The sequence below is a fragment of the Anolis sagrei genome, chromosome 5 (genome assembly GCF_037176765.1).
Source record: "Anolis sagrei isolate rAnoSag1 chromosome 5, rAnoSag1.mat, whole genome shotgun sequence".
Lineage (NCBI taxonomy): Eukaryota > Metazoa > Chordata > Lepidosauria > Squamata > Dactyloidae > Anolis > Anolis sagrei.
In genome coordinates, this window is record NC_090025.1 from 20,219,439 (window position 1) to 20,273,857 (window position 54,419).

The following is a 54,419-nucleotide window of genomic DNA, read 5'->3' on the forward strand; positions in this document are numbered from 1 at the left end:
AACTGGAATATATGGCAGTGTGGACTCAGATAACCCAGTTCATAGCAGAAATTGTGGAATTTTCAGCTTTGATATTCAGGGTTATATGGCTGTGTGGAAGGGCCCTTAGAGACAGAAAGGTAACAAGAGTGTTTAGCTTTTTATTCCTGGACTTTCTTATCCTAAGTGCTGTCAGGGTGCATTTACACTGTTAGTGGCTATGATTTAATGCTATGGAATAAAGGAAGTTGTAGTTTTATAAGGTCTTTAGCCTTTTCTGACAAAGACTGTTGGTGCTTCACCAAACTACAAAGCCCAGGTTTCCATAGGATGGAATGATGGTGGTTAAAAGTGGAATAATAGTATCATAATTGTGTTGTGCAAACAAGATTCAGGTCTGATAAAGTTCTTGCAAGTATGCATATTTTTTGTGACACTTTTATTCATGATAACGACATGGCCCAACTATGGCTAAATTTGCATTGTGTTCCCCATCACGCCTTCCCTAATTTAGAGAAACCAGGAGAGAGTGGTGTTATATCAGCTAAATACTGTTATGTAAAAGCTAAATACTGGTTAGTTGTTCACTTTGTTGAAACATAAGTTGTGCATAAAGTTTTTTTTTAAGGAAAGAAATACTGCATTGCACCTAAAACACATGAACATTGGGGACATAAGAACATTGTAAACTTAAAAGAAGATTGTCCCAACATGGTGTGGCATTAAATCAAATACAGTAGACTCTCAGTTAACCGAAACTCAAGCAGAACATTGTAAACTTAAAAGAAGATTGCCCCATCATGGTATAGCATTAAATCAAATACAGTAGACTCCCAGTTAACTGGAATTCAAGAAATTGAAAAAATATATAATATAACACAGGCCCCATCATATAATGCAGTTTGGAACTGCACCATATGGTTAGTATAGACTTATATAATGTAGTTTAACAGCACTGAACTGTATTATATCATCATCATCATCATCATCTTTAATTACTTATTAATCGCCCTCCATCCAATATGCTCTAGGCGATTTACATAGCAGAAATTATACAGGATAAAACACATACATACAAATATTAATAAATTAACATGAGTCAAATGCTCTAGTAAAAAGCCAGGTCTTAAGTGCTAGAATAAAAGGCCCTAAGTCATGCATGGCTCTCAAATAGGGAGGCAAGGAATTCCATAAGGCAGGGGCAGAAATAGATAAAGCCCTGCGTCTGGTGCTTTCCAAGTGCATTTCTCTAGGACCCAGTATATAGAGCAAATCACGTTGAGATTGAGATTATATGAGTTTATACTGACCACATAATGCCGTTCCAAAATGCATTATATGATGGGGCCTATATTACATTAAATGCATCTTTATTTGCTTTTACTTACTATATTCTAATATTAATATCAAGCCAATACAAAGTTGATGGTATATTATAGTATGGGGTATAGTATTAGGCCTATTTTTAATAGGAACTCTCACACAACCAGAAACTACATTTATCCAGCATCTACCAATCCCCACGGATATTGATTAACTGAGAGTACTGCTGTACCTTGCCTGTCATTGGTGACCTTGACCATTTGACTTAAAGTGTCCTTGTTTTCCATTTGTTTTTCTGCAAAGTCAGCGTTTAGAGGCAATGGTTTCTTGGAAGTCGTAGGTTGAATCTCAAGAGAGTCTCGTTCTCAGAATGTTTTGCCGCAAGCCAGTGGTATATACTCGGCACCAAATTTGGAGACAGGCAGGAGGTAGGGCATGCAGGAGACACTCTGATTGGGAAGGACAGCCTCACCCTCCTACTACCTCTTAAGTGGCAGCCAGCATGATATTGACAGTAAGAGCATTATATTTAGTCTCTGTGCTTCTGCCAATGTCCTGTTGCTTTTCTATGAGTCAGACTCCCTTCCATGTGCTGCAATGGGAGCAAGGAGGAATGAATGTTTTCAGAGGCAGACTGTTTGACAGTGGTTTTGAAGGGACTACAGAGCCATCTGTTCTAGCTTTCTGGCATATGGCCCAGGAGAGATAAGCTTTCACTATCTAACTACAGGGGACCATCAGCAGGGAGAGAAAGGAGGATATCTCAGGTTGGTTCTATGTTGCCAAATAATGCAGTTTGAACTACATTCTACGGCCAGTGTAGAACCATATAATGCAATTCGAACTGCGTTATCTGGCAGTGTAGAACCAGACTCAGTCAAAGGCTGCTTTCAAAATGAATGGTACTAACCAACAGTACGAAACAAAATAAGCCAAGCGGTCAGTAAATATTCTGGAGCTCTTGACATTACCCAGTTATAGGACTAATCTTCCACTTTGACTATCATAGCAAGAGTCTACAGAATCCTGGGATTTGTAGTTTGGTGAGGAACTAAATCTCTTTGGCAGAGGTGGTGAAATTTTCAAAACTACAACTCCCGTGATTCCAGAGCATTGCACCATGGCAGTTATAGTGCCATGCATTATTTCTAGATGGTAAACTTTGTATCATGCCTATTAGATGGCATTTCGAAGTTACTGACCATCCTGGCTGGGACATTTTGTGCATTGTAATGTCTCAAAAATATTTTTTGCAATCGCCTGTATTACACTGCAAGTTTCCAGGAGGGGGACATGTGCATTTTTCCTGTTATTTATTATTATCATTATTATTATTTACTTTTATCCCGTTTTTCTCCCATGAATGGGACTAAAAGTGGTGAAGTAAGTGGTAGAAAATATTTGGTACTTCATTTACCAAAAAGTCTTACATTTGAGATGATAGGTTTTGCTCACTGTGTGTAACTCAAATACTGTTATGGTTAATTCCATGTTGCTCTTGCAAAACTTTGTCTGAACACTATATTTATAGAAAACAGAAATCACTGTAAGGTACTGTTTATATGGAAACATACAAGTGTTCACCAAAATACTTTTATCATAGGTCAATGCGAAAAGAGAAGCATTGTTAAAAACGCCACCATATAATTCATACCTGGAACAGTCATATGAGGAAACTAATGATCAAAATCAATACAGGTTTGGAATATTGCAGGTAACAATACTCTAGTTATCCTTTGGTGAACAGAAAATACTTGTGTGAAATTTCTCCAAATACATAACCCACATTAGCAATCAGACTAGTGCAGGAAAATAATATCCAGTAAAGAAAAAACTTTTTACTCCTTGAACTTGCTGAGATCTTATGAAAGACTAGACGTCCCTTGCCAAGTGTTGTTGTGGCCCAGTCTGTGTATGTATTTTGTGTGTGTATATATGTGTGTATCTATTTGTGTATGTGTGTATATATGTGTTTTTGTGCAGGCATTGTAATGTTTTGTTATGTTTTTGTGCTTCTTAAGTCTCTTCTGCTGTTTTTCAATTTTTATGAGTGATGGTCGCTCGTTGGCCTGACAGGTGCATTGTGTCCAAATTTGGTGTCAATTCATCCAGTGTTTTTTGAGTTACGTTAATCCCACAAATGAACATTATATTTGTATTTAGATTTTAAAATATTTTATGACACTGAGCTATTTGGATTTCCAGAAATGTCACGTCCATGTTTAAATAACTAACAAACAAACCCTTTTACCCAGTCGAAGTCAATGAAAAAGTTTTTAAATTACTGCTTTATCTTTTTCACAGATGCTGACATCCCAGTGCATGTGGTGATATGGGACAGAAAAGGGCAGGTGCTTCTAGAGTGTGTCACAGTCTGTGTCTCTTGACATTATGGAAGGGATATGGTTTCATTCATGGGTCACTGTAGCCGTCACTAGAGCGAACTCCACTTGGCTTGTGTCCCAACCTCATACCTTTCAGTTGAACTTTGCAGCCTATGAAATCGTAGCGCATGAACACTGCGGGTGCCAAAAGCAATGAGATATGGCTCATTTGCCTTGCTTGGCTGAAAAGTATGGGCCAAGGGGGCATGCTTTTTAGAGATAACTACGTCAATTACAGAGTAATTTGGCTGACATCGTTGACCACTGCAGATCAGTAGGAAAAGCCCAGTCAAGTGTTTCCAAATGGACATCCTACTGAATGGCCTCAAGTCTAAGTCTGCTTCAACATAACAGAAGAGCAATCAGAATGTTCTTGGCAAATCAGAACACTTGAAGGATATGCATTTGATGTTTTAAGCATTGTAATCATAAAATCTACCTGCTTTAAGGAGGAACGAGTGAATTTCAATAATTTTGCCTGCAAGCAGATAATAAGAGAGAAACACATGCAATGACTGACTGATTCAAAAGATATTTCACAAATTATTCAAGGAAGACCATCCTTACAATGCAGTTTATCAAATTTACAAAACCATGACTATATCATTAGTGGTGAATTTTGACCTGCAGATTCTCACCTGGACAGTTTCTACTGCCAGGATTTGGTGGGGAACCAAATATGACAGCATATCCAGGTAGCTAATTGTTAAGTCAGAATGAGAAGACAGGTTTGAGTGCCTGATGCAACCATGAGGTAATGCCACAGCACCAGGGATGATGCAACACCATATGTGTTTGTCTGGGTCTTGGAAAAAAGTAGAACAGCCAACATGTTTTGTGGTTGGTTTGTGTCACTGAATCAGAGTTGGAAGAGGCCTCGTGGGCCATCCAGTCCAACCTCCTGCCAAGAAGCAGGAAAATCGCATTCAAAGCATTGATGGAGAGATTTCTACGTAGGAGAATTTGCTGAGAATAAGAGAGAACATGATTATTGTACAGAGCTGTTTGCATTTTTATGCTACTTAACTTCAAGATAAAAAGCCTTTCTGATCTTGGAACAAAACCTCCGCTATCTGCCTGTGTGTGCTGTTCAGTCAAGTACCTCCAGATTACTTGGAGACCTACAACCAGAGGTGGCCCTAGGTAATTTTCAACGGTAAGCAAACAGTATTTTGGCACCGCCCCCCCCCCCCAAACCAATCACTGATATATATTTTTTGTTCGTTGTGCCATATTTGGTTCAATTCCATCATTGTTGGAGTTCAGAATGCTCTTTGATTGTAGGTGAACTATACATCTCAGTAACTACAACTCGCATATGTCAATGTCTACTGTATTTTCCCCCAAGACTGCCTCAAGAGCGCCCCTGGGCAAAATCAACTATACTGCAAATGCTTACTTTGCATAATGGGTTGAGCCACCCCTGCCTACAGCTAGCTTTCCTTGCTCATAGAAAAAGTAGAAAATATCCCAACATCTGTAACATAACCAGAGAAAGTCCAAGGCTGTATTGATCTAACACAAGGTAGGTAATTCTATCTCCACCCAGATCTTTGGTAAAACTGATAGATTTTGTCAATTCGAGGTCAAGCTGTCTTGAAATACTTTAAATTGTTGTAACTCACTGATTCTGGGGAAGTATAATTATCAGGTTGGTTTACTGATAAGTGGGAAACCTGGCTTGGAAAAGTAACAGTGAGAATTTCCCCCTAATTATTCCATGGAGAAAAACAAATGTATTTTATCTTTCCATTCTTACTGGGCACATTTTTGGAATACTGAAGATCCTAGTTCATTTGGGGAGTCAAGTGCATACATCAGGAAGTTACTACATTCTTTATTTGGAATTTTCAACATAAAGATCATGTACCGATAACACTTTGCAAATGCTGTCATTAGCCTCCACTCAGCATGTATTTGTATTTGATGCACTGCTGCCAAGGACACAAGGTCTCTTACAGACATGTATACTCAGTAATGTGCATGTATATGTTCTGAGAGTATGCCCAGGAACATGCCACATGCCCTAGGGGAATCCACATCTGTATTGGAGCCCCTGGTCACCCTTGTGCCAGTAGGATTGCTGACCGACAGGTCAGTGGTTCGAATCTGGGGGGAGTGCAGATGAGCTCCCTCTGTCAGCTCCAGCTCTCCATGCGGGGACATGAGAGAAGGACAAGGATGGTAAACATCAAACATCCCCTGGGCAACATCCTTGCAGACGCCCAATTCTCTCACATCAGAAGCAACTTGCAGTTTCCCAAGTCACTCCTGACACTGGAAAAAAAAACATATGTATCCACTGGAGCACCTATTCATGAAAGCATATTGTGACTGGACAGGGAAAACACAAGAGCACTTTGGAACAAGCCTTTTATTAAAATATTCTGTTTTCAACCTGCTTCCATTATACATATCTACACAAATACATATTTTAAAGCAACCATTTTGAATATAGTAAACACAGGGAATCCACACACTCATTCAATATATGTACACATGCACAATGACAACTCAGACGTCATTAATGGCTAGTCCTTTTAAATGTAGAAAGGCAATCCAGCCATGCCTTGGCTTCTGAAAGTAGGGTTTTTATCACCAAACAAGAGGAAAGCCATTAGGATGGGGATTTATGATGTTTTTTCATAGGTATACAATGCAGAAACTTTTATTCTTATTCACGGTTAGCTTAAACAGATATTCAGCAGATAGTACCAGCGCTTGCAGTCTCCAATAAACTGGGTCTCCCATAAGATAGTGAACACTGCATTTTTTACATTATTCCTAAGGCAAATCTGCAATACAACGTATAAACAAGTGCACTTCAGTACTTTTACAAGTCAGTTATAATGTGTGAAGCTGTCAAAGAACTTCACATATCCAAGCAGGGAAATTGACATTCAATAATCATTTCCCTTTGAGGAAGCATTGATGCTTCTGAACCCTGTGGACACCAAAGGGAAGTTACTTTCTGTCATACATTCAAGAGGATAACATTGTGCCAAAACCAGGTGGGACAAAAAAATATATAAACATCACCCCTGCACTTTTCCAAACGCCAGCATACATTCAAGGCTTAATAATTCAAAATTTTGTTTTTATAAGTAGTTTTTTAAAATTTTGATTCTTTTCCTGTCCTCTATTTGAAGAACCAGAGTCCACATCATCTTCAGTTGTTTCGTCTGGATTCTCGAACCATCTAGTTTAAAACAAGTCTTTCACTTCAAGAGATGTCATTCACTTCTTTACAAATATGGATACATTGTGCAAAAATGGAGGAAGTTCTTCTGGCACATGATGGAACAAAATTGAATTTCATTTAACAGAAGTAAAATTCTGAATTTAGCTTCTAGGAACATAGCTTCTCTATGTTTTTTTTTTTTGGGGGGGGGGGGAGCATAAAGAATTAAATATAAACAAGTTATTTACGAAATGCTGCTGTTAGTTTAAGTGGTGACTATCAGTTAACTGGTAAAACTTTCTGTCATGGCAGTGAAAAATTTTAGTTAGGGCAAGAACTTGGGAGGTTACAACTACCAGAATTTCCCAGTCAAAATTGCCAGTATTTTTTCAAGTTCTACTTAGAAAAATACTTTTTTCCAAACTCTAGTTAAGCCTACACCAAATTTTCAACTATTTCAGATACTGAGCCACAAGTACAATGCGGCTATCTGTGAAACCCTTTCCAATTATTGTCCCATACCATTAGTATCCTCCATTCTCAATCATTCCACAAAGTAATTTCAAACTATTGTGGATTATACAATGACCTTGATGTGTGATGTTACATAACCGATAGATCTGAGTATTCAACAAGATCACCAGAGTAAATGAAGGTAGCTGAAAGGGGGTGAGGCCAATGCTTCTGGGCTGGTCAAAGTTATCCTCATTATGTGCCGAAGGAGTGCACTACTTGACACAGTAGATATGTATATACACTTTAAACAAATTATTTATTTATAAACAAGAAAAGAGAAGATATTATACAAACATGTAAAATACACACTAAGTACAACAGAGCAATACCAGGGCACTGTCTGTTTGCAAAGCACTTCATGCCTTTTTTTAGAAGAAGGTACACATCCAAAGGATGTTCCATGAGCAAAGCTGGAATGATTTACATGAAGGTCTGGCCCAAGAAGCCCAAGCATGAAACAGCAGCAGTCCACAGTTCACATTGAGGTCAGGATTCACTTGAAAGGCTCAGCACTGTTACACCTGGGAGCAACATAACTTGATATATTAATTAATTTTATTTCGCTTTTATACTCCAGGGAAATGTGTGAAATATTTGCATGAGAATGGAAAAGCAAATGCTTCCCATATGGTGGCTCAGAAGTCATCATAATCTGCCTATGGCATCTAGAGAAATGCAATGGTCCCCACAGCCTAACACATTATGTTCCTAACCTGTGGAAATGTCCCTAACATTTAACCTATTGATGTCTTATCAAGAAATTCCAGTTACAGATTGTTCCCTTCATACCTAGGTTCCAATACTGAGAATCCCCAGAAAAAATGGTACTAGATTTGTTGGCACTTTTTGCTTCCCTCCAAAATTTAACTTCAGGTGAAAATTAGAAGCAACTTTGAATAAACTCCCTTGTTCCCTTCCAACACCAGTTGATAAGAAATGCAATTGGGTAACCTCACTGTATTTGCCAATTCAAAAGCAAAATGAAAGTTACTATTGTTTGAAAACTTAAGAGTTTAACTATTCCACTCCTGTCCCTTTCCTTCTGCCCCATCAATAACTATCCCAGTTAACATTGTGCATCTAGGACAGTTTTCTTCTATACCTTTGACATCAGAGTGAAAATATATAACCAAACTGAACAAAATTGATTTTAACACTTTACAGTATGTTTTGAAAGTGAACTATTTTGAAGTATTAGCATGTTTCAAGAAGGCTAAATCAACACAAATAATTTACATCGTATTCAATCTACTAAAGGCACACTATCTGGTCCCACGTATTAGTGTTGTGCACACAGAGGTCTCAGATGCCATAATTAGTCCAAAGATGAAGATACTTCTCTTCAATGTATTCTACCTCAAAAGCAGTGCTGGGTTAGCCGAAGACTTGGGGGATGTGACCAGAAATGGGTTGTCACTGATGCAAACTTTTAATCTTCCAGTTGTTAGATTCCCTCTACTTTTAAAATCATAGAAGAAAACACTTGTGATAGTGAGAGAGAGAGAAATGGCACCTGTCTTCTCTTTCAGCATGTACTTTGCAATACTGTGAAAACTGAGGGCCTTTTCCCCTCTGCAATATGTCTCAGCTCCCAATAAAGTACCAAGTGTTGTGTAAAACTTTTGGTACAAAATCCCTACAAAGATGCTAGCCAGCGTTAGCTCTGCAAAAACATGAGGGAATGGAAATCACTGGCTTGAAGTAAGTAGTAGCAAACATGTTTGTTAAGAGGCAACAATTAACAGCAGTTTGCGCCCCAGACAGAAATCACTAGCTGCAGCAAAAGAGATGGACAAGATAGTTACATCGATCTACGTATCTCCTTTTTGTTTGGCAAGGACCTAGAGCACATCACAATCAGTACTTTCCTACAGAAAGCCTCATCATGCCCATCGTCCACTTGAGGCAAAGCTCCGGCTGAATGAGAAGCTGATCTCAGAATTTTTGTATTTGCCCCACGCTCCAAATGGCACAACGATAGCGGTACTGTTATCCTCTGTTCCATACTGAATGGCCTGGGGAAAAGATTACAAAAGAAAGAGAAGTTTAGCCATTAAGCATCATGATTTCAACCAAGGCCGAGGAACTATTGAACATTCAAGGGTTCATTTTCGACCTCTCAGACTCTCTGGGAGCAAGTATCACTTAATCTTCTGGTACCAAATACAGTAGAGTCTCACTCATCCAACCTTCACTCATCCAACGTTCTATATTATCCACTGCAGTCTTCCTCTCACCCAGATCCACAGCTGTTTCAATACATTGTGATGTTTTGGTGCTAAATTCGTAAATACAGTAATTCCTACACAATGTTACTGTGTATTGAACTGCTTTTTCTATCGATTTGTTGTAAAACATGATGTTTTGGGGCTTAATTTGTAAAATAACATAATTTGATGTTATTATAAATTTTTATTATTAATTTGAGGTTATTATTGATGTTTAATGGGCTTTTCCTTAATCCCTCCTTATTATCCAACATTTTTTGCTTATCCAATGTTCTGCCGGCCCGTTTATGTTGGATAAGTGAGAGTCTACTATATGATAGGAAGTACTGGCTGCATTAATATCTATTTTCCGATTGGGAACCACTGCTTTAGAAATACTATCACCACAAGCATTGAGGAAACTTGTTTAGTCAGATGTCACTAGTTGCATCCATTTAAAGTAGGATGTTCAAGCAGGGTCAACAAAGGATGCAAGCGGAGTTGGCTGGCTTTGCCCAATATTGGCCTATGGCAAATTGTTTGAGTCAAGCCTACCTGTTCAGTTACCACATGAGCTGCTTCAGAGGGATCATGACACTGGTTAACAAAGTCACAGATCTCTTGGCTGTTCACCATGAAGTTGATGCCGTCTGTTGTAAGGACCAAGAAGCTGTCACTCGCATGGTGCAACTGAAATGAAACAAAAATATACATGAAATCCAGATTGATGTGGTGGAGCAGAAATTCACGTTTTCAGAAAAAAAAAAGTATTTATATTTTCTGTGTTTCAAATATTATTTAATTTGTTTTATTTTAACATTCAAATCGTCTTCTCCAATCTTAGTTAACAAGACAAATCTTGGAACAGGGATTCTAATAGGAAATACTATTAGAATGCAGGCTAGTACTAATGCAATCTAGTACTAATGCAATCTAAATGCAGGCTAGTACTAATGCAATCTATGCAGTCTTTGCTTCAATGTCAACTTCACTCAAGTGTGAGAAGGAACATAGTAGAATGGAAGTACAAAAGGGATACGCATAACCACTCACCTGAATCCGTTTAGTCTCTGGCTCTGCTATCACACCATAGTTCTTAAGGTCCAAGTCTCCTATGCTGCGGGTCATTGCCAGCCTGCCATTCACATGAGGCTGGCCCAAGCTGTTCCAGGCTACAAAACCACCACATTTTTTGATTCTTCACCCAACAAAAATAAGAAGGAAAAGTGTTAGTGTTTTATTGAGGGCCTTGGCCTTTGTAAGCCGCACCGAGTCCTTTGGGAGATGTTAGCGGGGTACAAATAAAGTTAATAATAAATAATAATAATTAGTGACTACACCCATATATGTTTTCCTTTTGCAGTCAATTCAACAAACAGATAATGATAAATCAGCCTTCCATTGTCATGACTATTTCCAATCAATTAATTGCCAAACAACCAGCTTGATCATGTGAGATGACTACTGCCAACAGCCTGTATTTATATTGGCTGTTTGCAAAGCAGGTTCTCATCAGAAGAACTACAAAGCGGCTGAACATCTGTAAATTGCTATTTCAAAAGATTAAGTGTCCTCAGAGTCATCTGATTATTTTCAACACAGGCCTGTAAACATAATGTTCTTGACCCATACTGTCAGATCACCATCAGAGGCTCTGGAACATTACATGTATACATCTGTGCCAAGAAGGATTCTATCAATATTATGGTCCTCCTTCATGTTTCAGATACATATCAGCAGATCTAAAGGGACACTGAGTTAAGGCTGCAATGCCAAACTACCTCCCTAATACTGTCTATCAACATCTGAAAATGTTTATCTCCAGGCAGTGATGGAGCACCAGGTTAGATTTAGATTTGAAAAACAGATAACTTAAAATGTCCCAGTGTAACAGATTCCACTTTGCTGGACACCGGACCATACATACACTGTAAATGGATAGGAGAACCCATAATTATTTCTTCTTGCACTGGAATGTAAAGGTCTATCCACTATCCTGTAGCCTGAAAGCTAATAATCCTAATCATGATTGACCTAGGATTTGAATTCTGGCCTCGCAGTAGTAATAATAATCATAATAACAGTAATATAAAACTTTATTTATATTCCACCCTATCACCCCTGGGGGACTCGGGGGGGGGGGGGATTCCAGCAAAAAAAAGGACAAACATTCAATGCTTCAATGGCAATAAGTACAAATACAATAATCCAGAATAACCCCACATAAAAGACATTTGAACATAACTGTAGCTTAAATAAAACGTAATCTATCAAAAATTATACTAACATAAAACGTTAACATAAAACATCCCAATTAATTTACAAAAGCACTATTCCTCATGTTCATTATTAAAAGAAGGCCCCCAATTACATATTTTGATGGTGTACCTTTCTTTCTCATCCTTCCTTTCAGGTGTATGATCAATGGTCAACTTCGTGGCTTTTCCCTTGCGACATAAAAGTGCACGGCTATCGCCAACACTAGCCACAACTAGCTCGATCCCATCGCGCAGCAGAGCCACAGTTGCTGTGGTCCCAGCAGTCAGTAAGGTAGCTACAAATATCACATAAGATGAACTGTCAAAGTCTGGCTGTCATTCTGCTTGCAATATTTAAACGATGCCTATTACATTATGATAGGTAATAAGGTATAAACTAAAGATATAAAGGCAGAAAACAGACAGACAGACATGCACAGAAAGGAGGAGAGGATTTATTTTTTTTTTACAACATGGCTCCATGTAAGGGCATCTGACTACAACTCTGGAGATTAAGGGCCAAATCTCTGCTCGGCTACGGAAACTATTGGACAAGTAACACTTTCTCAGCCTCAAAAGGAGGCAAAGACAAACCCTTCCTGGAACAAATCGTAGCAAGAAAACCCCATGATGGGTTTACCTTAGGGTTGCCACAAGTCAGAAGCAACCTGAAGGCACACAACAACAACAACAACAACAACAACAACAACAACAACAACAACAACAACATACACTAAGTGCCAGATCACTTAGTGGGAAGATTACATCAATATTTGAATAAGTCCACTGTCCTTTTAGTACTTACTTCAAAATATTTTCCCTCAAAGATATAAACCCAAAGTATGAACTTCCCTTTTCCAGACCTAGAGTAAGCATCTTTGCACTATAATCAATAAAAGGTGACTCTGGCTAAACATTTGGTTAGTTTATATATTTTTCCCCAAAATTCTATTCGAATTGTTGTTTCTTAATTTTTCAGGTAAAAATCTTATGAATGTTTACTATGGAAAAATCCTACTAGGACTCAGAAGTAATGTGAATAAGAATATAATCTTCCTGTGTTTATTTATTTATTTATTTTTTGCATTTATTAATGTGAATAAGAATATAATCTTCCTGTGTTTCTCAGAATATCCAGTGAATCTGAAGAGATTTAGTTCTAGGGAAGCAACTGCGGGCCTAGACTTTTTAAAAAGTCCACTAATTGACAGAAAAAAGGCCTACCAATGAAGGGAAGACTTAGTAGGGAACCGACTTGCACTTCTATTTTCAATCCCAGGATGACAATACTCAATAGCTCATTGTCCTAATAAAATGCAAATGTACTATATGTGGGTTAAATGCATGAAGCCTTGTTGTGGAGTGAAAACGTATAATAGACAGGAAAGAAGGAACAAGCTATAATAAGCCACATTATCATGGTTTAAAACAGGTATTCATACTGCACAGAACATATTAATGGCTCTTTAAAGTATTTATTTTTAAAGGTTGACTATAAATATCAGAACAATGAACTTTCTCCCCTTATTGCTATTTTTGCATATTCAGAAAATTATTGCTAGACTATTGTTACTATTTTATAATATACACATCCTAACACTATTTACACTTACTTGGAAGTGTATTTTACTACATCGAGAAGGATATTGAGCATTCATAGAATCACAGCCCCAGTTTAATTATCATGATATACAGAAGATCAGAGTACTATATACATGACAATTTCTTTTAAGTGGAGGAGAGGCAAAAAATAACCATAAATTTGAGGTTGTACAACTTGAGCCGGTATTATTACCACAAGTATAATACCTGTTTTAACCAGCTAGCAAAAAACACACACCCATTTGTTGAGAAAGTTTTTGCCTTCTCCCGTATCCCTTCTAAAAATTACAGCCAAATCTTGAAACAACCTCTACTCCCTCCCAAGTTCATCCTTGTTTTTGGAACTGCAACATCTTCCAGAACAGAGTATAGTGGTTGGCGAAGTTATTGAATCAATGGATTTCTTTGTCAAGCTTTGTCAACTTTGTCAAGCACAAGAAGTGGTCTTTCAGACATTATTAGGGAGAGGGGATTTCTATGTGCTCCTAACGTGTGAAGACTTTTTAATCAATGGCTGATCTTTGGGTGCTGGAATGGGATCTCCTATCTTTTTCCACAAAGTAGTTATTCTGGGGGTGCAGCAGGTTAAACTTCTAAGCTGCTGAACCTAGACTGAAAGATTGGCAGTTCGAATCCAGGGAGCGGGATGAGCTCCCGCTGTTAAGCCCAGCTTTGACCAACCTAGCAGTTTGAAAACATGCAAATATGAGTATCACTTCTGCAGGAAGGTAATGGCGCTCTATGCAGTCATCTTGGCCACATGACCTAGGAGGTGTCTACAAACAACGCCAGCTCTTCGGCTTAGAAATGGAGATGAGCACCACCTCCCAGAGTTGGACTTAATGTCAGGAAAACCTTTACCTTAGTTATTCTCTAACTTTTGTGGCATGTTGTTCTCTATCCACCAGATATGGATGTATCTGACTGAGGTACTTAGGCCATCTCCATAGCCTCCATATCTTATCTCCCTCTCATCAGTTGTCTGGAAGGTGGTGGAAGGGATTTTGCAGTGGCAACACTGAGTATATAGAGTTTGTTCCCTGGTCAAGCCACCGCTGTCATTTCAAGTGAAGACAATTTAATTTCAGAGAACATTCAGGGTTTGTTGTCACTTTGGGTTCCATGAGAGATCATGATGGGAAAAAAACAAATATTTTAGGGGGATATCGATACTATAAGTTTTATTCAGAGGTCTTCTGAGAGCTGAACATTATTTTAAGGATTACTCCAAAAATAAAAATACTGAGAAAGTTTTTTTCTTTCTGAACAGCAAAACAGTTTTTAATAATTATTACCTCAAACACAGACCCAAGTTTACAATAGCTTCTGTCCAGCTTACAGAAACTGGACAGAAGCACCTTTTGTATATAAAATATAAATAAGTAATGGGAGCCGCTTCTATGCCCTTGGATATTAAATTAACTAAAGTCATGCAACCAACCCCATTAAGTCAGTAATTACATTCACATTTAGTTACAGTTTGAGCATCCCCTATCTGGAATGTTTGGGACCAGAAGTACCTTAAATTTGGAATTTTCCACATTTTGGAATATCTATATTTGCAGATATGTATAGAATGGTGTATCTTAACAATGAGAACCTTGTCTAAACAATAGAATTCATTTTTTGTCATATGCACCACTGTATATGTAGCCACAGGGTAAATTTACCCAATATCTGTTCTACTTAGTGCATGAAATAAAGTTTGTGCATATTGAACCACCAAAACGCAAAGGTGTTAGTATCTCAGCCACCCTGTGGACAATTTTAGATTTTGGAACTCCTGATTAGGGATGCTTGACCTTTAATGGAAAAATCTTCCATACAGCTGCTTTAAGCAGAATGGGCTATAGAATCAGATTCATATAGCAGTCCATTGCAAGCCCTACTAGAGTGATGAGAAGAAGCAAAGCAAAGGTAGTTAATGGATTAAATTGCAGTTCCAAAATCAAGGAAAACACTATTCAGAATGTCACAAGCACTTTGTTCCAATTTTCTAGCAGCATAAAAAAGAATAATCTGGGAACCAAAGTTGTTTCACATTTTTTTAAAAAAATGGATTTGTTGTTTCCTAGATAGCATCACTATAGAAATGTATCATCTAAAAGTCTTTCAAATAGGTATCTTAACACTCACTGGACATTTTTAAGAGCATGTCATCTCAACTAATTGACAAAGTGGATGTGGGAACCTTCCAGTAGTCCAGGCTAGGAACCGGTCAGACTCCTTCACCTGGGACCACATTAAGCAGATCTCTCTTTCCACTGAAGCCCCAGCATATAGACTCCCGGGCCTCCAGTTCTAGAGTTGTTGGTCGGGTACAGTGTCTGCCATAAATAACATGTACACAGAGGCAAATAGGAAAAATTCACCCAGGAATTTTGCTCAATATAAAGAGAGAGAACTTGTAACACTTGGGAAGGTAAGAGCTGCAAAAGAGAGGGAAGCACACAATTGGAATTTGAGGTGACGGAATTTGTGGTGACGAGGGACTCAATCTATAGAGATTGTGGTGATGAGGGACTCAATCTTTTCTGATGAAAAGTGAGGAACATAATTTGGAAATGCAACAGTCCTAATAAACCAGAATCATTATTTTGGGAATATTAAAATATCATACATAGCAAAAAATGATGCTTTATTATTTGTACATTTGACTTCTTCTCACAGACATGAGTAGTTACATTTCTAGTTTTTGCTTGAGCAAAAGTCATTCAAACCATTTCATAGGAGAGCTCCAGCATTTACACTTAGAAGGCACTGTAGCCATCGTGAGCAAAATCAGCATGATTACATTTGCAATTCACTGGGAACTGTACTTGCATATGCTTCCTAAAGTGACATCTATGGGCTAGGACAAGTCTTGTTTGCTTCAGTACAAGCTTATGCAGGAAGTATTCCTCTGGACTATGCCCAACAGCCCAGGAAAAGATGGAGAAAGTATCAAATTTTGTTGGCACAATTTCTGCAGCTCTCCCACTTCTTCAGTTTTACAGGTTAACAGATTTAAGCTTTAAAATCATTGTTTTGACTGGAAATTTCAACAAGGTAATAAAACTTTTCCATATCTTAATACTGACACTACAGCTCTTTCACTATTTAAACTAATAAACAAGATGCTAAAATGCACACATGAAACACCAAACTGCAATTTTTGGGAATAGGTAATTATTGAGATTGTGGAAGTTTTTTGAAATATGAGTTTGTGTTTCGCTTACAATAATGTAGACTGATGATATGCCTCCTTTTCTATTACAGTGTTTATTCGATTAACCACATCCCTTTTCATGTGTAGATGCAAAGTTTGTCAAGGAAGTGGTTTTATTTTTCTGATAATCGTATTACATGCAGAGTTTGCCATTTCAACCTTTAATCTGCTAATTGATAAAGCCCAAATAAATAATACTAAGATTATTTGGAAAGGGGTCAAGGTGTGTCTGGATGTTTTGGATTTTAGTCCTACAATCTTTTCTCATTGGCCAGAAATCCAAAGTATCTGGAGAGCCATAGGTTCTTCGTTCCTGATATACAAAATTGCAACAATGGAATCCATTCTAAGCACGTTGACCTATAACTAGACATTAGATTCAATGTGACATGGTTTTTAAATATGAGTCCCCCTAGGGTTGAGAAAAGTGGTATATAAATACTGTAAATAAATAAATAAAATATGAATAATTGGAAAGTGTGCAGTTACTGGTCGTGTGCATTCAGACCAAAAGGCATACTGTGTTCGGGTCCATTTTCGTTTGATCCCTCATTTTGTTTATCTCTTTCTCTTCCCCTTTCTGTCTTCGAAAATTACACGAAAATGGCCCTCCAAAACGACAAATCTTTTCATTAACAGTGATTCGGGCTCAACTCTAGCAGTTACTCTGCTTTGCCTCAAGTCTTTCATTTGTGATATGCACTTTTCTATCTGAGACAGTGTATTTTTTAGTTGTTATAATAATTTCTCCATCTAAAAGCTACTCTAACTTTCAGATGCTGAGTAGATTAGGCATTGGGCTTGCATGCATGTTATATTTTATGAGAAAGAAGACGCAAAGGACCACGAGATGAGCATATCAAGCATATCTATACTATCTAACATTTTCTGCACTGGTCTGCGGTGAGTCTCTAGCTTTTCAGAGAAGTGTTTTTCCCAAGTAAAGCTTGTGGTGCCACTATAATACTAAGATGTAAACTGAGTTATGGTTAGGTTGCCTCCTTCAATATAAATCAAATGCCTAATACAAATATTTCACACAACTTGATTTACACTGGTTGGTGCTTATGGGCATGATAGCCAAAACAACTGGACAATACCAGGTCACTTACTTCTAAATTTATATGCTTGAACCTTAAAGCAAGTGCTACTAAATTTGAGGAGCTTTAATTCTATATTATGCATAGCTTGACACTTTAATGTACACATGTTAGCCAACTGCTTTTAAAGACTTATCAGCAATCATTGTACAAATAATATATTTTTAAGAATCCAATTATTCCAAATGCAGAATAATCTTCTAGGTTTAGGATAAAATGTTTGCATGTATTTGATAATTTAGAATATTTATATTAATAATTTTCTAGAAAACATAACTCCATAATTATGTACAATTTTTTCTAATATTTCAAATTAGTTTTGTTGACATTGTTTTCCATTACTCTGGCCAAACTCCTGTTGATTATTATAAAACAGTTTTTAGCAAGTCCTCATATATTACCAGGCTCCCCAATCCCTCCCCATAAGAAGCAACATTAATGAAATACAACTGGATGCCACACGGGGAGGGAATTTCCTCCTGACATTGCAGAACTGAAACAGTTTATACTTACCATTGGCAGACAATTCAGCATGTTTCTGATATGCTTTGTCTATTTCTAAAAAAGCTCTCATCAATACTAATTCCATATTCTTCTCCTCAGCGAGAAATTCTCTGGAGAAAAATAGAAAAAAGGCAGTGATAATGCAGGCATTATCTCAAAGAAAAACAACACCAAATTTTAATTCTCAGAATCACATGATCTAGAGGAAGAACCTCACTAGCCATTGAGAAACACTGCTGGTTGAACTGTGTGTGGACTCTGCTTGAAAGAAGACTTGCCAAAAACTCTGGCTATCAACTTTGATTATTGATTTAAATGTTATAGATCCTCACTCAAATTACTATAAGTCTAGATAATGTGGATTTCAAAAAAATAAAGAACTAGTTATTAATATATTTATTATATCTTTTAACATTGGTTATACATATACTGTAGACATTTTTACATTTTTATCCTACTGTTTTTATTGGGTTTTTTTTAGTTAGGTCTTATACCTCCACTTTGTTGGAAATAGCAACCTTCTTCAAGCCTCCACTAGTAATTTGCTTTGTATATGATTCTGTTTGCTCACTGTATTGCATATGTATGTTTGGTATGCAGCTCTCCCTTTACTCTATGTTTCTTGAGGTTGTGGGAGGGGCTGCAAACCACATGATCAGCTCAGCATGGGACTGCTGAGAGCTCAAAGTCCATTTTAGAACACTGAAATACTATGAGACTTTTGGACTGTTAAGAGCAAACTCGTGTTTTTGTTGATTATAAGAAAGATGCCCTGTGTTATCTGCACAGAGAAACTACTTCAAACCTATCAGTAACTGGATTGACAAGTTGTGTACCAGTATGCTGAATACATGAAGGTTATGAGTAAACCAGATATATTGTTTTTAACAAAGTCTACTTTATTTTTGTCTCTTGAAAGCATGAGAAAACAAGATGATTTATGAGAGAGTAGATTTGGGGAGGGGACTGAAAAGAACATTTCTGAAGAATGACTATATTTTACACATTGCCATAATCTCTGCTCCTAACAGATCAAAGACAACCAGGTCATCAGTCTAACAGCTGAAAGCCAAATTGCCTTGCATAAGTACATGTGGATATATAGCACCGAAGAGAAGATTTTACTCAAACGAGTTTTTGGCTCTTCTCTGGAAGATCATACTTTTACAAAGGTTATGATTTTCAAATGGTTGTGAATCTCATTTTTCTCCAAAAGGTAATGGAGATTCTGGTTTTCCAAAAGGTTAGGATCTCTAAAATGTCATGCCTTTCCCAAACCCTTTTTGTTGTTCTTTATCTTAAATATACCCATCTCTTAAAAGCTTACTTTTTAAGTTCATTCATCCTGGACCATGTTATCACCCCTTTTCTTTCTCCCATAAAAGAGTCAAACAGAAAGCAAGCAAATAAATATAATTACCGGATATATTTTTGCATGTACTTATTGCAGAAGTCCGCTACCGCCACCCCACCATGTCCGTCATAAACTGCAAAGTACAGGACATCATCAGTCAGCTGAGCATAATCAAAGCGGTCTTCATTTTCTTTCCGCTTCCCAATATGGCTGGCACAGCCCACATTTGACAAACTGATCTTTGGGATTGGCTTTCCATATTTTATGCTTGGCGGTAGAAGGATGGGCTCGTCTATGCGGTTGTCCCAGATACCAAATGAGTCCCAAGTGGCAGGACGGCCACTACCATCCAAGTCAAAACGGGAGGTTCTGCGTTCACTGGTTGAACTCTGGCACACAACGGCCACACATTTGTCGTCTTGCAAAATACGGGACGTTAACAGCGCTCTTCTTGCTTGGTGGCCTCCGGTTCTAACCAGATTTATTAAAGCAGCAGTGGACATAACTTGGTTCCACGGATGATGATGGAGAACGGAACAGTGGAAAGCAGGTCTTGAAATGTCCGGAATACTAAGAGATGGCAAGGGGAAAGAAAACATGAAGTTAACAGCTAACTCTGGAAGATGCAATTTCAGAGAATGCTTTGTCTCATGCTCAACTGAACTTGTCCAGCTGCATTTAAGATGAACATGAGACATCAGAATGATAACTGGAAATGACCATTTTAGACTGCTTTAGAACTATAGTTCCCAAGACATATAATAGCTCAATTTATTTCACTATAGTTAGACCTCTTCTGAAATATGTTCATACACACACACAGGTTTTTCCCCCTGTTGGTAGTACTGAATTTAATGTGTATCTTACAATCGAAGAATATTAATGCTGTCTAGCTGTAGGTTGGCAGAGAAAGGACGGAGAACCCTTCTGCTTTTGCAGTGGCCCACCTCATATTTGTTTTTAGTGTAAAGGAGGTGAGCTTCTTCCATAAACAGACTTCTATGCTTAGGACACACTGCACTGTTACTAGGACAATGCTTAAATACAAGTCTGACCTTGCCCAGGAGTGTTAGGACTTATATTTAGCAACTGTGGTCACGGTGGCTTCATACCTACAACTAGAATGCAGAAATGTTACTACTGCTGATCAGACACAATATATGTAAGATAAGGTTACCTCTTTTGTCTAATTTCAAAAGAAAATGGATCCTGTCTTTATGGTGCTTACACGCACACAGAGTGGAATTTTCCTGTGGCTGAAAACAATGCTTAATTGTAAATGTGTGTAGCCACCGGTGAGTGATGTGGAATATTTTTTTGAGGCTACATAAGCAGAGATGAAAAAAGTAGAGCAATAACCTTGGCTTAAGTGTTTGCCCAAAGCTATCAACCATTACAAATGGAAATTCTTCTGAACATGGAAGTCTGCTATGCATTCCACAAGTAGATAATTAGAACCACCCCTCCAAGGCTCAAAAACATTAAGCATTAAACTACTTAGAAAACTGTGTAAGCTGCATAAGAGCTCAATTTCTCACAGAGAGGGCGAAGGCAACAAAACTACTATTTTTTTGGTTCTCTGCTCTCACTAGCTAAAAATACTGTAGATTTCAATATAAACTGGAGAATTTCCAGATAAATACATAGGATAAATGTAGGTTTCTTCTTCCACAACATTCAATTATTCACTCTTATCCAATACTTAGAAAAACAAAAAAGGTGGCCTTCAGCATATCTCAGTAACCTGAAAGTCAGGAAGCTATTTATAGTTGCAAGCTTCTGTTCTTCAAGAACACATTTACATTCACAATACTGATCCGCACAGGCTCATGACTCACAAAAATCCAAATCCGCACAAATCTAGGCACAGGATTTATGTGCATAGTCAGAAAAATCAGTTCCCTGCAGCTGCAATGTTTGCATTTAAACGTTGTGAAAGGAAAGACAAGGAAAGTGTAATGCATCCTTTGGTACACTGATCCAGCAATGCACTGCAAAATTCTGTTGCTGTTATTTTAAATCAAAACAGCTTTCACTTATGGAAGCCCTGTAAATAAACATTTTTAAGATATCCAGCTAGTAACAAGCCCTCTTCAGTTCTGGAAAACAAAAAGCCATCTGTAACATGAACTGCCATATTAAAATGATAATTGAAAGGGGAATATAGTCACATAAGAAAATAAGAATCATTATGGATAAGACAACAGGCCTACTTAGTACAAAATACCAGTGTGGTTAGGCAGAACATGAGTGCAGTAACATTAATATTACACAGCAATTGATATTTAGAGGGATACTGCCTCTGACACTGGCAGGAAATTGAGCTATCATGCCTTGTAAGCACTGACAGGCTTATCTGCCATTATCTGTTATTTTTCCTTTTGAAGTTGCTCAAGCCACCTCATTTCATGTCCTGTGTGGAGCAGGACTTCCTTGTGTGTGCCACAAATCTACTACCATTCAACCTCACTGGATGATTCCAGTAAAAAAATATTATCAGAAAAGGGGAAAACAATCCAAACTACTTTTCCTGCACTATTGCACAAGATTATATCCCTTCACTGTGTCTGCCTTGCTAGCATTTTCCATACTATATCTCAATTCAAAGAGACTCCGCATTATCATGCATGGTAAGAAGAGATGGGATTGTGAATTCGCTCCCAAACTACATTCTGTAAAGTCTTGCAAGCAAGGCAGAGGAGACAGGTATCAGATATGGTGCTTACAAAGTATCACCAGGGTCACCTAAAGCAAATATGCAGCAGGCTATCTTTTTTTCTAAAAGGACTTAACATTGATAAGCTTCTTTCAGGAACAATCAAGACCTGAAATTTTGCTGTTCTTTATCAGTGGCTTCGACTTCATCCTTGAATGTTTCCTCTTTCCAAAGCAAATATGCGGTCTTGCAGTGAAAGCAGCACTAAAGTTTCTACTTTTGGGGCTTATAGCATCTAGGAAACATATCTGAACCATAACTACCTTTATGTGATTAGCATAGCCCCCTCTTCGACTCTTTTTTATTCATTCACTCTTTGTGACCTTATGGACCAGTCCACCCCAGAGCTCCATCAGCCATTGTCACCTGCAGTTCCTTCAAGGTCAAGCCAGTCCCTTCAAGGATATCATCCAACCATATTGTCCTTGGTCGGCCCGTCTTTCATTTTCCTTCCATTTTCCCCAGCATCATTGTCTTCTCCAAGCTTTCCTGTCTTATTATGTGGCCAAAGTACTTCATCTTTGCCTCTAATATCCTTCCCTCCTGTGAGTTGTCAGGCATTATTTCCTGAAGTATGGACTGGTTTGATCTTCTCACAGCCCAAGGAACTCTCAGAATTTTCCTCCAAAACAGCATCTATTATCCTTCGCTCAGCCTTCCTTATAGTCCAACTCTCACATCCACAGGTTACTACAGGGAATATCATTGCTTTAACTATGCATATCTTTGTTCCCATTGTGATGTCTCTACTCTTCACTATTTTATCGAGATTGGTCATTGCTCTCCTCCCAAGAAGTAAACGTCTTCTGATTTCTTGGCTGCAGTCTGTGTCTTCAGTAATTTTCATGCCTAGAAATGCGCTTATTTCTTCAAATAAATGAATGCCATTGGTACAAGACCACAATTTGTTTACATCATTGTTTGTGAATGAGACAACTGGACTGAAGTCCCTCACTCAACTATGAAGTTTGCTGCTTGAAATACTCTACTACACAACAATAACACCCGCTCGACCTTTAACTGCAAAATAATTTGGCCTAAAGATAATAAAATAAGAAAAGAGTAGAGACATCACACTGGCAATGAAGATCCGCATAGTTAAAGCAATGGTATTCCCCGTAGTAGTCTACAGATGTGAGAGCTGGACCATAAGGAAGACTGAGTGAAGGAAGATAGATGCTTTTGAACTGTGGTATTAGAGGAAAATTCTCAGAGTGCCTTGGACCACGAGAAGATCAAACCAGTCCATACTCCTGGAAATAATGCCTGACTGCTCACTGGAGGGAAGGATATTAGAGGCAAAGATGAAGTACTTTGGCCACATCATGGGAAGAAGACAGGAAAGCTTAGAGAAGACAATGATGTTTGGGAAAATGGAAGGAAAAAGGAAGAGGGGCCGACCAAGGGCAAGATGGATGGATGGTATCCTTGAAGTGACTGGCTTGACCACGAAGGAGCTGGGGGTGGTGATGGCCAACAGGGAGCTCTGGCGTGGGCTGGTCCTTGAGGTCACAAAGACTCAGAAGTGACTGAACAAATAAACAACATAAGAAAAGAATGCAGTACATTCTTAAGTAACAGCTACAACCCTAGTCATACTTAAAAAACACAATGACAAATTCCCCTTATGTATAAGAGATGTCCCCTATTTGACAGTGGGAGCACTTTACTAATAATAACCTTTATATATATCTCGCTCTCTATATATCCCATCTGTGGAACTTCCTCCCTAAGGACATCAGGCTGGCCACCTCCCTCCTGTCCTTCAGGAGACAACTGAAGACCTGGCTGTGGGACCAGGCGTTCGACTAGAGCAATGGTTCTCAACCTGGGGTCCCCAGATGTTTTTGGCCTTCAACTCCCAGAAATCCTAACAGCTGGTCAACTGGCTGGGATTTCTGGGAGTTGTAGGCCAAAAACATCTGGGGACCCCAGGTTGAGAACCACTGGACTAGAGGCATTGACCAGAGGACAATGGCAGCTTGGAAAGGAAACTTGAACATTATGACATTGGATTTGTTTGGCTAGATCTTGGTTTTAGCGGCGTGTTAATTGAATGTTAATGAATTTTTGATGATTTTTATAATGTTTTAATAATCAAGTTTCACTGTTTTTAACTGAATGTATATGTTGACAGCATCACTGATGCTTATGTAAAGCAGCTTACAGCGTGGATAAATGCAATAAATAAAATATACAATATATGTATATTTCTCTTATAAAACTGACAAGTGTTCCTTATAAAATTGCCCTCCACATTTGACAGGTGTCCCTTATTATGAGGGGCATTTCCTTTTCTGGGAAGTTGAAAAAGTTTGTCCCTTATAGGCAGGCAAGTGCTGCAGGATACCGTCCTGGGCCCGGTTCTGTTCAACATATTAATAACTTAGATGAAGGGTTAGAAGGCATGATCGTCAAGTTTGCAGACAACACCAAGTTGGGAAGGATAGCCAATACTGCAATAGACAGGAGCAGAAGGATCTTAACAGGTTAGAGAGATGGGCCAAAACTAACAAAATGAAGTTCAACAGAAACAAACGCAAGATACTCCACTTAGGCAGACAAAATGAAATACAAAGACACAGAATGGGGGACACCTGACTTGACAACAGTACGTGTGAAAAAGATCTTGAAGTCATTCAATTAAAAAAATTAAAAAGAGGGAAAAGATCTTGCAGTCCTCGTGGACAAGTTAAACATGAGCCAACAATGTCATGCGACAGCTGAAGAAGTCAATGGGATTTTGGCTTAAATGAATAGGAGTGTCTAGATCCAGGGAAGTCATGCTATCCCTCTATTCTGCATTGATCAGCCCACACCTAGAATACTGTATTCAATTCTGGGTACCGCATTTGAAGGGAGATGTTGACAAGCTGGAATGTCTCCAGAGGAGGGTGACTCAAATGATCAAAGGTCTGGAGAACAAACCCTATGAGGAGCGGCTTAAAGAGCTGGGCATGTTTAGCCTACAGAAGAGAAAGCTGAGAGGAGACATGATGAGGGACATGTATAAATATGTCAGGGGAAGTCATAGGGAGGCGGGAGCAGGCTTGTTTTCTGCTGCCCTGGAGACCTATCTGAGGGTAGGAAAACTTGCTTCTTATAGCACAGGCATGGGAAAACTTTGTAATGTATGCTTTGTAATGTATGGGGTTTTTTGGGGGGTTTTTAAATCTCTGCCGCCGTGTTTTTCAGTGTTTTTATGAGTGATGGTCACTCGTTGGCCTGATAGGTGTATTGTGTCCAAATTTAGTATCAATTTGTCCAGTGATTTTTGAGTTATGTCAATCCCATAAACATTACACACACACACACATATATACACACACATACAAACACTAGACGTCCCCTGCCACACGTTGCTGTGGCCCAGTATGTGTATATGTGATATGCGTGTGTGTGTATATATTTGTGCATATGTGTATGTTTGTGTGTATATATGTGGTTTTGTGCATGCATTGTAATGTATGGTTTAATTTCTTTTGGCTTTTTAAGTCTCTTCTGCTGTGTTTTTCAGTGTTTTTATGAGTGATGGTCACTTGTTGGCCTGATAGGTGTCTCGTGTCCAAATTTGGTGGCAATTCATCCAGTGGTTTTTGAGTTATATTAATCCCACAAACAAACATTACATTTTTATTTATATAGATACTAGCCATCCCCTGCCATGTGTTGCTGTGGCCCAGTCTGTGTATATGTGTTTTGTGTGTGTATATATATTTGTGTATATGTTTGTTTGCGTCTATATATGTGGTTTTGCGCATGCGTTGTAATATAATTTTTGATTTTTGGCTTTTTAAGTCCCTTCCACTGTGTTCTTCAGTGTGTTTATGAGTGATGGTCACTTGTCGGCCTGATAAGTGTATTGTGTCCAAATTTGGTGTCAATTCGCGAAGTGGTTTTGAGTTATGTTACTCCCACAAACAAACATTACATTTATATACATCTCCCTATGCTGTAGAATTGAACAATGAAGTTTGACACCACTTTTAACTGCCAGTGCTTTGAAATCCTGGGAGTTACGGTTTGGAGAAGCTCCGGCTGTTAGGAATTGTGAGAGTTGAAGTCCAAAACACCTGGAGGGCCGAAGATTGCCCATGCCTGTACAGGACTAGCAACAAGAGCACCTCATAGAAAAGATTTCCTGTATGTGAGGACTAGAAAACTTGTCCCTTTGATGCTGTCAACAAATACGAACAAGCCTATGGCAGTAACAAGTTTTAAAAAACCGTTGTCAGGATTGGATTATTATCTCAATATCCCGGCTAGAAAGCCGGCCCTGGTGGAAATGAGTCCGTGCTGCTTTAATCCGGCCTTTGCTGGTTGTTCCTATCCTTTTTCCACAGGGGATTAAACAAGGAGTCTCACTTCTCGATCAGGCATCAGGCGCAAAGGCCAGGCCCGGCCCTCAAGGGAAGGCCTCGGGAAGAAGGCCAAAGGGGGCGAGGAAAGCCAGAGGCGTCTTCTGCGGCCTTCTCATATGAAGGGACAGGCCTCCCTGACAGGCTTCTTCTTCCTCTCGAAGCCGGCTCCAAAACCCCGCCTCGTTCAGCCCAGCCTTCCTTCAGCTCTGAGGCAAAGCCGGCGCCATTTGCACAAAGCAGGAGAAGCGGGCCTGTCATCAGATCGAGAAGCTTCCCGCCTGACAGCCTTTTCTCCCACTGCAGCACTCTCTCCTTGATCTCACTTTGCCATGTTTTTGAGCTTTCAAAAACACCAAGAAACGAAGACTGCAGGCATACTTAAAAATGAAAAAGAGAAACAATGTTATTAAAGCTTGCAGCTTTCCTTGTGTGCATCTACACTGCAGAGCGGATGCAGTTTGGCACCACTTTTAACTGCTATGCAATCCTGGGAGCCATAGCTTTACAAGCCAGAGTGAAGAGAGCTTCTCCAAACTATATGAGTGACCATCACTCATAAAAACACTGAAAAACACAGCAGAAGAGACTTAAAAAGCAAAAATAATAATACAACGCATGTGCAAAACCACACACATATATATACACACACACAAACACATATATACACAAAACACATATACACAGACTGGGACACAGCAATGTGTGGCAGGGGACGGCTAGTTGTGTGTATGGGGGAGGGTTAAGCCTGGTCTCATAATAGACAACAGCATGGTGTCTGGTTTTAGGCTTTGCCCATTTTTCTAAATGTACATTAGTCTTGCCGCATCAGAGATCTCCCATCTCGTGGCCCCTTTCTGACCTGCCAGAAGGATATTATTACAGTTTCCCCTAGAAAATCCTCCCACATCCCCAAGAGAAAAGGAGAGCAGCCATCTCTAAAGCTACTATAATCCCAAGTAACCAATCATCAACACAGACTGGACTTTACTTTTAAATGAATGGAAGGGCTGCGGAAAGGAAAAGGCACATGTTTGCTAAGAAGTAACTTAATAGTACCCGAGTACCACTATTGAATGACAAGATGACTTGGAGGTCTCATTCATACAGTTGCCATAAATCCCACCACCAGCACTGAAGCAATGCTGTTACGCCATCAACTCCGATGGACTGGCCATGTTGTCCGAATGTCCGATCACCGTCTTCCAAAGCAGTTATTATACGACCAACTCAAGAATGGAAAACAATGTTGGTGGACAGGAAAAGAGATTTAAAGATGGGCTTAAAGCCAACCTTAAAAACTGTGGCATGACACTGAGAACTGGGAAGCCCTGGCCCTTGAGTGCTCTAACTGGACGTCAGCTGTAACCAGCAGTGCTGCAGAATTCGAAGAGGCATAAATGGAGGGAAAGAGGGAGAAATACGCCAAGAGGAAGACACGTCAAGCCAACCCTGACTAGAACCACCTTCCTTCTGGAAATCCATGTCCTCACTGTGGAAGAACATGCAGATCAAGAACAGGACTTCACAGCCACCTATGGACCCACCGCCAAGACACTACACTTGGGAGGACCATCATCCTCAAGCTACGAGGGATCGCCTAAGGTGCCAATGCCTATAAATCCCAGTCAACTTGACGACAGTTAATAACTTGCTAGGTTACAAAAACCCACTAACTGACTGAACAAGTCATTTTATGTACATGCGGCCCGTTCTCTGTCATTATGTTTTGGTTTTTATGTTTTGTGTATATTGTTTATATGCTTTCTTGTTTTATACTTTATTGTTATGTTGTTTATTTTACTGCAATTTGTATTGTAATTTGTTCTTCGGGCTTGGCCCCATGTAAGCCACTCCGAGTCCCTGTTGGGGGAGATGGTGGCCGGATATAAATAAAGATTATTATTATTATACACTTTTTGCACCAGAAAATCCTGGCATAAAGTTGGAAACAATTCAAAGACATATGTTTTGTTTAGTGGACCACTATTACTCTCAGCTAGAGTAATATCAAGGCCATGGTGGCGCTGTGGGTTAAACCGCTGACTTGCTGAACTTGTTGACCGGAAAGTCAGCGGTTCGAATCCACAGGTCAGGAAGGTAACGGTGAGCTCCTGTGAACAGCCTCAGCTTCTGCCAACCTAGCAGTTCGAAAGCATGCAAGTATGGGTAGATAAATAGGTATTGCTCAGGCAGGAAGGTAATGGCGCTCCATGCAATCATGCCGGCCACACAACCTAGGAGACGTCTACAAACAACGCCGGCTCTTGGACTTAGAATTGGAGATGAGCACCACCACTCCAAGTCGGAATCAACTAATATGTTGTGGGAAAACCTTTACCTAGAGCTGACTTATAAATAAATCCCACTGATTCAATGTGTTGACTAACAAGGAGTAATCTACAGGATCTAATTTTAGTGTACACATGCAAGGAATTCCCACAAATATGGGGACTATGTGACATAGATGTCCAATAAACTTCTAATAGCTGTTCAATTGCAGCGAGGACCTCCATAACCCAACTGCTGTTTTAGTGTCAGCGGCATCTATTATCATCTTTGCACCCAAGGGACCTCACAAGTTTTAAAAAATATAATAACTAATAATAATAATAATAATAATAATAATAAACTTTATTTATACCCCGCCACCATCGTCCCAACGGGGACTTGGAGCGGCTTACATGGGGCCAAGCCCGGACAACATATTACAGCAAAAATAAAACCAAAACATAAGCAACAGCATCAAAATTACATTAAATACATACACACACACACACACACACTATATTCACTCTTGATTGCTGTTAGCCACCTTAGGCCAGGCATAAATATTTTAAATGACCGAAATACTTGGGACAGGAAGATTCCTTGATGAGGGTTGCAATCTGGAAGAGGAATTTCCACCTGATGAAACTTTCCTTCCCCAAATAACACCTGAGGCAGAAAGTTTTACTTTGAAGCTCTTTCCTCATCTTCCAAAAAAAGAAAAAAGATATTGAGATAAATACATGTACTACTACTATATAGGCTCCAGAAAGAACTGATGCAACATTGAAGGAAGATTAGGGAACCCAACAATATTGGCAAGTTATCAGAACAGGAAAAAAAGGGGAAGCAGGATTAAGAACCAGGAAGTAACTGCTAAAAAGTTTATTTTCTACCAAAACACCAAACAAATGAATTCCATTCTCTCTTGCTGTACTATCCACATTCATAAATGACACGGCACACCCTTTTCCATTGTTATGAATGACCCACGTGCCAAAATATGGACTTTGTGGGATGATTTCTTTCCCACCTATATAAAAAGAAAAAACTTCAATCCTTCAAATGGGAGACATCCTTTCTAACAAGGGAAACTTGCCAGACCTAGAAGAGATAATCTGTCTAAACCTTAAGTAAGGGACATCCTTTATAATGAAGAATAATTGCCAATAGTAAAGGGACAAGCTTACCAAACCTTAAATACTAAGGGACACTTGCCAGTCTTATAAAGGGTAACCTTTCTGAAGCTTTCTGAATCTTTCCGGTAAGAGACATCCTTTCTAGTATGGAACACATGTCAATCGTGAAGTGACAAGCTTATCATATCCCTTATTGTTATTATTTATTTCTATCCCGCTTTTCTCCCAGAATGGGACTCAAAGCAGTGAGCAATATGTAAACAAAAACATCACAACCATAAAAATAAACATAGTCATCAAACCACAACATCTCACGAAAAATTATAAAAGCCATAATAATTAACCCAATATAATGAAACAATCAACAGGATTAAAATCTCTTCTAATAATAAGGAACACCTGCCAGTCATATAAGAGATATGCTAATTTATTTATCTATGGAATGTCCAAGGTGGGAGAAAGGTCTCTTGTCTGTTTGAGGCAAGTATGAATGTTGCAACTGGTCAGCTTGATTAGAATTGAATAGCCTTGCACCTTCAAAGCCTGGCTGCTTCCTGCCTAGGGAAATCCTTTGTTGGCCTAATTGTTTCCTGTCTGGAATTCCCGTGTTGTTTGAGTGTTGCTCTTTATTTACTGTCTGGTTTTAGAGGGTTTTTTTTAATACTGGTGGCCACATTTTGTTCGTTTTCATGGTTTCCTCCTTTCTGTTGAAATTGTCCACATGCTTGTGGATTTCAATGGCTTCACTATATAGTCTGACATGGTGGTTGTTAGAGTGGTCCAGCATTTCTGTGTTTTCAAATAATATACTGTGTCCAGGTTGATCCGTCAAGTTCTCTACTATGGCTGACTTCTCAGGTTGAATTAGTTTGAAGTGCCTTTCATATTCCTTGATTCGTGTTTGGGCAATTCTACGTTTGGTGGTCCCACATCTGCATGGTATACAATAGACTCCTGTAGAGGTGAGAGGATCCCTCTTGTCCTTTGCTGAAAGTAGCATTTGTTGGATTTTCTTAGTGGGTCTGTAGATCATTTGTATGTTGTGTTTCCTCATCAGCTTCCTTATGCAGTCAGTGGTTCCCTTGATGTAGGATAAGAACACTTTTCATATTTTTTAAATTTATTTCGTAGCAAAAGAATTGCATAAATTAGTATAAAACTGATAAAAATAGAAGCAGGCGGTTAAATATCTTTTGACCAAAAACGGGCAACAGAAACGGCATTGTCTGTAGCCTCCAACAATTCTTCCTCTGTACATGAGGCAGGGCATAGTGGATAAGAGATGCAGAGTTGTCAGTTCTCTCAGAGATGCAGAGTTGTCAGTTCTGCTCCACGTGAAACGTCAGGAGAATGCTTCCGGAACATGGCCATACAGCCTGGCAAACTCACAACAACCCAGTGATTCTAGCCATGAAAGCCTTCAACAACACATTGACAACACACAACGACAACACTTCCCAATAAAGGATTCCCCCAGGCAGGAAGCAGCTGGGCTTTGAAGCTGTGAGGCCATTCAATGCTAATCAAGGAGGCGAAACATCAGGAGAGAATGCTTCCGGAACATGGCCATACGCCCGGAAAACTCACAGCAACCCACTGATTCCAGCCATGAAAGCCTTCGACAACACATTGACAACACACATTGACAACACCTCCCAGCCAAGGATTCCCCCAGGCTTTGAAGCTGTGAGGCCATTCAATGCCAATCAAGGCGGCCAATTGCAAGATTCACACTTGCCTCAAGCCATCAAGAGTTATTTCTCCCACCTGGACATTATTCCACAGATATATAAACCCAATTTTCATAGTTTCCAGCAGACCTCACAACCTCTGAGGATGCCTGCAATAGATGTGGGCGAAACATCAGGAGAGAATGCTTCCAGAACATGACAATGCAGCCCGGAAAACTCACACCAATCCAGTGATTCCAGCCATGAAAGCCTTCGACAATACATTGACAACACCTCCCAATAAAGGATTCCCCCACGCAGAAAGCAGCCAGGCTTTGAAGCTGCAAAGCCATTCAATGCCAATCAAGGTGGCCAATTGCAACATTCACACTTGCCTCAAGCCATCAAGAGTTACTTCTCCCACCTGGACATTATTCCAGATATATAAACCTCAATTGGCTACTTTCCACCTCTGAGAGTGCCTGGGAGAAACGTCAGGAGAGAATGCTTCTGGAGCATTGCCATACAGCCTGGAAAGCTCACAACAACATTGTGATTCCGGCCTTGAAAGCCTTCAATCACTCACTAATATTGCATTGGGGCCTTTCTTCTTCCTCTCCAATGGAATTAAGACATCACCTAGAAGGATGAATGGCAGGCTGGCTTGGCAAAGCTCCCCCTTCCCCCTTTTGTGACTTACCTGGCAAGGAGGCTCCAGGTAAAAGGACCTGGCTGGGCAGGGGAAGAGGCTGCTGCACCAGACACGCCTCTCGCCAGCCAATTCCCCAAATGCTTCTCTGGCCTGGCAGGACAAGGCAGAAAACTCCCCAGCGTGCTTGCGCGGCGGCTCTCCCGCCCTATAGGAGCAGAGCCCGCCTCTCCCACCAGCCAATAGCAGCCGCGCGATGGAACGAGCCTCCTTCCCCATCCCCTCCCACTGCCAAGGCCAATGGCAGCTTTGCCTGGCTTTGCATAATTGGGGCGGTTTCCCTCTTCCCTTCCCTCCCTCTTATTATTTATTGCAGCGTCAACTGGGCCCCAAGAAGGAAAAGGAAAGGATTGGGTTGCGTCGCTTTGCAAAAACGTGGCCAGGAGCCAAAGCCTTGGATTGTACAGCTTGCAGAGGCTCTGGGTGCATTTGCACCATAGAATTGATGCAGTTTGATACCACTTTCAAAAGGACCAAGGCAGAGACATCTCCAGCTCATCCCCTGTTTTGGGTATCATAGAATCATAGAACCAAAGAGTTGGAAGAGACCTCCTGGGCCATCCAGTCCAACCCCCTGCCAAGAAGCAGGAATATTGCATTCAAATCACCCCTGACAGATGGCCGTCCAGCCTCTGTTTAAAAGCCTCCAAAGAAGGAGCCTCCATCACACTCCGGGGCAGAGAGTTCCACTGCTGAACGGCTCTCACAGTCAGGAAGTTCTTCCTCATGTTCAGATGGAATCTCCTCTCTTGTAGTTTGAAGCCATTGTTCCGCGTCCTAGTCTCCAGGGAAGTAGAAAACAAGTTGCTCCCTCCTCTCTGTGGCTTCCTTTCACATATTTATACATGGCTATCATATCCCCTCTCAGCCTTCTCTTCTTCAGGCTAAACATGCCCAGCTCCTTTAGCCGCTCCTCATAGGGCTTGTTCTCCAGACCTTTTATCATTTTAGTCGCCCTCCTCTGGACACATTCCAGCTTGTCAATATCTCTCTTGAATTGTGGTGCCCAGAATTGGACACAATATTCCAGGTGTGATCTAACCAAAGCAGAATAGAGGGGTAGCATTACTTTCCTAGATCTAGACACTATGCTCATTGATGCAGGCCAAAATCCCATTGGCTTTTTTTGCCGCCACATCACATTGTTGGCTCATGTTTAACTTGTTGTCCACGAGGACTCCCTTGTCTTTTAGTATCTATGTCCACGGAATGCTGCTCAGTGTTTCCTTCATTTTTTGGAAATCAGCTCTCCTAAAGTCCAAAATGCGGGTTTGACTTGTCTTCGTTTCGGCCTTCTTTTGTACCTCAAATTGCAGGAGCACATGGTCACTTGCCCCTAAGGATCCTACCACTTCAAACGCATCGATCAGCCAGCACGTCAACGACTTAAATCAAGAAATAACTTTCTAAGATCTACAGAGACACTCGCTGGAACACATCAGCAAGCGAGAGTCCAAAAGTGGCAGGCTCAAACCCAGAACCTCAATCAATGGCTGATACCAGATGAGAGACTCCCCCCTGGGCACACAGAGGACTGGGCAACTTGGAAGGCACTGAACAGACTGCGCTCTGGCACCACGAGATGCAGAGCCAACCTTCAGAAATGGGGCCACAAAGTGGAATCCTCGACATGCGAGTGTGGAGAGGAGCAAACCACTGACCACCTGCTGCAATGCAACCTGAGCCCTGCCACATGCACAAGGGAGGACCTTCTTGCAGCAACACCAGAAGCACTCCAAGTGGCCAGATACTGGTCAAAGGACATTTAATCAACTACCAAGCTCACAAATTTTGTATTTTGTCTGTTTGTATGCTTTGTTCTGTTAGAAATGTAATATAATTGACTGGTTGCCCTGACACGATAAATAAATAACCACTTTCACCTCCATGACTCAATGGAGTCTGATAGTGCTTTAACTACCATGGCTGCAATGCTATCGAATCCTGGAAGTTGTAGTTTGCACCTCTGGGAGGCTCCTTCTATGGAGGCTTTGTAACAGAGGCTGAATGACCATCTGTTGGGGGTGTTTTGAACACACATTTCCTGCTTCTTAGCAGAATGGGGTTGGACTGGATGGCCCACGAGGTCTCTTCCAACTCAAGGATTCTATAAGACTGCTCAAGACCTTATAAAACTACAACTCCCTGGCTTCCATGGCAGTTAAAGTGGTGCCAAACTGCATTCATTCAGACACTACATATGTGGTTCTCAACCTTCCTAGTGCCACGACTCCTTAATACAGTTCCTCATGTTGTGGTGACCCCAAAACATAAAATTATTTTTGTTGCTACTTCATAATTGTAATTTTGCTACTGTTATGAATTGTAATGTAAATATCTGATATGCAGGATGTGTTTTCATTCACTGAACCAAATTTGGCACAAATACCCAATATGCCCAAATTTGAATACTGGTGGGATTGGCGGGAATTGATTGTATCATTTGGGAGTTGTAGTTGCTGGGATTTATAGTTCACTTACAATCAAAGAGCATTCTTAACTCCACCAACAATTTTATTTATTTTATTTATTTACAGTATTTCTGTACCGCTTTTCTCACAACTAGGGGGACTCAAAGCGGTTTACACAAAACTGACAAAACTTCAATGTCATACATTGGACACTGACACGATGCCAAACCATAACAACCACAATAATAAAACCACAATTAAACATAAATCATAATTAGACAGTACATAAGCAATCATTAAAACAATAAATAATAAAAAATAGTCTCGCCAGTCGTATTGTCATTCTAATCCATGTCCTTTAAATTCTACAAACATCTACTGCCCGAAGGCCTGGTCCCAAGGCCATGACTTTAATTTCTTTCTAAAAGCCAGGAGGGAGGGAGCAGATCTTACCTCATTTGGGAGTGTGTTCCATAGGCGAGGGGCCACTGCCGAGAAGGCCCTGTCTCGTCCCCACCAGACGCATTTGTTCAATTAACGGGAGTGAGAGCAGGGCCTCCCCGGATGATCTTAGATTACGAGATGGGACATAGTGGTGGATACGTTCAGACAAGTAGGCTGGGCCAGAACCGTATAGAGCTTTATAGGTCAAAACCAGCACTTTGAATTGGGCTTCGGAGATGGACTGGCAGCCAGTGGAGCTGGCACAACAGGGGGGTAGTATGCTCCCTGTATGTCACCCCAGTTAGTAATCTGGCTGCTGCCCATTGGACTAGCTGAAGTTTCCACGTAGAGCGCGTTGCAGTAATCTATTCTGGATGTAACCAGAGCGTGGACGACCGTGGCCAGATCAGACTTCCCAAGGTACGGGCACAGCTGGTGCACGAGTTTTAATTGTGCAAAAGCTCCCCTGGCCACCACCGAAACCTGGGGTTCCAGGCTCAGCAATGAATCCAGGATCACTCCCAAGCTGCAAACCTGTGTTTTCAGGGGGAGTGTAACCCCATCCAACACAGGCTGTAACCCTATGCCCTGTTCTGCCTTTCGACTGACCAGGAGGACCTCTGTCTTGTCTTGATTCAATTTCAATTTGTTAGCCCTCATCCAGTCCAACACAGCGACCAAGCATCGGTTCAAGGTCCGGTTGGACAATGGACAATGGAATTGAGCCAAACCTGACACACACAACTCCCATGACCACCAGAAAATACTGGAAGGATTTGTTGGGCATTTGCCTTGAGTTTTGGAGTTGTCGTTCACCTACATCCAGAGACCTTGCTCCAGCTGGAGGTTAGCTGTGACCAGCAGTGCTGTAGAATTTGAAGAGGCACGAATGGAGAGAAAAAGAGATAAATGTGCCAAGAGGAAGGCACGTCAAGCCTATCCCAACTGGGACCGCCTTCCACCTGGAAACCAATGCCCTCACTGTGGGAGAATAGGGCTCCACAGTCACCTACGGACCCAACGCCAGTACACCGATCTTGGAGGACAATCCTACTCGGACAACAAGGGATCGCCTAAGTAAGGATGTAACAAATAAGTACATCCAGAGAGTACTCTGGACCAAACTTGGCACTAATACATATGCCCAAATATGAACACTGGTGGAGTTTGGGGGAAACAGACCTTGACATTTGAGAGTTGTAGTTGCTGGGATTTATGGTTCACCTCCAATCAAAGAGCATTCTGAACCACACCAATGATAGAATTGGGCCAATTCCCACACAGAACCCCCATGACCAACAAAAATACTGTGCTTTCTGATGGTCTTTGGTGACCCCTCTGACAACTGTCCCCCAGGTTGAGAAAGGCTGCTATAGATGCACCCTATGCAATGTAAACAACTCTCCTCCACCCATTTCCCATTGTTTTCCATCTACACATAAATCCTGCCACTTCCCATTAGCTGCAGAACAAGTGATACCTGGTGAAAATCCCTCTTCTGAGATACTGGAAAAGCTAAGGAGCTGGCTATTTTTAACTAGGGTGATTAGCTGGCCCCATAGGAACACGCAACCTGTTGGGTCATGCCCCCGGGTGACTCATTCGGCAGGTATTTCATTCTCTACTCATGCCATAGAAGTTAATGCATTCCGCCTTCTTCAAACAGCAGTCCTCGTCACACTCAATAGCTAGGGCCCATTGGAACAAATTGGATGAGGTGAGGAAGGGTGGCTCTCAAGGTGTGTCGGGGTCACTACTAACATCATAAATCACAACTTGCTAGATTTAAAGAATAATAGCTGTCCATTCACCAGTCCATGCATTCCATGTGCTTGCAAAATGCAGTTGAATCTATACTTTTGAAGTCCAGCCTCCCTGAGGAAATGCAGATTATGTATCCCTTTGGGCAGTGCCTGATGCAATATAACTCCAATCTTGCCATTGAAATGCAAAGGGGTGGATGAATTGGAACAGATGTGCTTCCCTGCCTACTAGATGGGAATTAAGAACACAAGTAACATGAAAGGCACTGCAGACTACTTCAACCAGAGAAGTCAGCCATAGCAGAGTACCTGATGAACCAGCCTGGATACAGCATATTATTTGAGAACACAGAAATGCTGGACCACTCTAACAACCACCATGTCAGACTACACAGAGAAGCCATTGAAATCCACAAGCATGTGGACAATTTCAACAGAAAGGAGGAAATCATGAAAATGAACAAAATCTGGCTACCAGTATTTAAAAAACTCTAAAATTACAACAGGAAAGCAACAGAGAGGAAACAAACAAGGACATCTAATCACCTCTCAACAAAAGATTGCCTCAAGCACTGCCAAGCCATCAAATGCTAATCAAGGTGGTCAGTTGAAACATTCACACCTAGCTCCAACAGACAAGAGTTCTTTGTCCCACCCTGGTCATTCCACAGATACAAACCCATTTTCCTAGTTCCAACAGACCTCACTACCTCTGAGGATACTTGCCATAGATGCAGGCGAAACGTCAGGAGAGAATGCCTCTAGAACATGGCCATATAGCTTGAAAAAACCTACAACAAGCGACAAGTAATTCATTTCTCATAATGGCGAGAATCATGTTGCCCTCCATATATTGTTTAATTGCCTTGGCGCTTTCCAACACGCCTGTGATAGGAAATGCTGGGAGCTGTAGTCCAGCAAGATCTGAAGGACCATGTCAGCCCATGAGGACCACCAGATTTTGTCTTATAGTTCCTAGCAGATGCTGGGGCTGCTGGGAGTTGAAGTTCAACAACAGGGAGATCAGACAATTCCACAGATCTCTGAGATTAGAGGAGATTGTGGTTTGTTCTATACTGTAGAATTAATGCAGTTTGACACCACTTTAACTGCCATGGCTGAATGCTATGGAATCCAACAACAGATTCATTTGGCCTGCAAATCCCTCTTTTGAGTTTGGGCTTAAACTACAACTCCTATCATTTTCTCTTCTCCTGCTTTTCCAACAAAAACAGATATATAGATAGATATTCCAGTGGGTTTATCTCCATGGCTCGCAGAGTGCTGCTTTCTTGCCATCTGGCTCAGAATGCAAAATGTTTTGGACTAGGAAGTGGGTCATTTAAAGTCTTAAAGCCACAGTGCTTTCTTTTCTTAAACCCAGAAGAGAAAAAACCCCAACTCATAATTGAAATCTGTCTTTTAAAAATGGCTAAAAAGAGATACAACAACGGACAAGACGCAGTGCCTCTTTGGATTATCTAACTCTCTCTGAGCATGCCCGGCTCTTTAACATGCATTCCTTTACAAAACAATCTCACTCCAATCCTGTCCCTTGGAAAATATCATTCACTTCTAGGCTTCAGTCCAGGGTACAGTTATGCATGAATCCCACTGCTAGAGTCATAAATAATTCTCTGACTTGTCTCACATTGTATTGTTGTTATAACTCAGATAAGAAAGATGTAAGTATGTATCCCACAGTGTATTATATGATTTGCTATCACAGTATTATCTACTAGATGTCGAGTGGTTTCAAACAGCTTTTATCGTACCATCACCCTGACTTAATCATTGAATTTTATGGGTGATTGAGACAACATCAGGGCCCTGGTGGAGCAGCAGGTTAAACCGCTGAGCTGCTGAACTTGCTGACTAAAGGTTGGCAATTTGAATCCGTGGAGCAGGTGAGCTTCTGCTGTTAGGCCCAGCTTCTGCCAACCCTAGCAGTTTGAAAACATGCAAATATGAGTAGATCAATAGCTACCGATTCTGCGAAAAGTTAACAGTACTCCATGCAGTGATGCTGGCCACATGACCTTGGAGGTGTCTATGGACAACACCAGCTCTTCGGCTTAGAAATTGAGAGGAGTACCAACCCCCAGAGTCGGAGACAACTGTACTTAATGTCAGGGGAAACCTTTACCTGAGCCAACATCACACCCTTTTGTAACCCTCTCTTGCCCCCATTTCTTTCTTTTACTTTACAAAAGCCAACCCATTTTGGCAAGTGTGGAAATTTTGAAATCCTCCTAGATATTATTGAATCTTAGTTCCCAGCAGCCTTAGCCAATAATGAAAAATGCTGGACGTTGCAATTTTATTTCATACGGGAGGCTGCATTATTCCCAATATTACTGTATAAGGAAGGGAAGAGAAAATAGCTACACCATACCACCCACTCAGAACAGCAAAATAATGGTGTTTTTTTTCCCCTCCCAAAAAAATCACAGTCCATTACAAATGAGAGAGAGAGGTTGAGTCAAGGGGATTTGACTATTTGAGTCAAATTGTCCTTCAATCTCTCAATTTCTAGCATTCCAGTTTCTTAAATGTTTGGCTGGACATTTAGAAATAGAGTTTAGGCATCCAAATAATGGGTCAAGCACAGTTACCAAGGGAATACAAACACGGCAAATGGAAGAGATCCAGGCTGGATCTGTAGTGTCATATAATCCAGTTTCTGAATCCCGATTATCTGCTTTAAACTGGATTGTATGAGCCTACATTGTTATATAATCAAGTTCAAAACAGATAATTTGGATTCAGAAATGGCATCATGTGGCACTTTAGATGGGGCCTCAGGTTCAAATGATTTTCGCACTCTTACACTGCAGTGCAATAAATTTTGACACTGAGAGGAAATTCAATTGGAGGAAAAAGAATTCTCATTTGGAGAAGCAATGGCTTCATGCCCCCTCCCCAACTACAACATTGGATATAATACAAAGCTGGGAAAATATTTTGGATTACAACCTCCATATACCTTTGCAATTTGCTGGCCATGGGGTTGGAGGCTGATGGGAATTTAAGTCTAGAGATTTTTTTAACATGAGATATAAGGACTATTGTGGCTCAACCAGTTCTCCATCCATTGACCATTGTGTGAACTCTCCTTCTTCCTCTCACCTTCTCACATTCTGATTCATTCAATTTATGTAGCCTTTCCCATTTATGCACACATTGGTGAAGCTTGAAACTCTTGCTCAAAATTGCATCACAGAGGAAATAAGAGCAGTGTTTTCTGTAACATTGCACCAGCCCCTCTTATTTTAGACTGAACACATTCTCAACAGACTGTTGATCAACACATATAACAAGGCTGGATTACTTTTGCATGGATTCAAGGCACCCTCTGGTTGGCAGCATGAACATTGCATTTCAGATTGTGTTCCTTATATTTAAGACAGTAACGGTATATATTTACAGGTGGAAAATGTACTCTCAATGTCTCCGCATAATCTTTTGATCGTCTGATTAAAGATCAGGCCAGCCACATTGTGTTCAACATTGAGGGAAAGCCAGAATCTACATTAAAAATATTTGGATAAACCAGTATTCATTTCAAATGCTTTATTATTTGGGCAAACAGTCTGTGCTGGTACAAAGCAGTTTCTTATGAACTTTGCTGCAGAGTTCCCTGATGACTGAAATTCAATCTTCAACTGTAATTGAATCTCCATCAAGGGGAATCCGTTCCACATACAAACTCTCTATGACTGACACCAGCCAGCACGCACAGACAGCTGGAAAATACGCAATAAGCATGCATGTGACATTAGTAACAGGAGCCAGGCGCTCTCTATGAACGCAAGAGAGTCAGGCCTTGGCAATGGCATTCAGGGATGGGTGTCCCGGTACATTAAAAAGCCTGAATCTGATATTATACAACTGGCTTAGCTAGTTCAAGCCTTTAAGCTACATTGGCATTCAGTTACATCAGTTGTAGTTGCACCAGCCATATTTTTTTTTGCTTCTATTGACCTTTAAAAAAATAGAATGTCTACATTTATCCAGTCTTGTTGATTTATGATGCATCTACATCTTTGCTTCTCTTCTCACCAAAATTGTCGTTATACAATTTTTCCTCTTAAAGAGATCTTGCATGCTTCCATTCATTTCCCCCTTTTGGTTGATTTTGCACTAATATGCAGAACAGGTTGTTGGGTTGATGTGAGTTTTTCGATCTGTATGGCCATGTTCCAGAAACATTCTCTCCTGATGTTTTGCCTGCATCTATGGCAAGCATCCTCAGAGGTTGTGAGGTCTGTTGAAAACTAGGAAAATTGGGTTTACATATCTGTGGAATGTCCAGGATAGGAGAAAGAACTCTTGCCAGTTTGAGGTAGGTGTGAACAGGTTGCTGTTGTTACTGTTTTATTTATTTATATTCCATGTTTTTCTCAGAAATCAAAACTCAAAGTTATCAACAATAAGGTTATGCAGAAGTAAGATCACGGAACCATGAATTGTCAAATCAGCACAATTGCATGACTCAATAGTAGTAATGCAATTTCTATTATTTTCTACTATGTTTGACTTGGTATATATCTGTGATTCATTATAGTGCAACTATTGTGGAATGACTAGTTTGTGCGATAAAGTCCACATTCTCCCTGAAGAGATTTTGCAGTTAATTCAACTAAGCACTGCAATTTGAATCAAACGGCTGACGCTCTACTAGATGAGCAAGTTTGCCCAGAGCTGAATCCAACAGAACTGGAGAATGTGTACCCACATCTTCCACCTGGAAGTGACTCACTCTGCCTTAGATCTGGCAACCTTAGTTATCTCTTCTAATATATCTGAACACTTTTTGTTGCCTAAATTTAGCACCTTACCTGTTAAATTCATTTAGTTAGTGTTGTCTCAGCTATCTATATATAATAGTCAAAGTTATGTGCGTATGTTTCTTTGTTTTTTGGTTTGTACCACAAAGACTCCAACAAGACATGATGGATCTGGACCACATTTGGCACACATATCCTTCATCACTCAACTTAAAATATCTGAGAGGTTTGAACTAAAAAAAAAATACTCCTTTCAGATCCAGAGAAGACAGAAAGAAAAGGAATAATGCAGATTGGCTATGGCCAGGTGAAGGATAAACTGTGAAGTGGCCCACTGCAATTTCACTGGGAAAGAAAGGAAGTGATGAAGTTTGGTTGCAGCGTGGTGACATTTGTATTAGGGGAAGGAAGGGAAGGGGGAGAAAAAGAAGGCAAAGGAGAAAGGGAGAAAGAATGAAGGGAGCAAAGAAGAAAGAAAAAAAGAAGGGAAGAAAGAGGAAGGAAAGAGGAAGAGATATGAGGGTAGGAAAGCCAAAAAAAGTCAAAAGCAAAGAAAGGAAGAAAGAAGGAAAGAAAGAGTGAGGAGAGAAAAGGAAGGGTATGAGGTCAATTAAGGGAAGAAGAAAAGAAAGAAAGAAAAAATCAAATAGAGGGAGAGAAGGTTTATAAGGAAAACTGAGGAAGGCCTTTCCATCATTGCAATCACTGGTGTAATTAATTATATTTTATTTGTATTATTTCAGTGTCTGGTTTTGCCTGGAAAGTTGGTATAAAAATATTTTAAATGAATCCGTATGAAGCAAGTATTGCTTCCTTGATATTTTTGTCTGCTGTCAATTATCAGGACAGGACATTTCCTTTTTCTAAGAAGATTTGATTAAACTATAACTCTGAATGAATTTGACTCCTTGTCCATTAGAAGAGAGAATAATACATGCAATTTGTGGCTATGTGCCTCCAAAATGACATGGGGAAAACTTGCCAAATTAAATGAACTATTGCAACAAGAAGACTTTCTGAATAAAAAAAAAAAAACCTGAAAGCAATTGAACTTTGGTATCATCTGTCTGGAGTTTAATGTCACTGGAGCACAGCAATTAAAACGCAATAAAAGAAGTCTTACCTGGCTAATATGAGTTACTCATCTCCTCCTCAAGCCGTGAAAGCTTCAGGGACATTGCTACATGGTTTAATTATTTACTATTAAATTTAATAGTTACAGTTAAGCTAAGAAGCCAACTGTGCCTTACAAATAGGAGTATAATCTCTGTTTATTTTATCCTCCCACATAGCAATTAATTTTGATAGTTTTCTCTCCAAAGGGCAAGATGACGAGATTACAGTTTTTAATGATTTTAAGTGAGGTTACCTATTTGTTTTAATTGTTCTGGATTTTATTCTATTTTAATATATGTTGTAGGTTTTACATCATAATTTGTACCATGCTGTGAGCCGCTTGGAGTCTCATTTAACAGACAAAAGTGGGATGATTGTGGTGATGGAAATAATAATGATAATAACAGAAATATTTTGTTCATTTTTCAGTGATTTTGTGTACTTCAATATTTTTGATAGTTTTGTTTTACAAAAACTTGTGTTTTTGTTTGTTGAGGACTTTGTTACCAGAGTCAGAGGTAATATGGAAAGACTACAAATGGATTCTTACACCACCAAGGAAAAGCATGAGACTAGGTCAACATATTTCAGCAGATGTTTGCTTCAAAACTAATTAAATGCATATGTAAAATAAAACAACCAAGTCAGGTAAGCTTTGCCTAAGCAAACAAAAACATTATGTGTAGGAACATCTGCAACCCATTCCCAAAATGCATTTGGAGGGACTTTCCTTTTCATGAGACTTCGCTTTATGTCATGATTTTGGGGCATTTTAGTAATTGTTTGTGGGGGGAAAGCACTTACACAAAAATATAGCATTTGTACACACACACATACAACAAATTTGCACGTAAATTATCAGATCCCTTCTTCAGCCAAAGATGTACCTAAAGAAAGCAGGGACCAGAGTCTTGTAGTCATGTTGCCTACATGTTGCATCAGGTTGTTAAGGGAGGATGAAATTTCATGATGTGATAAGATAATATGAAACATGGATCAGCACATGACATAATACTATCAATTCCTCCCACACAAGATCTTTGCCATTTGCTTCTAGGTATTTATTTTGGAAACAGACAACTATTTAGATGGAGGAATGTTGCACAATGTTGGAAACCCAAGAATAGGTTAAGGAGAAAAAGGAGACAAGCAAAGTCAGGTGGATCTAGGAAATTAGTTGCCTTAGTTACATCAGCTTTCTATCCACCAAATCAGTGGTTAAAGGTCAGGGCTGGTGCTCATTCTGATGAAAGCAAGTCTCTAGCCTCCTAAGTTTACATATCAAGAAATATGATCTGAGACTTAATTCTAAATGAATAGGTTAAAGATTTGATTACAATTATATTGTAGATTGTGTTTATTATAAAGGATAGATCACCAATGAACAGTACAGATGCTTATCTCAAGCTTGAAGAAATAGTAAAAGGAAAGCTAAAGCTCAAAATTATATTATCATCATTATCATCTCAAAATGAACTGAGATTGATTAGGCAAGGAAGGAAGACAAAAAAGGGGTCTTCTTTACCAGATAGATTTGAGGCAAGGAATAGTCTAAGAGACAATAAGTCTGCTGTTCAATGACAAAATGCTACCAGACCACAATGAAAAAGCAGAACTACTTAATGCCTGTTTTACCGTATACATCCATGCAGAACCAGATATCTTAGCAAGGAGTCTGGTTTGCAAATTAAGATTGATAGGGATTCACCTAACATAAACCATATTAACAGGGAAAGTTACTTAGGGAATTCCTCGTAGCCCAAGGATGATGGTCCTCCAAGTGTAGTGTCTTGGTGGTGGGTCTGTAGTTGGCTGTGGAGCCCTATTCTTGATCTGCATGTTCTCCCACAGTGAGGGCATCTATTTCCAGGGGTAAAATGGTCCTGGTGAGGGTTGGCTTGATGTGCATTTCTCTTGGCACGTTTCTCCCTTTTGCCCTCCATTCATACCTCTTCGAATTCTCCAGCACTGCTGGTCACAGCTGATCTCCAGTTAGAGTGCTCAAGGGCCAGGGCTTCCCAGTTCTCGGTGTCTATGCCACTGTTTTTAAGGTTGTCTTAAGCCCATATTTAAATTTCTTTTCCTGACCACCAACATTACATTTCCCATTCTTGAGTTGGGAGTATAGTAGCTGCTTTGGGAAATGGTGCTCAGGCATTCGAACAACGTGGCCTGTCCAGCAAAGTTGATGGCGTAGGAGCATCACTTGAATGCTGGTGGTCTTTGTTTCTTCCAGCATGCTGACATTTGTTCGCTTGTCTTTCCAAGAGATTTGCAGGATTTTTCAGAGGAAACGCTGATAGAATCATTCCAGGAGTTGAGTGTGACATCTGTAGACAGTCCATGTTTCGTAAACGTATAGCAGGGTTGGGAGGACAACAGTTTTATAAACAAGCACCTTGGCCTCCCTACGGATGTACTGGTCCTCAAACACACTCTTCTTCATTCAGAAAAATGCTGCACTCGCAGAGCTCAGGCGGTGTTGTTTTTCAGTGTCAATGTTGACCTTTGTGGAGAGGTGGCTCCCAAGGTAGCAGAAATTGGCAACATTTTCTAATGTTACACCATTAAGCTGTATTTCTGGCATTGCAGAGGATTGGCTGGTGCCTGCTGGAAGAGGACTTTGGTTTTCTGCAGGGAAAGACATGCTGCATAAAAATATTACAACAGGTTATACAGAAGCCTATCTGCAATTATCTTGATAATGCCATGATCAGTGGTACACAGTATTGGATTAAGGACAGTTTCTGCTGAAATAATACATTTTCCATCAACTCACCAGTTACTAGAATGCTGTGGATATCATTTATTGTACTTCAACCAAACACTTTATGGGTTCCCTCATAATATTTTGATTAGCAAATATGTTAAACGTGGAATTAGTGGAAAGACTGTCAGACAGATCCATAACTGATTGAAAAATGGCTCTCCAGAAGTTGGCTAATCAAAACTACAAATCCCAAGGTTCAATAGGATGGTGGCATGGCCATTAAAGTGGAATCATAGTATTTTCATTGTGTAGTGTGAAAGGACTGTATTAAGCAGGTCCCTAGAGTAATTTGTGAAATCCACTGCAAAGCAATGCAAAAGAGATATGGGTAACTGGTCTGTGATATGTGCCAAGCAAGAGCAGTCCCAAAGGTAATCAATATCCTCTGAAGTTTAATTCTTACCCTTTGTTTCATCATTCAAAATGGAGCCCCCGGTGGTGCAATGGGTTAAACCCTTGTGCCAGCAGAACTGAAGACCAACAGGCTGCAAGTTCAAATCCGGGGAGAGTGCAGATGACCTCCCCCTGTCAGGTGGTTCGAATCCGGGGAGCGGAGTGAGCTCCTGTCTGACAGCTCCAGCTTCCCATGTGGGAACATGAGAGAAGTCTCCCACAAGGATGGTAAAACATCAAAAACATCCAGGCATCGTCCCCTGGGCATCCTTGCAGATGGCCAATTCTCTCACACCAGAAGCGACTTGCAATTTCTCAAGTCACCCCTGACATGAAAAAAAAAATCATTCAAATCTGGCTCTTGAAAATGCAAATATCAACAATTTAGGTCTGCACTGCCCTCTCCTGGAATATAATGATGCTACAGTTTATGGAAGCAGTGGTTTGGTTTCTTTCTAACCTTTTGGAGCTCATAAACCTATGGGAATCTGACTACACTTGTTTGTTTGTTTTTTGGGTTGATATTGTCTTTTCTTCATAGCCCTCTTGAGTTTTCACAGAATTTCTCCTACCTTTTTTATACCTGAAAAATTCAATTAAGAAAAAGATAGATTAATTGTACAATGCCCTTTGAGTATTACAAAAAGGTGGGAAGGGAAAGGGAGAAAAATATAACATCTTTAAGACAGACTGGTTTTATTTTAGCATTAACTTTTGTGAATGTAAACAGAGTTCTTCAGATGCAGTACCAAGTGGTATCAAGGCCTCAAGTATAAAGCAAATTAATTCAGTTGTAGGAATGGAACAGAATGGAACAGGATCCAGAATGATGCACTAAAATTTCAAAGGACTGGATGCTGTAGTATAGGACTTTCACATCTGTACAGGGGTCACTTAGCACATGTGTGAAGGCAGTAAATCTACTTGCTAAAAGTCGGTTTCCTTTTGTTCGGTACATTAAGACCCCTTTATCAGAGGGAATCCCTAGTCAAGGGAGCTCAGATCCTAGCTGTACGTTTTCAGCCAATCAGAGGCCATTGTGGGTATTCTGAATAGTCATCAAAGTGAATAAATATGCTCTATATTTTCCAATGCTTTATATCAGTACTTTGAGAACTGGCTCTACTGATATCCTCTCTGGCTATTGTGAATTAAAGTCCTCTGCTTTTGCCTTCACACCCGTCTGTGCTTCTTTCGACCTTTTCGCTGCTTAGCACTCTGGGCTTCCGAATCTCACAGTTTAGGGGAGCTGAAATCACTTAAGACCATCATTGGTCCCTATGGACAAAGTCCTGCAAAACAATGATCATTTTTAAGCTAAAAGAATTTAAAACAATTTATGGTCATTATTCAATTGTTATAATGCTCTATTTTATTTATTTCTTTATTTGTCATATCATATCAGGAACGAACCAAGGGTACAGTTGTAATGTATTCTTAAAAGGTTTAAATACTTGCCATTATACTAAATGCCCTTTGATCTTTAGCTGGCCACTTGGAGTGCCTCTGGTGTTGCTATAAGAAGGTCCTCCATTGTCCATGTAGCAGGGCTCAGACTGCATTGTAATAGGTGGTCTGTGGTTTGCTCTTCTCCACACTCGTATGTTGTAGACTTCACTTTGTGGTCCCATTTCTTAAGGTTGGCTTTGCATCTTGTGGTGCCAGAGTGCAATCTGTTCAGCGCCAAGTCTCCCAGTCTTCTGTGTGCCCAGGAGGGAGTCTCTCATTTGGTATCAGCCATGGATTGAGGTTCCGGGTTTTAGCCTGCCACTTTTAGACTCTCACTTGCTGAGGTGTTCCTGTGAGTATCTCTGTAGATCTAAGAAAACTTTCTTGATTTAAGGTGTTGGCTAATATTTGAACAGGGAATGGGTTGGAGATGTCACTGCCTTGATCCTTTCACTATTGGTTGCTACTTCCTGGCGGATGTCAGGTGGTGCAATACCAGATAAACAGTGTAATTTCTCCAGTGGTGTAGGATGCAGATATTCTGCAATAATGCACATCCACTGTTTTAGCATTGTGAGATGTGTTCCACACTGGGCATGGGTACTTAGCAGCAGAGCAGCAAAGCACAAAGGAAGATGTCTTCACTGTGTCTGGTTGTGATCCCCAGGTTGTGCCAGTCAGCTTTCATATGGTGTTCTTTCTAGCGCCTACTTTTTGCTTGATCTTCAGGCAGTGCTTCTTGTAGGTCAGAGAACGGTCCAGGGTAACTCCCGGGTATTTAGGTGTGCTGCAATGCTCCGTTGGGATTCTTTCCAGGTAATCATCAGAGCTCAAGAAGCTTGTCTTTTCTTAAGATGGAACCCATATATTAAAACCTCATTTTTGTTGGCCGGCCAGAACCCTAAAATAACACACAAAACAGCCCTTTTTCTATTCAAAGCAACACAGCTGAGAATTGCACATTTAGAATCAATTGGGGTAAACTGTGGAGGTGACGCAGACATTTGACCTGAACGAGATCTTGTTAACAGCTTGTTTATTTTAACTCCTTTTATACCGAGGGTTGTATGTTGTATGTATGACTATGTATGACTATGTGTTAATTGTGTTAAATGTTTTGATACGGCCAATAGGCCAATCAATAAAACGTATCTATCTTAAGATGGAAAGCACATATAGTTGTGTTTTAGATGGATTAGGAATCAGCTGGTTTTCCCTGTAATAGGCAATAAGATCTCCTAAAGTCTCTGAGAGTTTCTGTTCCACCATAGCAAAGCTCCCCCATGCTTGAGCAGTGATGGCACGATCATCAACATAGATATATCAAATATTGATTCTTTTTAGTAATAATGTTATATTAGTCTCTTTTCAACTGTCAGGAAACGTTCCATTCTGCATAATAGTGTTCATCATTCTCAAAACGTTTGTCATAAAGAGCCAGCAAACAATCTGGGCCACACGGCCTTGCTGTTTTATTCCTTCTCTTAGTACCACAAATCTCCCTTACTGTTTTAGGACCATTCGTACTCTGATACTGTCGGTACCCAGACGCCTTAAAGAGCCAGACTCAGGAGTATGTCCAAAAGTAGAGTTTATTAACACAAAGCAAAAGAGACTCAGAGACACTTACTTCAGTGTCCCTGGTCAAAACTTAAAAGTAGCAGCAAGTTCCAGTTCAAAAAAAAAGTAAGGCAATAATTCAGATTATCCAGAGAAAGATCCAGATTAAACTAAACTGCTTCAAAAGTCACGCAAAGTAACACAGCAAGTAAAGGGTGAACAAACAAAGAGCCACAAAGAAGGAAACGTAATCAAACAAAGCCCGAGGTCGGAGTAAGCCAAGTCCAAAATTGTGAGGTTCCAAAGTAGTCGTAGTCGTAGTCAAAAACTGGTCCAAAGTCAAAGAAGGGGAAATCCGCACTCACGAGTATCCAAGCCAAGTTGAAACACGAACGGAAACAGCAACCTGCAGATCCAGGACCCAAACCCAACATGAAAGCGGCAGCAACAAAACCCAAGGCACGAAACCAACACTTTGCCTTCTGCAAAGATTCTCCATTTCAGAGCCTACTTTTATCTTACACCTCATCATCCGACGCTGAGCTGACCTCTGCCCCGCCGTCATCCCTTACAGCTGTCCTTGCCTCCACACCTGAATGCCAGCGCCCATCCCACCAATTCTTCCACCTTTTGTCAAGACTTAGACCTCCCCAAGACTCAGCAGTATCTCCCGATTGCCAATCCCCACCACCAGAAAACCCCACAAACGTGTCACTAGACGTTGGCTGAGTACATACATCTCGAACCTCTTGAACCTTGGTCCAATCCAGTGTGTCATCCCCATCACTCCCAGACCCATCACTCCCAGAGAAACCCACTCCCACAGAAACTCATCTGTGGGAGCAGTAAGTATATCCCGAATCTTCTTCCTTTGTCGCTCCTCATCCGATTCCTGCCTCCGAGTAACCCTCTTAATTCCTCTATTCACATCCACTGTATCTCCTTCCTCCTTCTCACTCATTGACCCTTCGCCTTCAGAAACCCTTCAAAGGAGTCTTCGTCAGTAGGTGACATAAGTATATCCCGGATCCTTTCCTTTATTGTTCCTCATCTAGCTCTTGCTTACGAGCACTCCTTTTCCCCCTTCTGACACCCATACTACCACTTTCAGTGTTACTAACAGGCTCTACTACAACAGATACCCTGTAATCTTTAGTAAATTCTGCTTAGATAAATATTTATCTGCTTTCACCAAGGAGATTTCTTGGTATATATATAATGATGAATAATATTATTGGAACACCTTTTGTATATTTGCTTTGTCAGATATTACAACGTTTCGGTCTTCTAATTGTAGTATCACTTTCTTTTCTTTTTCTTTTTCACAGTTTATAACACAACAACATTTGCTGTTTATTTGCAAATTCAATTTTGTTTTGCTTTATATAATATATCTTAATTTCCATCACCCTCACTATTAGCACATATAACTTTGAAAACAGAACAGTAAATGAAGAGCAACACCCAAAAAAGGGAATTCCTGACATGAAACAATCAGGGCCAGCTAACAGCTCCCAAAAAATGATTCCCCCAAACAGGAAGCAGCCAAACTTTGAAGCTGCAATGCCATTCTATCCTAACCAAAGTGGCCAATTGCAACATTCACACTTGCCTCCAACAGACAAGAGTTCTTTCTTCCACCCTGGACATTCCACGGATATATAAACCCCACTTGCCTAGTTTCCAATAGATTTCACAACCTCTGAAGATGACGGCAGCAGATGTGGGTGAAATGTCAGAAGAGAATACTTCTGGAACTTGACCATACAGCCCGGAAAACTCACAGCAACTCAGTAATTCTAGCCATGAAAGCCTTCAACAACATGTCTTTATCTAATGCCTCACCAAACTATAACTCCCAGGATCCCACAGCATAGATTCTACATTGCAAATGCATCCATTATCTACTGAGCATTCATCTCTGAGATCCCCTTATGTGGGGAATTGTCTGGCTTCCCTGTGGTTGAACTGCAACTCCTAGCAGCCCTAGCCAGCATAGCCTCCAATGAAAAAGACTGGGAATTGCCATGCAATAGCATTTGGAGGTCCTCAACACTCCTATCCTTGATTTGAAGCAGGAGTAGGACTGGTGTGGTACCACAGATATTGTTGGACTGCCAATCCCAGCATTGCCTATCATAGGCTGTATTGGCTAGAACTGATGGAGGATGCAATTACACAATACCATTATACATGTTAATTGTGTTCCCAATTCCCATCTGGAATCCCTTTAGGTTAAATTGTTACAGTTAGCAAGGCAGCAGACCTGTTCCAATTTATCCATCTATTCTATTCGCATTTCAATGGCAAGATCAGAGTTGCATTGCATCAGGCACTGCTCAAAGTGATACATGATGCGCCCTGCCTTGTGAAGGCTGCAATCTAAAGACTAGATTGCATAAAGAGTTCATGCAAAAGTTCAGAGAAGATTTGGGAAGGCTACATGATTCCCTCTCCTGCTCTAAAGAAAAATCAACAGAAAGAACAGGACTTTACCTTGGAGGGCCCTTCCACACAGCTATATAACCCAGAAAATCAAGGCAGATAATCCACAATATCTGTTTTGAACTGGATTATCTGAGTCCACACTGCCTTATAATCCAGTTCAATGTGGATTTTATACAGCTATGTGGAAGGGGCCAGAGTCAACCTTACCAACCCGCTTTAAAGCATCATGAAAGCTTAACAGCTCAACCACAAAGTGCTTTAAGACTGCGGGAAGGAGGTAGTGATACCTGAACCAGTTATGGAAAGAAGGGAAAGTTGAGAGACTAAATTCCCTTGAATTTCTGCCATCACTAGGGTTAGTGTCACTCAGTGTGGTAACAAATAGTGCCAAATCCTTGGACCTCCTATTGAACTACCACATACCACTATAGGAAAACAGCAATAAATACAGCAGCATGTGCTTATAGTGCATGTAGACAAAACCATGTGATTGAAAGCATCGTTTTAATTCGGTAATGACAGCTCTGGAAGTAGAAGGCTCAAAAGGTAAATTAGCACCTTTTTTGTTGTTGTTCATTCATTCAGTCATTTCCGACTCTTCATGACCTCATGGACCAGCCCACGCCAGAGCTCCCTGTCAGCCGTCACCACCCCCAGCTCCTTCCAGGTCAATCCAGTAACTTCAAGGATCCCATCCATCCATCTTGCCCTTGGTCTGCCCCAATTCCTTTTTCCTTCCATTTTCCCCAGCATAATTGTCTTCTCTAAATTAGCACCTAGGTTTAGTCATATATTTGCCTCCCATGTAAGGTAGGTTTACCTACATATAACTGACTTTACAAAATGGCCCCTTCCACAAAGCTGAATAAAATCTCACATTATCTGCTTTGAACTGGGACATATGGCAGTGTGAACTCAGATAACCCAGTTCTGTCTAATCTATCTATCTGAAGGATTGCTGGGAGTTGCAGTCCAGGAATAGGAAATGGGAAATATGAAGGGACTGGGATGCTCTCAAAGAAATCCAAGGATAAAAAAGCCTTCAGCTTGGAAGCAGTGCATTTGGATCATTCTCCTCTCCTAAAGGGCCTGGTCTAGGGAATGCTGGGAGCTGTAGAATGTGTGAATATGCTATTGTGTGTTTTGTTTGCCAGGGAAGGCATTTTTTGCGCATGTGCTGTAGTGACCTTTTGCTTTTTTGGCTTTTTAAGCCCCTTCCGCTGTGTTATTCAGTGTTTTTATAAGTGAAAAAACCTATCACTCATTGGTGTATTCTGTCCAAATTTGGTGTCAATTCATCCAGTGGTTTTTCCGTTATGTTAATCCCAATAACGATCATTACGTTGTTATTTATATAGATTGTAAAGGCACTGAATGTTTGCCTATGTATGTAAATAGTGTAATCCGCTCTGAGTGCCCTAGGGGAGAGAGTGGAATATAAATAAAGTGCATTATTGTGTTGTTGAAGGCTTTCATGACAGGAATCACTGGGTTGCTGTGAGTTTTCTGGGCTGTATGGCTATGTTCCAGAAGCATTCTCTCCTGACATTTTGCCCACATCTATGGCAGCCATCCTCAGAGGTTGTGAGGTGTAATTAAAGTGTATTATTATTATTATTATTATTATTATTATTGGGTATGCTTACATGGCAGAAGGGGGTTGAACTGGATGGCCTTTGAAGCCTCTTCCAACTTTGTTATAATTACTATTTTTATTGTATCAGGAGCGAACCAAGAGTACAGTTGTACTTTACTTACTTACTTACTTACTTACTTAGGCGATCCTTCATAGATTGAGAATGATTGTCTTCCAGATGTGGCGTCTTGGCAGTGGGTCCGCAGGTGACTGTGGAGCCCTATTCTTGATCCATATATGTTCTCCCACAGTGAGGACATCAGTTTTCATATGGAAGGCGGTCCCAGTCAGGGTTGGCTTGACGTACCTTCCTCTTGGCATGTTTCTCCCTTTTGCCCTCCATTTGTGCCTCTTCAAATTCTGCAGCACTGCTGGTCACAGCTGACCTCCAGTTAGAGTGCTCAAGGGCCAGGGATTCCCAGTTTTTGGTGTCCATGCCACAGTTTTTAAGATTAGCTTTAAACCCATCTTTAAAGCTCTTTTCTTGTCCACCAACATTACATTTCCCGTTCTTGAGTTGGGAGTATAATAACTACTTTGGAAGACGGTAATCGGGCATTCGGACAACATGGCCAGTCCATCGGAGTTGATGATGTAACAGCATTGCTTTAATGCTGGTTGTGGGATTTATGGCAACTGTATGAACGAGACCTCCAAGTCAACTTGTCATCAACACTGTACTTGGGTCCTATTAAGTTACTTCTTAGCAAACATGTGCCTTTTCCTGCAGATATGAACTTGTTTATGTTAGGTGATAGGGATTCACCTTACATAAACGAGTTCATATCTGCAGGGAAAGTTACTTAGGTGATCGCTCGTAGCCTAAGGATGATGGTCCTCCAAGTGTCCAAGTGTAATGTCTTGGTGGTGGGTCTGTCGGGTGGCTGTGGAGCCCTGTTCTTAATCCACAGTGAGAGGACATTGGCTTCCAGGTGGAAGACGGTATTGGTAAGGGTTGGTTTGATGCATCTTCCACTTGGCGTGTTTCTCCCTTTCGCCCTCCATTTGTGCCTCTTCAAACTCTGCAGCACTGCTGGTTACAGCTGACCTCCAGTTAGAGTGCTCAAGGGCCAGGGCTTCCCAGTTCTCGGTGTCTATGCCACAGTTTTTGAGGTTGGCCTTAAGTCCATCTTTAAATCTCTTTTCCTGTCCACCAATACAGT

The 54,419-nt window shown here is 40.4% G+C and overlaps 1 protein-coding gene across 1 annotated transcript; it reads right to left on the reverse strand.

The window, feature by feature from the left end:
* Positions 1–7,079: 7,079 nt before the first annotated feature.
* PPM1K (protein phosphatase, Mg2+/Mn2+ dependent 1K) lies at positions 7,080–32,613 on the reverse strand. Its single transcript, XM_060779255.2, has 7 exons — positions 32,468–32,613; positions 19,683–20,186; positions 18,272–18,372; positions 11,979–12,144; positions 10,644–10,788; positions 10,146–10,280; positions 7,080–9,398 (listed from the first exon to the last, which is right to left on the reverse strand). Exons 2-7 carry the CDS (start codon positions 20,117–20,119, stop codon positions 9,267–9,269), a joined length of 1,116 nt encoding a protein of 371 aa, XP_060635238.2. The 5' UTR covers positions 20,120–20,186; positions 32,468–32,613; the 3' UTR covers positions 7,080–9,266.
* Between the last annotated feature and the right edge of the window lie 21,806 nt (positions 32,614–54,419).

Excerpts from the sequence above, each read along its gene's own strand:
- PPM1K (XM_060779255.2), bottom strand. The coding sequence starts at position 20,119 with ATGTCCACTGCTGCTTTAATAAATCTGGTTAGAACCGGAGGCCACCAA. Across the intron at positions 12,145-18,271 it reads TGCTGAATTGTCTGCCAATG|CTACCTTACTGACTGCTGGG; the intron begins GTAAGTATAAAC and ends TGATATTTGTAG. Across the intron at positions 9,399-10,145 it reads CTCATGTGGTAACTGAACAG|GCCATTCAGTATGGAACAGA; the intron begins GTAGGCTTGACT and ends TCTTTTCCCCAG.